This window comes from Diceros bicornis, chromosome 14 (genome assembly GCF_020826845.1).
Source record: "Diceros bicornis minor isolate mBicDic1 chromosome 14, mDicBic1.mat.cur, whole genome shotgun sequence".
In the NCBI taxonomy this organism is placed as follows: Eukaryota; Metazoa; Chordata; class Mammalia; order Perissodactyla; family Rhinocerotidae; genus Diceros; species Diceros bicornis.
Genome location: NC_080753.1, coordinates 41355808 through 41416755, shown reverse-complemented (window position 1 = coordinate 41416755; position 60948 = coordinate 41355808). Strand labels below are relative to the sequence as shown.

Sequence of the window (60948 nt, the reverse complement as noted above, 5' to 3'; positions counted from 1 at the left end):
GCTGTCCTCCTCCGTGTGCCCACCTACATTCACACGGATGTCAGAAAATGACCACAGAAACATTTTAATTACTGCACATCTTCCTCTCTTAACACATTAAAATCTAGTAATTTTTCTCCTTTGTTCGACTGATAAATCTATTATGACACAAAAGGCGTAAAACAGGTGTATCTAATGAAATACTGATGATACAGAAACATACACATGAATGATTCAAATAGGTAAACACAGAGAAACACAGTGTGGGAATTAGGGCTGAAATGTTTCCTCATTTTGTGCAATCCAATACAGTTTCAGTTTTCATTCTAAACTTCCCCACTTGTGTCTGACCAAAACTGATAAGAAACACTCCTTTGAGCCAATCAGAAAACTAATTCTTCCAAAGAGGGACTCTGTTACTGTTGCTCACAGTGAGCAGCCTTTCTTTCTTTTCCCTTTCTTCCAGAGCAGACTGTTAACTATAATGGAGAACCATTGATTACCTTCATTGTGTGGGCTGTGATTTTCAGATGGGAATGCCAAGGGGTAAGTGGGGGAAATTGTAAAAGTCAGGGCCACAGGTCCTGGACGGAAAGAGAGCCTAAAAGGCCTAGAGTGGGTACAGGGAAGTCCTCACCCAGAGAAAGGGGTTTGGTGCTTGTGTGTGGTGAGGAGATGGGGGTAGGGGTAGGAGGCAGTGCAAAAGGGAAGGACCTGCATTGGGAAATTTGGTGGGAGGGAGACAACCTGAATGAAAAAACTTGCCAACTGCATGTTCTTAGGAACTTACTGCGGTCAGAAAGGAGCAAAGGACTCTTATAATATCTTTGGTCATCTCTGGGAATGTATTCTAAGAGATTCTAAAAAGAGATGTGCTTTAAACATTTATAGGTGACTATGTTTGTTACAGAATTATTTGTAGTTTAGAAAAATCTGAACCAGACTCCATATGTAACATACACATACATGTGCAGCATTTGGAGGACTGATAAACAACACATTGTCCAGTCATAAAGAGATTTCCATACAGTCATTAGGAAGCATGTTTTTAATAAACAAAATTGGATTCACCTTGGATACCTAAATTATATCTGCATTTTACTATTGTGAATTTTACTATGATGAACAGCTTTAAGCAGAAATCTTTGTGTTAACGTTTGATTTTTTTTCTTTAAGAGTAATTCCTAAAACTGGATTTCTAGGTCAAAGGATGAAATATTTCTAAAGCATTTGGTGTATATATATACTGCCAAAGTACTTCCAGAAATATTTACATTTCCATGAAGCTAAGTATATGATTACCATTACAGATTTTTAATTTTATCTCTTTATATTTTTCTCTATATTAAAATTGTCTATAATCAGGAACAAATAATAATAAATATCCAAAAAAATGGATAAAAACATTCTCTACTATAAGGACAGCAGAGGAATTGTGCCTATAATAATAATAATAATACTGTCCTCTCTCTAGCAGCATAGAGAACAGTTTGAAGAGGAGAGGATGGACTGAAAGGCAGTATTCTGTCTGAGGGTGAGTCCAGGTTTCAGACAAAGGTCTGAAGGAGAGCCAGCTTCACAGACATCTGCTCCCTTGTCCCCTGGCAGTTCCCGGACTTCCAGGTCCTATGACTGGGGGCCTCATGCTGGTTTGTTTTGGAGTTGGTATTTTCTGAACAACTAATATGTTGCAGTCATGATAATTACTTGAAACAATTTTTAATTCTTAAATTTTAGATGAAGACTTCTAAAATTTAAAACATTCAAATAATTTTCAAGGAATAGGGGGCAAAGGACAAAAATATCTTTCATTCAATCCCCAGTTCTCAGTGTAGCATGTATACTTTTAGACCTGTTTTAAGGCAATGACATAAACATGTATCTACAAATTTATAGCTTTGCTTTTATTTTTTAGTAGAATCATTAGTATTGTTCTGCAACGTGCTTTTTGTTCACTTAATATACCTTGATTATCTGGATTAGTGATTGTAAACTAATCTTAACTCTGGCATTGAATTCCTTTATAGGGATGAGCCATTATTTAGCTAACCAGTCTCCTATGGGTGGCCGGTTAGGTTGTTGATCACTTTTTTACTTTTATAAATAATCTGCAGTGTCATCCTTACACATGTTTCTCTCTGGACCCATGCATGTGCTTTGCTGGACCAGATATCTGGAAGTGGAATTTCTGGGGTAATTCTGCACATTGTAAAGTTCATATTTCACATTGTTTCATGAGTGACTTGAGTTCAAGCAGGTTTTTTCACATGACTGAGATCACACACCTTGTCAATCATAGTGCCATCACCCAATTTCCACCTCCTCTTTGTTCCCACATTTAACACATAGTGGGCCTGGCACATAGTGTGTGCTCAGTAAATATTTGTTGAATGAATGAATGAAATGATGGGTGAGACCTGGTCTTATTCCCAGCTCTCCCATTCACTAGCTTTGTGATTTAGAAGTGGTGGGTTCAGCCTCTATCTAACTCTAGTCTCCACCAGGGAGTCTGCTGGGATCTTAACCAGAGTCTAATGGGGGCGTGATTTGAACTTGGTGATGGTCATGTGTTTTGTCTTAGAGGAGTCTGCTGTTGCTCCCATACGGGCACATGCTCAAGTCATTTGTTAGCACCCCATCCCACTTGACTTCTTCAGGATAGGAGAGGATACATGATGGGAGAGCCCAAGGAATAAGGGAGGGAGTTAGAGCCAGAATTCTTAGTCGTGTCTCTAAGTAATGCACCTAGGCCTGCTCTCAGGCTCCCCACTATGTATGGCTGCAGCCAACTCTGGGGTGGTTAGGATGGAAGCCAAACTAGTATGCCAGCTAGTATTAATCCTTTCTTTTGGCGAGGGCCCCACACTTCCATCATCACAAAGGTTCACAGTGATGCCACAAACCACCCCTAAAAGATGGTGGAGATGCTTTTCTGAGCCAAGACAATTGAGAGCTCTGGGCTGAGAGGATGGGGTTGCAGGGTCCCTGCCTCTGAGCTGGGAGAACCTCAGCACTTCACAGAGGCATGAGCTTTGATGGGCTGCTTTGTGCTCCTAGTTTGACATATTTGCCCCTTCTTTGCAAGTGCCAGCTCTTACATCTCTGCCTCGAAAAAGCACTTCCCTAGCAGTGGAAAGAATAAGACCAGGAACTTATCCATTGCTGGTGAGCCCAGAGCCCATCTGCCAAGGAGCACTGGTGAACACTCGGGGAAAGGGAAGACAAGAAATGAATAATTTACTTCCCAAATAAGTTTCTCCCCCAAAGAACAATTGTGAAAAGTGTTCACTGAGGCACACTGAGTTGAAACACTCTTACATGCATATCCAGGACATGCTTGCTCCTTGAAACCACTTCAATGAAAAATAGGAATACATACATTACATAGGCAAGTCCCAGTGGGAGCACAAGAGGATAGGCTCTGCTCCCTAAGCAAGACCAAAAGAGTATCTCATTAGGGAAGCATCTGCTTGTGTTCACAACACTTCACCTCCCCTCCGTGGAGGAACTGACTTTCCTCAAGTCTAGAGGAAAGACTTGAAGGAGATGAGGGAGTGGCCTTGTGGATATCTGGGGGAACGGGGTTCCAGATAGAAGAGCCAAGTCCTCTGTCCTAGTCTATCCAAGGACCAGCTAGAAGGGCAGTGTGCCTGGATCAGACAAGGAGAGTAGAGGAAATGAAGTGAGAGGTGTGGGTCCTGGAGGCAATGTTGGCCATTGTGAGGACTTTAGCATCTACTCTGAGTGAAATGGGAGCAATTGAAAGATGTTGAGCAGAGGAGTGACATGTTATGGTTCAAGGAAACCTTTGGCTTTTGTGGTGAGCATAGACAGTAGGAGACACAATCAGATTCAGGGGACTGAGAGAGGAGGGTCCTGAATTATTCAGAGTGTGATGGTGGAGGCTTGTACCTGGCTGTAGCAGGGGAAGTGTGGGAAAGTGGAAGGATTCTGAACATATTTAGACAGTAGAGCCAAGGATTTTCTGATAGGTTAGAGTTAATGTACGCACATTTAACACTACATACATAAGATTTATATGTTAAATGTATGTACATTTAACATAACATATTTTTATGGGTGATTTTCCATGTTGGAACTCAAAGTTAAGAGATTCAAGCAGACATTTTGGCAGAAGAAGATCCTGAGTCACCACACTAGTGACTGTGTGTTTCACCCTGAGTCGGCCCTGGGGAAGAGGAGGTTTGATATGGAATTTGCCATCTTCTTCCGGGACAAGGTCACAGTTTCTGCCTGACTCTTTCTTGCATCTCTCTGCAGCACAGATGAAAATGGCAAGTTCCCTAGACTTCCCTCTGCTCAACCTCCTTGTCTGCCTTGTCTTGGTCCAGCTGCTTACCCCTTGCTCAGATAGGAAACATTCTGCTTTTATGGATCTGAAGCAGACCATTACCTATTAGTGTCCGGTCAGAACCTCTAGTGACTACTCAGGCCTGGAAGTCCCATCCCAAGCTGAAGGTGCACATGACACTACGACAGATTGTACTTCTGTTAGGATCATGTTCTTATCTAGGTTTTTTGTACCTGACTCTCCCTGCCTGAGACTCTCCTCCCTTCTTACCCTCATGGCCCCAACTCTCTCTGATGGAGCTTCTTCTTTTACCTATAAGCTCAGTTTTCTGTGTTTGGACTCCCTGGGCCCATTCTGGCCAGGGTGGGTGAAGACGCTGATCTGCCCTGTCATCTATTCCTGAAGATGAGTGCGGAGACCGTGAAGCTGATGTGGGTGAGATCCAGACTTAGGGAGGTAGTATATATGTATGCAAATTGGAAGGAAGTAGAAAACCAACAGATGGCCGAGTATTGAGGGAGAACATCCAGTTTAAGAGATGGCATCACTGAAGGGAAGGCTATTCTCTGAATTTACAGCATCAGAGCCTCTGAGAGTGGAATCTACATGTGTTATTTCCAATATGGCAACTTCTCTGAAAAAGCCATGGTGGAGCTGAAGGTTGCAGGTGAGCCTCTGGGTTTGATTCTGAGCTCGTTCCTCCATGAGACCTGGGGAGACAGGCAGAGTTCATGCTCCAACTCCACCTCAGAGTACTCTGACTGGTCACTAGGAATAGCCTCCACTGCCTTCCCTCGTTGTTCTCTGAGGCCCTTGGGAAAGAGACTGATTTTCCTCCAGGAAGAATCCTTCCTGTACCCTATAATATCAAGTAAAGAACTCCCTCATGCTGGCAACCAGGGTCTAATCAGGGAAGCAGAATGTTGGGGATAGGAAGGATAAGAAAATATCTCCTCAGTGAAGGCACACAGATGTCTGGCTTCAGTTGTGTTCCAGATTGCTCTGTGGGCCCTCCGGGTACGCGCTGGTGTGGGTCCTGGGAGGCTGACCTGTAGGATAGCATCTGTGCTGCCAATGTTGTCCAGCCCAAAGCCTCCAGGAACACACTTGGAGTTGACCAAGTTGTGTGTATTACTTGTTGCAGAGAGGGAGAATGCACGCCATGTGGGAACTGTGTGGTGTCTCAGAAAGAGGATGTTAGAGAAGACTTGGTGTAGAATTTGGGCTTGTGTTTCGGGAGTTGAGAAGCGTTTATGGAAGTGAAGCTTTGCTCTGGATTGGATGCTGTCAGGAAGGTGGGGGGTGTGATTCTGTGAGTGTCTTAAGAAGTCTAATCTAGGAGGAATATTTGAGTGAGGCTAAAGTTGCAATTGGGAAAAGAGCAACAGTCACTCATAGCCAGGATAGGGAAATATTTGGTCATGACTGTGGTTTGGCAAGGGTTCATATTTTTCTGTATGTTCAAACATGATTGTTGAGTGGTCTTGTTTTTGCCTTGACCCATCATAGTGACAACATGCCCTTGTCTGATGTTGATGTTTCATGAAATTGCTTATGTTCAACAGGAGAACACTGAGACCAGGATGATGCCCAGATGTCAAGGGTTGCCTTTTTCTTTCTAGGGCACTTTCTTGCCCTATTGCTTCTGGCTTGGTTTGGACAATGGGGAACCATAGCAGAAGATGGAAGAAGGGAGAGAAGAGCGAAAGGTCTAAGTTCTTATCCCTCTGGCATTTTCCCTGTAGGACCACCTCCAGCTGGCTGCATTCCCTTCCCGAAGATTGCCGCTCCTCTTAAGAAAGCCCTCTCTACATGACTTTCTTCTTTTAGATCTTCAAAATGGCTTCTTTTCCCTTCCCTTTGAATTTAAGGGTGGGTGGTAACAGCTTGATTATTCCAGGCCCTGGTTATTGTTCTGTCCCATGTGGTTTTCCCCTCACCATGACCACATATTTGTAAACAGCTCCTTAATGAAACCATCTGGAATTATCTAGTGTGAGTGTAATATCCAATGCATGTTGAGACTCACATAGAGGCTCTAAAGAATTCAGGCTTATTTATCTTTCCACAGCCCTGGGTTCTGATCCTCACTTGGAAATGAAGGATTATGAGAGTGGAGGGATCCATCGGGAGTGCGTGTCGACTGGCTGGTATCCTCAGCCCCAAATACAGCGGAGAGAAGACAAGGGAGAGGACATGCCAGCTATGGCAGCACCTTTGGTTGCAGATGGAGATGGCCTGTATGCAGTCACATAATCTGTGATCGTGAAAGGCAGCTGTGGGGAAGGGGTAACCTGTATCATCAGAAATCCCCTCCTCAGGCAGGAAAAGACTGCCAGGATTTCCACTGCAGGTCAGTACCTGCTTAGCCTCAGGTGTACTGGGCTGAGCTGTGGCTGTTGAAAGAAGGAGGATGTGTGATTCTCTGTTGCTGACTCGGGTCTCTGTAGCGAATATAAGGCACAGAACAGGGATCCTGAACCGTCTTCTTACTCTAGGGATTTTTCTTTTCCCCATAACACTGTTTATCTCACAAATATTTACTGAGTATTTCCTGTGTGCCAGAAACTGTGACAGGAAATGGGAATTGGGGAAAATGGTAGAGATCAGACCCTTAAGCAAAGGCAAATGACAAAATGGGGAAAAAATATGTACAACTCGTATCTAAGAGAAAGAGCTAATCTCTCTAAAATATAAAACCGCCCAGTTGAAAAATGAGCAAAGAACATGAATTACTAGTTCACAGAAACACACATAAGATGACGTCCGGTCTCATTCAATAAAGGAAAGTCTATCAAAACATTTTCCACTTCTGAGATTGGCAACAAAACAAAACTGAGGTGGTAGACCACACATTTTGATGACAGGACTCTGGGGAGACAGTCGAACTTAGACATTTGTTGGTATAGTTTGGCATATTTTTGATATAAAGTTGAACAACTTATATTGGGGACAATATAGCAGTATTTCTCCAAAGTACTTATTTATTGATCTGAAATTCCACTTCTAAGAATTCATCTCACAGAAATAGCTGCATTTGTCAGAAATGAGCCAAGTAAAAGGTTACTTCTTTTTTTTTTTTTTTTTTTGTGAAGAGGACCAGCCCTGAGCTAACATCCAATGCCAATCCTCCTCTTTTTTGCTGAGGAAGACTGGCCCTGGGCTAACATCCGTGCCCATCTTCCTCTACTTTATATGGGACGCTGCCACAGCATGGCTTGACAAGCGATGCATTTGTGCGTGCCCGGGATCCGAACCGGCAAACCCCGGGCCGCCGCAGCGGAGCGCGTGCACTTAGCCACTTGCGCCATGGGGCCGGCCCCAAAAGGTTATTTCTTAAAGCATTAATTATAATAGCAAAAACTTAGAAACTATGCAAATGTCTATCAATGGGGAACTTTTATGCAACAGAATATTGGACAACTGGAAAACACAGACATTGTCTTTGCCCTACTATGGCATCTCCAAGATGAAGAGAAAAAGCCAGATGCAGAGCAGTTTATAGATTTTTAAAATTTAATACACACTTGCGTAGCACTCAGTGTGTGTCAGGCTCTTTATAAGCATCAATTAAATCGTTTAACCTTATGAGTGAGGTACTATTATTACCCCATGTTCCAGATTAGGACGCCAGGAAGAGAGTAGAGAAGTAGTTGGTTCAAGATCACACTGCCAGTCAAGTGGAAGAGCCTGAATTTGAACACAGGCCCTCCAGCTCCAAAGTCATATTCTTTTTTTTTTTTTCCTCTTGATGAGGAAGATTGGCCCTGAGCTAACATCTGTGTCCATCTTCCTCTATGTTTTGTATGCGAGATGCCTGCCAAAGCATGGCTTGATGAGCAGTGCGCCGGTCTGCACTCAGGACTTGAACCTACGAACCGCAGGCCGCCAACGTGGAGCGCACGAATTTAACCACTACGCCACCGGGCGACGCCTTAGGGTTCGTATTCTTAAACACCATATTAAGCTGGCTAATGAGAGGCTAAGAAATGGGGGGGAGGGAGGAGAGAGCGAATGGGAGACTTGGAGGACTTTTTCTATTTTTTTGATATTTGCACCGTGGAAATGTAACCTACTGAAAGATTAAATTAGAAAAACATATGATTCTGATGCTCAAGTCAGTCGTATTCAGATGTGAGAATCAGACTGTTCAAGACAAGTAATAGTGTTATGGTATAGCAAGAGTTTACCGAAGTCTTACCCAAAGTTTGTTGAGACTTTAGAAGGAAAAGGATCATTTAATATCATGAGATCAACTCTGTGATCCCCTTCCTGGGGGCTAAAGCTCCCTTCCATTGCAGACCCCTTCTTCTCCAGTGCCCAGCCCTGTGCGCCTTGCTGCCCCTTCTCTCTCTAGAATGCTACTGCTTCTGCAGGCCATGCTGGAAGGAGAAAGAGAGAAAGCAAAAAAAAAAAAAAGTATGAAGCACAAGAGGTATCTCATCAGGGAGGGAACCTAAGGTCCTGGCTTATGGGGGAGAGCCTGGTGACTTCACCCCCACCCCACCCCACGTGTCCACCCCTACACTGGGTCATTTGTAAGGTTTATTTTCTGGAGGTACTCCCTTCTCAATTCTAGTAACATTTTTTTTTTCCTTCTTATTTTCCAGGGGTCTGGCTTGAACTCAGTAAGTTCTGATTCCCCAGGGACCCATACACCTCTAGGTATTCCTGCTTTAAGCCTCTTAATGACTCTCCACATTTCTTCCACTGCAGTCAAGAAAGATCCAAGTACATGGCTCCTGAGTGACTCTGACACTTTCTCTCTATTCGCATCTGAGACTCTCTGCCGTGATATTCCCCAGGCCCTTTCCTCACCCCTAACTCTACTGATGGTGCTCAGGGCAAGCTGCCCCAGGAAGCACCACTCTGGTAGGCGGATTATTTTGAGCTGAAGACAATAAGGACTCAGAGAGCTCAGGAAAAATATTTGAGTTTCCCCTCCCAAACTGCCTAAAGAATTTAAAACCAAAAAAATCTGTTTTAGGAAGGGGTTATTATCATGACTGCTATAAAAGATAATTTAGGATAGAGGTTACAATAGAAAAGGCACCAACAAGCCCATCTTATCGGGAGTCCTGTCTCTCTGGCCACATTCTTTGGATGGCCCTGCGAGGAGTTGTCAGACAATCATTTACAAGGGAAGTCTCCATTTGTAAAGGTATCTCCCTCTCTGTATTGAGAAAAAGGGGGGGTGAGCTCATTTCTAGTAACTTATCAATGTGGAAGATGAGGCCTTGGGGCTGTATAATAAACCTTACTCTTGTTTACTGTGCTTTAGTGGTAATCTCCTGTAACTGACTCCCCCACCCCGAAAATCCTCCTTTGTCATTGGCTGAAAATGATATTTAAGACGAGAATTTCTGCTATTGTGTTGAGAAACGCAGTGTCCCTGCTTTCTCCCATGTATACATGTTATTAAACTTGGTATTATTTTCTCCTGCTAACCTGTCTTGTTGATTATTTGGCCAGCCAGAAGAACCTTAAGGGAAAGGGCAGAGGGAGATTCTCCCTCTTCCCCCGACACTACTTTATGAAATCTTATTGGCGGGGATGCAATGGAGATGTGTTAACTGTAAAGGAAGTTTCAACTTTGTTAAAAAATTGTCTTAATGTCAATTTGAACCTAAACAAACACAACCTAAGCAAACTCAGTACAACCAGGTTAACTTCCTTGTAATCAGTCATTGCTGAGTGTTTCCAGTTTACAAGCTAACTGCTGTGTTTATAATCCCTTCAGTGACAAATGAACTCCCTGCTGGCAGATTTTAACTTTTAATGCTGCATTTTCAAATTGGATCCCTCGGGAGTTTGAAGATATATTTTCAGATGTATTTTAGAAATTAGTTTTTATCTAAACAAGTTTTTACATAACTCAGTTGAAGAAATGCTACCATAAAGGATAAAGTCGAATCCCTGAAAGACTTATCCTTGCATTGCAGGCACTCAGCGGTCTAGTTCTCCTATTTCTGCACCATCTTCGGACACCGACTGCTGTATGCCACCCTGCACTGGCCTGATCGTACCACCTCCAGTGACCCAAATGCATCACTGGGTTTCATCTGTCTGTGCCCATTTTCTCTGCCTGTTCAACACACCTGGTTGGCCCCTGTTTATCCTACTTACCCGGACAAACAGGGTCAGTTTCCTTAACTTCTCTGAAACTCTTCTTAGACTATGAGGCTAAGAGGATGTCTCTTCTATAGTGTGTCTGATGGGTCCCACATCTACACTTTCCCCCACGCCTCCTTCTCTGAGGCCTTCTGCCCTTTCTTCTGCCTCTGGTTCTATCACCCAACTCCTCTGACTATCTGCCACTGAGGCCATCAATCCCCAGACTTTCTCTCAGTTGAACCTCCAGGGGAGAACTGGGCCCTGGAGTTTAGGAGTCACTTCTAGGGACAACTCCCCCAGAGGTTCGCCAGAGCCAGCAGTGGAGGTGGAGCCCCTCTGACTTTTGTTTTCAGAGTAGCAGCCATTTTTTTTCCCATTCCTGCACAGGACTGGACAAAGGCTGGGGCTAGTTTATATCCAGGGCTGAGTGGTGCTCAGCGCCAGAAAGGAATATGCAAACCTACAGAGTCTTGTAAAGAGAGTCTGTCTGGTGTTGCCACCCCAGCTGGAAACTGCAAAAGGAACTTCAAGAGTCAAGAAATACTGATGGAAAGACTAAAGACTAGTGTCATGAACAGTGACCTCTGACCTTGATCTCCTGGATCCACATAAAGAAAAGAAAGGCCATTGCCCACAAACAGTGGTTGTCTTGAATTCCTGCATAACAGAACAGCAGCAGGAAGCTGGATCTGGAAGGGGCTTTGCTGTTTCACAGTCTTTTCATTCAAGGACTTGATTTCATTTTGACCCACATGCAACCCTTGGAGACATTAAATAAAATACACAGAGAAAAGTCACTTGATGATACATTCAACATTCTTACATCTGATGTCATGTCATACTACCTCTGAGAGTCTAGTCATTCCTTATCAAGCAATTTCAGTGACCCTTTCAATGACACTGTTTTCCTCATATTTTTTAAGATTTCTTTTCTAGCTTGTGATTTTGTTTCCACAACTTGAATAACTTCCTACCTTTAAAATATTTTGCTTCATCAACAGTTAAATGCATATTCTTTAAGTTTTTTTCCTATGCTTACACAAATAACACACACAAAGTTTTTCTAATGAAAATTGGATCTTGCTGTATATATATATATTGTCTCATGACATGTCTTTGACTTAATACTAAATCTTAAACACTAACTTTATATAATTCCTAATCAAGAAGTTTTTCTTTGTTTCCTGTTAGAACTATGCCTACTGTAAAGTCTTTGTATATAGATCATTTTGCATAGCTCTCAGCACTTGCACAGAATAATTTCCAAATGGCATTTGTCATTAGGATAAATCCTTGAAAGTGCAATTGCTGTACAAAGGGACTGGAATTGTTATTAAGTATATGCACACACCTATCTATTTCCTACAGAAAAGAAGTCTCTGCATACATTTTGGTATCTATCAGGCTCATCTTCTAAAGTTAACAGTAGAAGCCCACTGTTCAGTGTTGTATTCCTCCTGCGTCAATCCCAGGGATCTGTCTCTCCTAGAGGGAAAACTCCAACCTATTGATCCTGAGAAGAGGGACTTCTACTTTTTACTTAACATACATTTTCATGGCTTATTCTGCATGAAGCACTGTTGTAAGAAAATTGCCTGAATTATCTTATTTCATCCTCTCAACAGCAACACAAAAAGGCAGATGTTATTATTATCCTTATTTTACAGATAGTAAAACTAAGGCACAGAGAGTTTAAGTAACTGGGCAAAGGGCACACAGCTAGTAAAGCTCACCAGGGCAACCTGGCTTCACAGTCTATGGTTTAACTCCTCCATTATGGAGCATCTCCTCACCAACTCTAAGTTCAGTGCCTGATACCGACTAGATGGTAGGTTCTCAATAAAAATTTGTTGAATTAATGATTTTTTTCCTTCCCCATTTCACATAAATTTGTCTCCCAGGACTTCATGTAAACGTCTGAGTGAGAAGTTGACCTGGGTCCCAAATTCCTTGGAAACTATGAAGTTAAAAGATAGCAAAATATTGTGCCCAGAGACCCCTTATCTGAAGAGCAGCATCTGGGTTGGAAATCAAGGCTGCTTTTCTGTGTCAAAGTAACTTGGCTCCTCCAGACGAGAAGGGAATGATTCGTTCTTATTGACGTCATTTCCAGCAACAAAGCTTTTGAGAGACTGTGAATTGTTCAAAGGAAGTTTCTCAGTGAGTAAACAAGAAGAAAGCTCAGAGAAGGTTTGTTTTGTCCCTTTGTAGCTGCAGCATGACCTGGGGAGAAATATTCCTGTTAACATGTAGTTGACTTCATCAAGTATGTCTCCTATCCCAGCTTGATGATCCTCAAGGCAGATTGTTAAATTCTGAGCTAATTATTACATTCTCACCCCTCTGTAATATAATGCCCACTCTCCTATTTTATTTTCTCTGTGAAATCAACCCCATGCCTCTCCTCAGCTTCTTTCACAAGAGATTTTATGCCTGCTCTTCTTCAAGTGATTTGTGGGCCCTACATCCTACAGGATCTCCAGAACATCGATTCCCTTCTCGTGGTATCAGTGGAGAACAGAGCACTTCTCTCAGCAGATGCCAGGGAATGGACAGAGGGGACCTGAGGCAGTGCTTGTCCCTGTCTCAAGCTGTTCCTGAGAGGCAGTCCTGGAGCCTCCTGCTTACACAGCCTCCTGGAGGTAGCCTCACTTTTACTAGGAGAGGCCAGTTACCTGGGGACAGATTGTCAATATCACTGACGATGGTGAGGCATTTAGGAGCTAGAGATCTCCAGATGAAAATACACCACTGATTATTTTAGAACATATAACAGAAAGAAACTCCTACATTTGTGTTTCCAAAGCAGCATTGGTGCCTCAAGCCTTTCAGAATTGTATTCTTCTACTTGATAGGTGTGCTGAAGTAACCAGGGGAAAGTGCATTGATGTTTGAAACTTAATTTAAAAGGCAGAAGATAAGCAAATAAATAAAGATTGAAATGAATAAATAAATATAGGTGGATAGGGAATGAACAAAAGGATTGATTATAATAAAACAAGTACAGTAAAATGTCTCTGCAGAATCTAGTTAGCAGGTAAATTTGGTATTCATCGAGAAAGTCTTACAACTTTGCTGTATGTTTGAAAAATGTCATGAAAACTATTGATAGTGGGGGGTGGTGAGGGAAGAACTGTATCTTGTTCCTGATGTCAGAAACCAGAAGTAACATTGGCTTAAACAAAAGAAGGGTTTGTTTTCCTTCCATGTAAAATGAATTCAGAGGGCAGCTGTCCAGAGCTGGTCTGGCTGCTCAGAGATGCTTCCATTCTGCAGCCTCCTTCTGTCTTTATTCTCTGCCATCTCAGCATGTGGCTGACATTCTCAAGGTTGCCTCATGGTCATGAGATGGTCACTGCACTCCAGCTCCAAGGACAATGTTCTAGACAAAAGGAAGGAAGAAGTAGGAAGAGTATGAACCTCTCTTGAGAAACACAACCCAACAACTTCCACCTACAAATCATTGGCTCAAACTTATTCATTTGGTCTATCCTATCTACAAGGGGCATGGGCATATTTCAAGAAACCCCCAAACTGGGTTTGATTACTAAGAAGAAGCAGGGAATAGATATTACACAAGCAACCAGGCATGTCCACCACAGAGTGTAAATTCAAACAGTTGGAATATAATCAAATTCTATCAGCCACGGTCACATCAAGGGGTTTTAATCACCCTAGGAGTTTTAATCACCTTCTGTAGAATCAAATAAAGTGTTTTGGCTGGCCCTAGGCCACAGGTAGCACAAGTTTGCCCCAAAGAAGTCTTATAGAAACAGCATTCAAATCCTATCCAGAGTCGAACCTCAGAGAATACAGAATCCTGTGGGCAGAGTGGAAACAAATACACATGAAGACACAAATGTAGCACAAATAAGGGGCTGAGGGCAAAGGAAGCTCCTCAGCAACACTCCAAATAAGAATGTTCTGAAAATGTAACACGTGCCCACCAGTCACTGGCAGCACGGCCTCTGGAAACCAGAAGATCATATGATGTGGTCGTGGATCTGAGACTTGAGTTTCAGAGGTGCTAGAAAGATGGAGTGGAGGGGCCGGGCTGGTGCCATGGTGGTTAAGTTCCTGCGCTCGGCTTAGGCTGCTCAGGGTTTGCAGTTTCAGATTCCAGATGCGAGGACACACACCCCTCATCAAGCTATAGTGTGGTGGCATCCCACGTACAAAATAGAGGAAGGTTGCACAGATGTTAGCTCCGCGACAGTCTTCCTCAAGCAAATGGATCTGGTTTTTCTTTCTGTTTTTACTTCCATTTGGCTCTGCTGTAAAAGATGTCCTCCTCCGTGTGTCCACCTACATGCACACAGATGTTAGCAAACGGCCACAGAAACATTTTAATTAGTGCACGTCTCCCTCTCTTCCAATACTAAAGTATTGTAATTTTTCTGCTTAGTTCTACTGATGTATCCGTCATGATATAAAAAGCATAAAATGAGTGTATATAATGAAATACTGATTATACACGAACATATGCATGAAAGATTCAAATAGGTAAACACAGAGAGACACAAACAATGTGGGAATTAGGGCTGTAATTTTTTCATTATTTTGGGCAATCCAACAAAGTTTCAGTTTTCATTCTAACCTTCCTCACTGTTTTCTGTCCAGCAACTGATAAGAAACACCCCTCTGAGCCAATCAAAAAACTAATTCTTCCAAAGAGGGTTTCTGTTCCTGTTTCTCATAGTGAGCAGCCTTTCTTTCTCTACCCTTTCTTCCAGGGCAAACTGTTAACTATAATGGAGAAATACCAATTACCTTCGTTTTGTGGGCTGTGATTTTCAGATGGGAGTACCAAGGGGTAAGTGGGGGAAATTGGTAAAAGTCAGGGCCACAGACCCTGCAAGGACGAGAGGCTAAAAAGCTGAGAGTGGGTACAGAGAAGTACTCACCCAGAGTAAGGGGTTTGGTTCTTGTGTGTGTGGTGAGGGGAGGAGGGAGGCAGTGCAAAAGGTAAGGACCTGCATTACAAAATTCTGTGGGAGGGAGACAACCTGAATGAAGAAACTTGCCAACTGCTAGTTCTTAGGAACTTACTGTGGTGCGAAAGGAGAAAGGACTCTTATAATCTCTCCTGGTCATCTCTGGGAAAGTATTCTAAGAGATTCTAAAAAGAGATGTGCCTTAAAGATTTATATTTAACGATGTTTAGTACAGAATTATTTGTAATACAGAAAAATCTGAACCAACCTACTTATACATATGCAATATTTGGAGGATGGATAAACAACACATTGTCCAATCATAAAGGGATATCCATACAGTCATTAGGAAGCATCTTTTTAATAGTTTTTATTTATAATTGTAACAAAATTGGATTCAATTTGGATATTTAAATTTTATCTGCATTTTGCCATTATAGATTTTACTATAATGAACAGACTTAAACATAAATCTTTGTGTTAACACGTGATGTCGTTTCAAGAGTAATTTCTATGAGTGGAATTTCTGGGTCAAAGGATGAAACATTTTAGAGGCATCTGGTATATGTATGTGGCCAAAATACTTCCAGAAATATTTATATTCCCATGAAGCGAAGTATATGTTTACCATTACAGATTATTTAAATTTTATTCTTTTGTATTTTTATCCAATTGAAAATCGTCCATAATCAGCAGCAAAAAACAAAAAATAGCCTAAATAATAAGTGAAAATATATACTCCCTACTCTAAGGATAGCAGAGAAGCTGTTACCTATTAAAACAAGAATAATACTGTCCTCTCTCTAGCAACAGAGAGAACAGTTTGAAGAGGAGAGGATGTACTGAAAGGCAATATTCTGTCTGAGGGCGTGTCCATGTTTCAGACAAGGGTCTGAAGGAGAGCCAGCTGCACAGACTCCTGCTCCCCTGTCCTCCGGCAGTTCCCGGACTTGTAGGTACTGTGACTGGGGCCTCACACTGGTTTGTCTTGGAGTCGCCGGTATTTTCTGAACAACTAATAAGTTGCAATTATTATAATTACTTGTAACAATTCTTTATTGTTGAGCTATACATCAAAACTTTTAAAATTTAAACCATTCAAATAATTTTCAAAGTATAGGGTGCAAAGGACAAAATTATTTTTCATTCAATCCGCAATTCTCAGCATAGAATGTTTCCTTGTGGACCTTTTTTAGAAAATTACATAGACATGAATGTACAAATTTATAGCTTTGCTTTTGTTTTTCAAGGAATCATTAATATTGTTCTGCAATGTATTTTTTGTTCACTTAATGTATCTTGATTATCTGGGTTAGTGACTATAAATTAATCTTAACTGCCACATTACGTTCCTTCATAGGGATGAGCCATTATTTAACTAACCAGTCTCCTGTGGGTGGCCGGTTAGCTTGTTGATTGCTTTTGTACTTTTAAAAACAAAGCTTCAGTGTCATCCCTACACATGCTTCTCTCTGGACTCATGCAAGTGCTTTGCTGGACCCGATATCTGGAAGTGGAATTGCTGGGCCAATTCTGCACATTCTAAAGTTCATATTTCACATTGTTTCATGAGTGACTAGAGTTCAAATAGGTTTTGTCACGTGACTGAGATCACATAGATTGTGAATCATAGGGCCTTTACCTAGTTTCCACACTCTTTTTGTTCCTACACCCAACACACATTGGGCCTGGCACATAGTGTGTGCTCAGTAAATATTTGTTGAGTGAATGAATGAAAAGATGGGTGAGACCTGGTCTTATTCCTGGCTCTCTCAGGATTAACAGTGGTGGCTTCAAGCTCTGACTGATTCCAGAGCCTCCACCAGGGAATCTGACTGGATCTCAAGCAGAGTATGATGGAGGTATGATTTGAACTTGGTGATGGCCATGGCTTGGAGCTTAGAGAAGTCTGCAGTATTGCTCCTGAGATAGGAACACCCTCAGATCATTTGTCAGCACCCCATTCCACCTGACATCGTCAGGGAAGTAGAAGATACATGATAGGAGAGGATAAGGCTACGGCTAGAGAGCTCGGTCCTGTCTCTGAGTAATCCACCTAGGCCTGCTCTCAGGCTCTCCACTATCTAGAGATGCAGCCAACTCTGGGGTGGTTAAGATGGAAGCCAAGCTAGAATCAAGCCTTGCCAGATGTTGAGAACTCCACACTTCCCTTATCACAAAGATTCACATTGATGCCACAGACCATGCCTAAAAGATGGTGGAGGTGCTTTTCTGAGCCAAATACAGTTGGGAGCATTTGGCAGGGAGTGGGGAGTAGCAAGGGCCCAACCTCTGAGCTGAGAGAACCTCAGCACTTCATAGAGGCATGAGCGTTGTTGGGCAGTTGTCTACTCCTAGCCTGAAATATTTGCCCCTACTATGCAAGTGTCAGCTCTTACACTTATTTAGCAGTGGAAAGACTAAGACCTGGGAACTTATCCATTGCTGATGAGCCCAGAGGCCATCTGCCAAGGAGCACTGGTGAATACCTGGAGAAGGGGAACAAAGGAAATGAGTCATTTTGTTCCCAGGGATGTTCTTCCCCCAAAGATAAATTGTGAAAAGAATGCACTGATGCTATCCGAGTTGTAACACCCTTACATGGGTATCCAGGACATGCTTTCTCCTTGATATCACCTTACTGAAAAATAAGAATAAATACATTGATATAGGCAAGTTCTAGTGAGATCACAGGAGGCCATACTCTGCTGTCTAAGCCACACCAAAAGAGCAGTGTCATTATGGAGGCAGAGGCTTGTCCTCACAACTCTCCACTTCCCTTCTTGTTGGATGAAAACCACTTAACCTGATCATCTAAATTGATTTAAAATGCTAGTGAGTATTGATGGGTTAATATGTTACCCCTCATCCATTCACTCATTCAACAAATATTTACTGAGGGTTCCATGTTGTGACATCTTGTTATACATCAGTAAATAATGTAGACAAATATCCTTGTTTGTAGAACTTCCAATGGAGCAGGTAGAAACAGAGTAAACACATGTTTTAGATGGTGAAAATTCAATGGGGAAAAGAGAGCAGGCTCAGGGGGATAGGAGCATTTTCCCATAATCCTGTGGTCAGAGAAGGTCTCATGGAGGAACTGACTTTACAGGAGAGAGTTGAAGGAAGTGAGGGAGTAAGCCTTGTGGATATCTGGGTGAAGAGCGTTCCAGGTACAGGGAATAGTCAGGTCCGAGGTCCTCTGTCCTCACCTGTTCAAGGACCAGCAAGAGGGGCAGTGTGGCTAGATTAGACAAGGAGAGTAAGGGAGACAAAGTGAGAGGTGCAGGTCCTGGAGGACCATGCTGGCCATTGTGAAGACTTCAGCATCTACTCTGAGTGAAATGGGAGCCACTGGAAGGTGCTGAGCAGAGAAGTGAAGTAGTATGACTCGAGGAACCTTCTAGCTTTTGTGGTGAGCGTAGACACAGGTGGACTATGCTCACCTGGGGAGCAGGTAGGGGACACCAGTGGAATCAGGAGACCCAGACAGGAGGTTCCTGCATTAATCAGAGTGTGACAGTAAAGTCTTGGACCTGGCTGTAGAGGGGGAATTGTGGGAAAGTGGAAGGATACTGAATATATTTGGACAATAAAACCAACGATTTCCTGATGGGTTTGGGTTAATGTTTGTACATTTAACACTATGCACAAAATATTTATATGTTAAAGTATTTACATTTAACATTTCATAGCTTTTTGAGTGATTTTCCATGTTGGAACTCAAGGGTTAAGAGACTTCCAAGCAGACATTTTGGCAGAGGAGGATCTTGAGTCACTACGCTAGTGATTGTGTGTTTCACCCTGAGATGGCCCTGGGGAGGTGGAATTTGATGTGGAATTCTCCATCTTCTTCCAGGTTATAATTTCTGCCCAACTCTTTCTTATGTCTCTCTGCAGTACAGATGAAAATGGCAAGTTCCCTACACTTCCCTCTGCTCGACCTCCTTGTCTGCCTCATCTTGGTCCAGCTGCTTAACACTTGCTCAGGTAGGGAACATTCTGCTTTTATGTTTCTGAAACAGACAATTACCTATTAGTGCCCAGTTAGAACCTCTGACAACTTCTCATTCCTGGAAGTCCCATCCCAAACTGAAGGTTCACATGCCATTGAAACAAATTGTACTTTTGTTAGGACCGTGTTCCTCTCTAGGTTTTTCGTACTTCATCCTCCCTGCCTTGACCATCCCGTTACCCTCATGGCATGAACTCCCTCTGATGGATCTTCTCCTTTTACTGACCAGCTCAGTTTTCTGTGATTGGACCCCCTGGTCCCATCCTTGCCCTCGTGGGTGAATATGCTGATCTGCCCTGTCATCTGTCCCCAAAGATGAGTGCTGAGACCATGGATCTGATGTGGGTAAGATCCAGCCTTACGCAGGTATTATACAAGTATGTAAATGGGCAGGAAGTAGAAGACCAACAGATGACAGAGTATCAAGGGAGAACTTCGATTTTAAGAGATGACATCACTGAAGGAAAGGCTACTCTCCGAATTTACGACATCAGAGCCTCTGACAGTGGAAACTACCTGTGGTATTTCCAATCTGGCAACTTCTATGAAGAAGCCCTGGTGGAGCTGAAGGTTGCAGGTGAGGTTTCAGGTTTTGTTCTGAGCTGCTTCCTTCCTGGGACCTATAAGCAGAGGCAGAGTTCATGCTCCAAAACCACCTCAAAGCACTACTGGCACATCGCTAGGAACTGCCTCCACTGCCCTTCCACTTTGTTTCTCTGAGGCTCTTGGGAAAGATACAGGTTTTCCTCCAGGAAGAATCCCTCCTGTACCCTGTAATATCAAGTAAAGAACTCCCTCATGCTGGCTACCAGGCTCTAAGCAGGGAAGTGGAAGGTCAGGGATAGGAAGGATAAGAAAATATCTTCTCAGTGATGGCACATGTTCTTTTTTGGTGTAATTGTGTTCCTGATAGCTACTGTGGCCCCTCTAGGTGCATGGTGCTGTGAGTCCTGGGAGGATGACCTGTAAAATGGCATCTGTGTTGCCAATGTTTTCCCACCAAAGACCCCCAGGAACACACCTGGAGTTGACCAAGTTGTTTTTATTACTTCTTGTAGGGAGGGAGAATACATGACACATCAGTGTTGTCTCGGTAAGAAGGTGTTAGAGAAGACTTGGTATAGAATTTGGGCTTGTGTTAGGAGAGTTGGCTTTATGGAAGTAGGGCTTTGCTCAGACTGTATGCTGTCAGGAACGTGGTGGTCTGATTCTATGGGTGGGTGTCTTAAGAAGTCTGATCTAGGAGGGAGACTAAAGTGAGGCTAAAGCTGTAATTGGTCAAGGAGAGCAGTCATTCATAGTGAGGGTAGGGAAATGTTTGGTCATGATTGTGGTTTGGATTGTATTCATGTTTTTCTCTGTGTTCTAACATGACTGTTAAGTGCTCTTGTTTTTGTATTACCCATCATAGTGACAAAGTGCCCTTGTCTGATGTTGATGTTACATGAAATTGCCTATGTTCCACAGGAGAATGTGAGACCAGGCTCATGTCCAGATGTCAAGGGTTGCATTGCCCTTTCTCAGGGAACTGTCTTGTCCTGTGGCTTCTGGCTGGGTTTAGTCAATGGAGAGCCAGAGCAGAGGATGGAAAGAGGGAGAGAGAAGAGAGAGTTCTAAGTACTTTGGGTCTAGTGATGGGTGGTAACTGCTCCACTGTTCCTGCCCATGGGATATTGCTCTATTCCATGTACTTTTCTCTTCACCATGACCACACTTTTATAAACACTCTTTCATAAAACCTCCCTTGAATTATCTAATGTGAGTGTACCAGCCATTCCTTTGAGACCCTCACTGATACAAGAGCCTCCAAAGAATTGTAGACTCATTTGTCCTTCCACAGCTCTTGTTTCTGATTTTACATTACATAAAGCCTGTGAGGATGGAGGGATCCATCTGGAGTGCATATCCACTGGCTGGTATCCCCAGCTCTAAATACAATGGAAAGATGTCAAGGGAGAGGACATGCTAGCTGTGGCAGCACGGTTGGATGCAGATAGAGGCAGTTTGTGTGCAGTCATGCTTCAGTGATCATGAAAGCCAGCTCTGCAGAAAGGGTATCCAGTATCATCAGAAATCCCCTCCTCGGCCAGGAAAAGGCAACCAGGATTTCCACTGCGTGTTAGTACCCTGCTTAGCCTCACTGTGCTGAACTGTGGCTATTGGAAAGAGGAGGATGTGTGATTCTCTACTGCTGACTTGGGTTTTTGCAGTGAGTATAAGGCACAGAGCAGGGATCTGGAGCCTTTTTCTTACTCCAGGGATGTTTCTTTTCCCCATTAAGCTGTTTATTTCACAGATAATTACTGAGTATTTCCTGTGTGCCAGAAACTGTGACAGGCAATGGGAATTGGGGGAAAATGGTAAAGATCAGATCCTTAAGCAAAGATAAATGACAAAATGGGGAAAAAAACGTACAACTCATATCTTAGAGAAAGGGCTAATCTCCTTAAAATGTAAAACAACCAAGCAGAGAAATGAGCAAAGTTCACAGAAAAGGAAATAACACATGAGACGATGTCTCACTCAATAGAGGAACATGTATTAAAACGTGTTTCACTTGTGACATTGGCAACAAAGCAAGACCAAGGTGGCAGATAACACATTCTAATGGCAGGATTGTAGGGAGACAGTCACTCTTAGACATTGGTTGGTATAATTTGGTATACTTTTGGTATAAACTGGCACAACTTCTTTGGGGTCCATATAGCAGTATTTATCCAAGCTGCTTATTTATTGATACAAATCTCACTTCTGGGAATTTCTATGACAAATATACTTGCATTTGTATGAAATGACCCATGTAAAATGTTATTCCTCATAGCATTAATCATAATAGCAAGAAATTAGAAATTATTCAAATGCCCATCAATGAGGAAATTTTATGCAATGGAACATTGCACAGCTGAGAAAGAAAACACAGACATTCTCTCTGTACTAATATGGCAGGAACTCCAAGACAAGGAGAAAAAACCAGTTGTAGACCACTTTGTATAGAAAGCTATCTTTGGTGTAAATAAGAAACAATAAGAATATCTTTATATTATTAAGATTTAATACACACTTGCATAGCATTCACTATGAGTCAGGCATTTTATAAGCATTATTTTAATCCTTTAACCTTATGCGTGAGGTACTATTATTACCCCCTGTTACAGATTAGGACACCAGGAACAGAGAGATTGAGTAATTAGTTCAAGGTCACATTGCCAGTTAAGTGGAGGAGCCAGAATTTGAACGCAGGCCCTCCAGCTCCTAAGTTCATATTCTTAACCACCCTATTAAGCTGAATCATTAATCATTAATTATTAAGGCTAAGAAATGGGAGGAGGGACTGGATAGGAGACTTGCGATGAATTTTTATATATTTTTTTTGATATATGAACAATGTAAATGTAACCAAACCAAATGTAACCAATTTTTATTGAAAAATTAAATAGGAAAAGTCATAGAATTCTGATGCTCAAGTAACTCATATTCAGACGTGAGAAGCAAACTGTTCAAAACAAGTAACAGTATTATCTTATAGTAAGAGTTTACTGAGACTTTAGGAGGGAAGGATCATTTAATGTCATGAGATTGACTCTGTGATCCCCACCCTGGTGGTGGAGGCTGAAGCTCCATTCCATTGCAGACCCCTTCCGGAGGGCCTGGCCCTGGATCGCAGCCTTCACGGGGACCCTGCTCATCTTCCTGCTGATTTATGCAGGGATAGGTTACTTCCTGTGGTGACAGCAGAAGGATAAAGAGAGAGAGCAAGCAAAAAAGGATCTGGAAGAAATGGCAAGAGGTATCAGACCAAGGAAGGAAACCAAGGCGCTGGGTTAGGGGAGGGTGCCCCTGAGAACTTCAACCCCTCCCCATCAGGTACACCTACCCCTGCACTGGGTTATTTGTAAGGTATATTTTCTAGATGTTCTCCCTGCTCCATCTCTGTATCGGTAATTTTTTTTTTCCTGCTTATTTTCCAGAGGAGCTGCAGCATGAACTCAGTAAGTTCTTATTTCCCCAGGAACCCATATATGTTTCCCTATTGTGGCTTTGAGCAACTTAATGACTCTTCACCTTTCTTTCATTGCAGAGTGGAGAAAGATCCAGCACATGGCTTGTGAGTGGCTCTGATATTTTCTCTGAATTCACATCTGAGACTCTCTGTTGTGAAATTTCCCAGCTCCCTTTCTCATCCATAACTCTGCCCAGGACTGAGAAATGCCTTGGATCCCATTCTGAAGGGAAAGAAATAAGGGTGGCTGACTGAGGGGAAGCTTGGGGAGTTGTGTTTTTTTAAAGGAGAAAAGGGCCTTAAATCTGTCTCTATGAGGGACCCACAGACTCTTCAGCCCAGCAAGGCACCAGGGAATATCCAGCGTGCACTTGACAGGAAAGGAGAAGGAGGGGGATGGAACTCTCTAGATGAAGTGCCTTGCCTATGCTGGGAAACCCAGTTGTTTATATGATCTGTATGCTGCTGACAAGAAAACAAAGAATGCAGGGTTTGAAAAAATGAGAGAGGCTGGCCTGGCGGCATAGTGGTTAAGTTCATGAGCTCTGATTTGGTGGCCCAGGGTTCGCTAGTTCGGATCCTGGGGGTGGACCTAGGCACCGCTTATCAAGCCATGCTATGGCAGGCATCTCGTATATGAAGTAGAGGAAGATGTGCATGGATGTCAGTGAAGGGCCAATCTTCCTCAGCAAAAAATAAATAAATATATAAAAGAAAAAAAAAGAATGAGAAAATCAGAGAAGGAGGGGATAGAAAACTGTCTCTTAAAGAGAGGAGTGGCCACAGTGGCTCAGTTGTCATAGATTTATTGGACTTGCTTTTAAAAAAATAGTGTTTGAGGGGCCGGCCCGGTGGCGCAAGCGGTTAAGTGCGCGCGCTCCGCTGCGGCGGCCCGGGGTTCGCTGGTTCGGATCCCGGGCGCGCACCGACGCACTGCTTGGTAAGCCATGCTGTGGCGGCGTCCCATATAAAGTGGAGGAAGATGGGCACTGATGTTAGCCCAGGGCCGTCTTCCTCAGCAAAAAAAAGAGGAGGATTGGCGGATGTTAGCTCAGGGCTGATCTCCTCACAAAAAAAAAAAAAAAAAAAAAAAAAAAAAATAGTGTTTGAAATTTCTTCATTAAGTTGTCCAATTCTTTTCAGAAGTAGGCAGGACATAATACAGCTTGAAACAAATGGATTCTAGTGCACATACACTGACATGTGTACACACAGTGACGCCTACGCCCAGGTATAGTAGTGTAGATACATACAGAATAGAGCTGTCATGTCTCAGCTGGAAAAGCACTTACATGGTGCCTGGGGTATCATCAGCATGCAACTGATGTTCTCAGACTTGATATTAAGGAGGAGAGGATTGAACAGGCAGAGGGAGTGGGTATGAAGGGTGGGGATGGGAGTCAAAAAGAAAGATTATATGGGTGCAGAAGAAGAGAAAAGAAATAACTCAAAAATGACATTTTTCAAGTGACATCCCTACCTTTCTTCCATTGTAGGTGGAGAAAAGTCTCAGGACTATGCTGGTGAGTTACCCTGATGTTATCTGATTTTCCTGGCACATGTATACTAAGCATTTAAGCCATTTCTCTGCATGTGAACCATTGGCATTCCTAGTAAGAATAATCAGATCTAGCCGAGAGGATCATTTTCTGTGGCGGACACCACCCCAGCTTTTCTAGAGCCTCAGAAGGAACCTCCAGATACAGCATCTTAGCATTTTGAGTCACCCCACATCCTGCATGGCACATATGTCCAACCCTAGCAAAGGCTGACTATGTGGCCTGCAGCCCCAGCATGATGGAAGGAAGGAAGTCCACCATTTTGGGGAGATTGTATGGCTGATCCAGCAGAGTTGTAGATGAAGGAACCTGGATATTGGAAGAGACTGAAGAAAGGGAGAGAGAAAAGGCTTAGTGAGGAGAATGGGTGGGGCAAGAACAGGAATAATGCCCTTTCCTTATCTGTGTCTCCTGCCTTTCAGAATGGAAGATGGTCCTCTTCCAAGCTGGTGAGTGAATCACTCTATGTTCCCTAAGAAACAACCTGAGGGACTATATTCCCTTTTTTGTCTACAACTCTAGAGATTCTGAGAAGAAAAGTCCCCATGACCGGGAGAGTTCTGGGTGGGCGACTTGAGGTCCTGGTCTCAAAGGTGTGCCCATCTCCAGGACCTTCCTGCTGAGAGCGAAGAGAAGCAGGGAGAACTGCCCTCCTGGGCTTTCACAAGAGGCATAAAGGGTAGAGTCGAGGGAAAGGAGAGGCAAAGTGAAATAATACTGCAGGGAGAGTGAAGATGTGGAATGACCAAGGAGAGAAGTCAATGAGCAAGGATCTTTGCTTTTCCTAAGATTCTTATGCCACCTCCTGCTCCTGTGTGTCCTCAAGTAACTCAACGTTTCCGAACTTCAGTTTCTTCATTTTTAAATGGTGATCATAATCCCTATTATATGAGGGTTGAGGTAAAGACTAAATGAGGTAATGAATGTATATAGGTCAAAAAACCAACAATAGTTGACATGTTCAAACTGGGTGGTTGAAGGAAGTTTAGAAAAGGAACTCCTTACAAAGGTGGGAGTGAGGTTAAGGGAAACAAAGAAGGGAATGTGAAGTGCCCCAGGGCTCACAATAGTGGGGAGCTGTCACCACCCCTAGGCTGGAAGGAATAGGGAGAGGGAGCGGTTCCTGGACCTCAGAGGGAGCTGTAGCTCAAGGACAGGGCTGCCTGAGAGGAATCATGCCTTTGTTAGAGCATCACCATTTGATGTTGGCAGGGAGGAAGTGGAGGGAAATAAATGCAGTGCCTCTCTTTCCTTTCTCCTTCCAATCTATAGCTAGTACTTCCCATTGGCCAAATCCAACAGGTAACAAGAGAAAAGGGAACGCAATGATGCTGTCCATAGAGGATAGATTCCTGGCGCCCAGAAGAGGGTAGAGAAAGGTAGAGAGTGAATCTGGGAGGACAGAAAGCCCCCAACATTGCCTGTAACACAGAAAAGGCCTGGCAGCTATTATAACATCAGGCACTTCCTCCATGCCTGGCCCTGGGCTACATATAAAATACATGATGTCTGTTTCTACCCTAGATGTTAGTACTTTTATCCCCATTTTTCAGATAAGGAAATTAAGGCTCAAAGATATTATATAGCCTCAGACTATGGAAAAAGAGACTAAAGAAAAAGAAAAGTCATTCAACTCAAGAGTGATGGAGCAAGGATTGAAATGTAAATCTATATGACTGTCAAGCACAGGTAGACTGAATCGTTTTGGGGCAGGAAGTAGGAAAAAGATGGAAGGAAGGATCCAGCTAGAGATGTCAGGTTAGACAGATCCTGATCCTCAGCACTCTACTCCACTGAACACAAGAACCCTGGGCCTTTCTTTTGGTTTTGCTGAGAGGGTCACTTTCAGGGCAGTCTGGGGACACCAGGTTCTGGACTCAGACCTCCTCACGCAGACCCAGGTCTTGAAGGCTGAGGCTGTAAGGTCTAAGAACAGTGGCTGACCCCATGGCCCATCCCCAAACTTTCTGCAGCGGATGTGATTCTGGATCTGAACACTGCACACCCCACACTCCGTGTTTCTGAGGACCAGAGGATCCTGCAGTTGGCAGACACACCACAGATTCTACCATACAACCCTAAGAGATTTGATTATTTTAACTTTGTTCTTGGCTGCAAGAGTTTCACGTCAGGGAGACATTTCTGGGAGGTGGAGGTGGGAGACAGGAAAGAATGGGATGTCGGTGTGTGTAGAGAGAATGTGGAGAGGAAAAATTACGTTTCTATAGAACCCCAGAATGGATTCTGGATTGTAAGTCTGTCTGATGGGACTGATTATTTTGCACTCAATTTTTATTGGACCGAGCTGACAATTGCTAACCGTCCTCAAAGAGTGGGAGTTTTCCTGGACTATGAGACTGGTGAGGTCTCATTCTACAATGCCGTGGATGGATCTCATATCTACACTTTCCCACGCACCACTTTCTCTGAGCCTCTGTACCCTGTTTTTGGAATTTCACAACTGGATAACACAGCCTTGACCATTTGTCCAGTGCCGACCTGAGTGCAGTGTTCCCTTGTTACTGACCTAGTGTATGACTTTTCCCTGGGGACCCCAGTGACCCAGAGCACTGCTCATGGGAATGGGGACCCTCAGACTGAAGTAACATCCTTGCTTGTCCCTGCCCACTATGGAGTTGAGGGCCTCCTCCTTCACAGCAACATATCACAACAATAAAGTACTCGCTAAATGCACACACTGTGTGACACACTTCCCTAATATTAATTCCATTATTCCATATGACAGTTGAGTTTGGTACCACTTTATTGTCTTCTTTCTATGGATAAGAAAACAGGGGTAAAGAAAAGTGAATTAACTTTCCAAAGGTGATTCAGTAAGTGAATGATAGCTAGGGTTTGAACAACAACTAACATTTATAGATAAAATATACTGCGTGCTGTTCTAAATGCTTAAGTGAGTTTCACTCATTTAATCCTCACAACAACCCTGGAAGTAGTCTCATTTCAAGAATCTGGAAACTGAGGCAGACCCAAGTTAAGTAACTTATATAATTCACACAGAAATTTGTGCTCCTGGGAGTGGTTAAGACCCTGTCCCACCCCCTTGCCTTAGCCTTTTCTTTTCCTGTCCCCTTGACCTCATGGGACCATATCCAGCTCTGAGTCTTGCTGCCCAGGTCACCTCACAATAAAGTCACTGTGAGTGACTATGGAGGCCACACCCCACTTGGTTCTTTCAAGGTCGATTGTCAGAGCCATAGGTCCAGCACTTCATTGGATTGAGTCTGAAGGGGGACGTGGTCCAGAGAATGAATTCACAGGGACTGCATCACACAGGATGTGAAGGGACTAGAAGCCAAACTCTTCACTAATAATGGGCACATGTGCCCCCACTCTGTCAATGTGATGCAAGATCATGGAGCCAGGACCAATCCTCCTACTTTGAAGGTCTCTAGGAAGCCTAACTTAACACCTGAAAATCATCTGTGGAAAAGAATTTGAAAGGGGGCCGGCCCCGTGGCTTAGCGGTTAAGTGCACGCCCTCTGCTGCTGGAGGCCCCGGTTCGGATCCCCGGCGTGCACCGACGCGCTGCTTCTCTGGCCATGCTGAGGCCGCGTCCCACATACAGCAACTAGAAGGATGTGCAGCTATGACATACAACTATCTACTGGGGCTCTGGGGGGAATAAATAAATAAATAAAAATCTTTAAAGAATTTGAGAGGAAGGAAACTACATGAATTTTAGTGGTATTTTTATCACACTGGAGAATCCATCTCCAAGAAAGGGATATTTCCATCCCTGATCATTCACTGATGTTAAAGGATGTTCGTTTCAACTAATGGATACTGGGGAAAGACTACTCTTTATTATCATCACTATTAGTGTTCACCATTGTATCCTCTCTGACCAGCATGTGGTTGTCAGCTTACGTTTCTTAAATAAACTTGTTAATAATCTTCAATCTTCCACTAACCTTTTCCAGATTTTAAGCCCCCACGGATTACTCACCAGTTTCACAGTTTACCTCATTGCAACATTTTACCAAAATCCTAGTTTTCTATTGCTGCCATAATAATTTATCACAAATTTCAGGACCTAAAACAACATAAATTTATTTTCTCACATTTCTGGAGGTCAGAAGTCCAGCATGGATCTCACCAGGACAAAATCAAGGTGTCCGCAGGCTGTGCTCCTTTCTAGGGGCCCTAGGGAAGAGTCTGTTTATTTGCTCCTTCAGATTGTTGGCAGAATTCGGTTTCTTGCAGTTGTAGGACTGAGGTTGCCATTCCTTGTTAGCTGTCAACTGAGGGCTATTCCCAGCTTCTAGAGGCCGCCACCTTCCTCGTCTTGAGGGCCTTTTCCTCCGTCTTCAAAGCAGCAATGATAGATTGAGTCTCTCTCAATCTTTGAATCTCTCCTTGTTCCTTTTCCACTGGATCTCTTTGACTCTTCTGCCTTCTTCCACTTTTAAGAAAGAGGATATCTTGGCCTCATCTGGAAGGAATCCACAGCTGGAGGTGACTGAAAGGAAGGAACACACTCTCTAGGTTTATTTCTCTCATGAGGGAGATAGATTATGTCAGGTTGTCATGATCCAAGTGACACACCCCAGTGGGACCTGGTTTCCTATTAAACTACCTAATGGACAATAGGTCTTCCTCATGCTCAGAACACATATGTTTCCCGCTGGCTCAGGTTAGCAACCACAGGGGTTGAGGCCTGGCTTTACTGGATACTTCTGGCGCACACTTCCCCAGAAGCCTGGGGTCTGATTTTCTTCAGGTAGAGGCTGTAGGCAACCAGGCTGTTAGACTCTCCTAGCCTCTTCTTCTGTCCCTTCACAAGAGCAACTCAGTCCTGCAAGGAAACTGTGGAACCATTGCTAGTTTGTTAATTGCACAGTTTTGTTTGAATCAGAAAGGAATTGGATGCCTTCAGTGGAAGTGTTTAGGCTCTGGAGAGAAATGTGTCTCAGAAAGATTATTCTCGAAGAAATCAATACAATGGCCTTATTCAGGTCTGTAGGGCATGGGAGAGGAGCATTGTGTGGGTGTTGGACTCAACCTGCCCATCTAGTGGCAGACGATAAAGCTCAACTAGAAAGACTTTGTTTCTTGCCATCTTTCTGCCCCACTAGAATGTCACCTTCCTGAGAGAAAGGGATTTTGTCTCTCAATACTCTCAGCATCTATCCCTCAATGGTTTTTGAATGAATGACAAGGTCTAGAATCTACTACTGCAGCTGTTGTCTTGCTTCATTCTCCACCCTCCAACCCTTCCCTGTGTTCCCCCTTATCTCTCCACTCCCCCCACAAGTGGAGCAACTTGAACAAGATTCCTCTGGCTTTGGAAAGAGGGCTGTTTATGTTTACCTCATCACCTCCCCACCTCCCAGCCCCATCCACTCTTACATACACACTTCTACATAGAGAGGCCTCTCCCCCTGGTTAGCAGCAATGCCACAATCCTCGGGGAATCTCAAGGTTTTACGGAAAAAAAAAAAAATGAAAAGTATCTTGCTCCTGAAAACAGCAAAAAGAAATTAAAAGGCCATTTCATCTCAAAAGGCTATTAGCAGCTGTTGGGTTTTAATTCTTAAACTGTTTCTGTGTATTCTACCTCATAACTGGGAGAAAGTAGGCTCTGGGATTCCATTGGCTAGTGTCCCACAGCCAGCCAATCCTGGGCTCTAAATCATTCACTGGAAATATTAGGACTTTGTGGTCACAGAGTGGACCTGGTCCCAGGTCCCACAGCCCTGCACACTGCAGCTAATGGGACACTACGAAAATTTTTTCCTCTGCTCCCCAGTTGTGACTGAGCCTGTGAGGGGGTTAGAGAGAAGAGGGATAAGGGGGAAAATCATTATTTGAGCAACAGTGGAGAAAAGAAACCCATAAATGAAATCTAGAAGGCAGGAAAGTTGAGGAAGAATGCCACAGCTCTGGGGTGTGGGTGGGACAATAAGCGTAGGGAGGAAACCTGACGGGGGGGGCAGGGAGAAGTGGGGTCCCTGGGAGAGGGGAAGGTTCCTGGTGGGAAGGCTTTCTAGGACTGGCTTTACCTGGGGTCCAATAGCCAGATTCCTGGGGAGGAGGAAGGGAAGGGTGGGAGGGTATGAAAGAATATGAAGTGACAACTCAGCTCTGGGCAGAAGAGTGAGCAGAGAAGGGCAGAAAACTGCCTCCCTCATCCTTGTATTGTTGTCTTATTCCATGGACTGTTTAATGAATCAATCTATCAGGAGACACCTGAACCGGGAGAGGAAGGGGGCTGCCCAAGCCCGAAATTGAGGCGCTGATGATACCAACACAGGTTACAGGAAAGTTTGACCTCGATCAGAACTGTGGTACCAAGTCTACTTGGCTGATTGTTCCATTCTGTGCCCCTAGGTCTCTGGTCCCTGCTCATCCTGAGTGACTCATCTCTGGTGCTTATGGAGCCAGCTGCTTCCCTGAATTTCTCCCTGCCAGGATCCCTTCTCATCTTCCACCTCCTCAACTTGTTTGCACTGGTCTCAGGTAGGGTCCATGCCACTAGCCACTGTCAGCTTCTCAGAAAGTATATCAACACGTCAGTCTGCGAAACACGGCAATCTGAAGAAGTACTGCAGTTGTGTACACTCATCCTTTCATTCTGATCATTTTCATTGAATTTATACCAGTGCATCCCATGGAAATATAATGGGAGCCCCAATGCCAGATGCATACACAGTTTTAAGTATTTTAGTAGCTACATTTAAAAAAGTAAAAAATAAACAGATGAAATAGCCTTTAATAATATGTTTTCTTGAAGCTCAAATGACCAAAATAGTATTATTTAAATGTTAATTCATGAAAAATATTAATACTGAGATACTTAATATTTTTAAATCTAAATTTTCAAAATTGTGTGTGTATATTTCACATTTCAGCACATTTCTGTTGGGACTAGCTAGTGGCTACCACACTGGACAGCTCAAGTTTATCCTCCACTCCAGGCACTGGACTGGATTGGGGAATGGAAGAAAACCTCTGTAAGCACAGGGTCAGTGGGGGGCACGCAGTGTATGCTTCTCAATGTTTTGCTCAGGAAGCATTAGCAGCCTCAGTAGATACTCCTACTAGGTGTCTATTGCTGCTGACCAGCCACAGCTACTGGCCCCCAGAATCCTTAGTCCAGGAAGCCCCTGTGGCCTTAGAAAGAATGTGTCTGAAAGAATATTTTAGAAATAGAGGAAGAATGTGTCTGTGCCCTGGAATATGCTCTTCCTTTCCTGCCTTAGTTATTTGATGTCTGATGCCCCTGTCTGATTCTCCCACTTAGTTGAACAGAAGAGTTTACTGTCATGGGGCCAGCTGATCCAATCCTCGCCATGATGGGAGGAAACACCATGTTTCACTGCCACCTGTCACCTGAGAAAAGTGCTGAGGACATGGAGGTGGGGTGGTTCAGGTCTCAGTTCTCCCCCGCGGTGCTTGTGTATAAGGGCGGGCGAGAGAGGACAGAGGAGCAGATGGAGGAGTACCGAGGAAGAACACCCTTTGTGAAGGGAGAGGTCAGCAAGGGGAGCATGGTGCTGATCATCCACAACATCACAGCCCATGAAAATGGCATCTACCATTGTTATTTCCGAGTAAATCCTACAATGAGGCCGCCATACCCCTGATGGTGGCAGGTGTGTCATTTCATTTTGTTCCCCTGCTTTTTCACAATGTGACTCTTAGGGAAAGTTTCTTTCCTAACCTCAGGCCCATAGCAGACGAGCAGATATTTGTTTAGAGTCCTCTTTACTCAGGGAGGGTGGCTTCCTCCTGCCCAAGGTTCAAATGACTAGGTTTGCCCTGCTAAGCTGTGGGCATCACCTCTTGAGAAGCGCACACAGAACACAGCTGTAGCCTTGAACAGGGGAGAATGTTGAATCCCTACAGATTATTCATTTTTTTTTGGGTGGGGGTGGGAGGAAGACTAGCTCTGAGCTAACATCGATGCCAATCCACCTCTTTTTGCTGAGGAAGACCGGCCCTGGGCTAACATCCGTGCCCATCTTCCTCTACTTTATATGGGACGCCGCCACAGAATGGCCTGACAAACGGTGCATCAGTGCACACCCGGGATCTGAACACGCGAATCCAGCCCGCCACAGCGGATCACGCGCATTAATCGCCATGCCGCAGGGCCGGGCCCCCAGATTATTCTTATGTTTACTCCTAGGAGATCTCTGAGGGTCTTCTTCAGTAACATGTTTAGAATTAGACATTTTTATTGTGAAATATAACACATACTGAAAAACTCATAAAATATTAATGTACAGATTACTGAATTATTATGATCTATAATCCGTATAACCACTGCTCATATCAACACATAGAACACTGCCTATTCCTGACTGGTGTTAGTTTGCTAGGGCTGCCATAACAAAACACCACACACTGAGTGACTTAAACAACAGAAATTTATTTTATTTTCTCACAGTTGTGGAGGCTGGAAGTCCCAAGATCAAGCTGTCAACAGGTTTGGTTTCTCCTGTGGCCTCTCTCCGCAGCTTGCAGGTGGCTACCTTCTCACTGTGTCCTCACATGGTCCTCCCTCCGTGTCTTCACATGGCCTTTCCGCCATGTGGACACATTCCTGGTGTCTCTTTGTGTGTCCTAGTCTCCTCTTCTTGTAAGGATACCAGTCAGATTGCATTAGGACGCACCCTAACAGCCTAATTTTAACTTTATTGCCTGCTTAAAGGCTCTATATCCAAATACAGTCACATTCTGAGGTACTGGAGGGTAGGGCTTCAACATACAAATTTCATGGTGACACAATTCAGTCCATAACATGCCCCTTCTCAAAATCCCCAACTGAAACATGTTCCTAGGAGTGGAAGTGTTGTACAATGAGAAATATGTATTTTCATCCTTAATAGACGCTACAAATTTATTTTCCAAAGAGTTTGTACCAATGTACACTCTCGCCAGTAGTATATCATGACCTATAAATTGTTCATTAAGTCCAAAGGCAAGTTTTTCTCATAAAATTTCAATCCATTTCTCCTTTCTAGTCAGTGGTTTTCCATGACCGTGAGGATCAAACACCATCCCTGACACTTTTCATCCCCTTCCCTTGCTTTTTTTTCAAAACATATAACCTACTTGCAGAGTATGTATTTTACTTATTAATCTTGATTATTATTTCTCTTCACCTACAATGTAACCTTCATAAAGGATTATTCTCTATTTTGCTTTGGCTGTTTCCACATCTTTAGAACAGAACCTGGAGCATAATAGTTGCTCCGCAGATGTTAATTGAATGGAAACATGAATCTGCTCCCTGAGCTGTAAGTGGTCATCATCATGCCTGAGCTATCTCTAGTCTACACCTGAGATCTGTTTTTTTAACTTTTCGCCGTGAGCCTCTGATCAGTCCATGTTCTTACTCATCTTTGAGATATGCATTAGTCAGGACAGGCTAGGTTATGCTGTGTAATAAGCAGCCTTCAGATCTCATTGGGTTATCATAACAAAGGTCTGTTTCTAACACATGAAATATGTCCTTCATGAGTCTGGTGGGATCTGCTTCACACAGAGTCCCCTCAGGGCCCTGGAGCTGTGCAGGTCACCTTCACAGAGGGGAAGAGCCTGCAAATCACTCACTGGCTCCTAAAGCTCTTCCTGTGAGGCCCTCACGTTATTTATACTCACATTTCATTGACCAAAGCCAGTCACTTGGTTGTGCCTCACCACATAGGAGAGGGACGTGCAGTCCTAACTGTGTGCCCAGGGGAACTGAGAATGTTTGATGGACAGCTCTAAAGAGCACCCTTTCAGGCTTTTGTTACTGGACATTCTTTTAAAGCTTCATAGTCTAAATCACCACCAGAACCAGTCAGGGTCTGACTCACACCAGCAGTTATTCACCACAATACCTCCAGCATCTAGCAAATTGCTTGGCCCCTGGTAGGTACTTAATAAATAGTTATGAAATGAATGAGTGAAAAAAACAAATTGCTGGAATCAAAATTTGAGAACAGGAAAACTTTATCCTTGGGCTCGCTGTCATCACAGGCATTCATAAATTCATTTAACAAATATTTAACAAACATTCCCTGTGTTCAATTCACTGTTCTAGAAACCAAGGATATAGCAGAGAACAAAATTTATGAAGATCCCTGCCCTCTTGGGACTCCCACTCTAGAGGGTGTGGAGAGCAAGAAATGAAGTAATTAATAAAATTGTATTTTATGTCATATGGTGATGAGTTCTGTAGACAAAAGAAAGCAGTGAGGGGTTGAGAGAGCTGGGGACACGGAGGTAATGTAATTATAAACAGAATGATCTGGGAAAGCCTTACTGCAAAGAAGCAATTGAGCAAAATCAGAATGAGTGGGGGAGTGAGCCTTGCACCTCTGGGGCTGACTGAGAGGATCCAATGTGAAATCCCATCCAACACAGCACCTGGCATGTGGCTTCTTGATGGGGAACCATGTACTTGATCCTTCAAACTGCACTCTTTGGAGAACGAGGGGAAGCGCTGTCAATAACTGCACCAGGACAACTGGAATAAAGGACTGCCCAGAAAATTACAATATACAGACATCTCATTTCCTGATAAATATTAATTTTGTCTTCTTTCCCTTTCCCCAAATACTAATTATATTGAGAATGATTCACATGTACACAGATGATTTCATGAAAGCATGAGAACATACTAATCCTGTCGGCCCCACAGAGAAAAAGAGTGAAAATTCAGCCAGGAGGAATTTGTCAGGGCTTCAAAATAGAAGTGGCATTTAACCTGAGATTTCTAGGAGTTTATTAATAATGGCTTTAAGGTATGAACTCTCTCCCGGAGTCAGTGTATTACACTTTAAAAGAATCATTTGAGGACTGGAAAAGCCTTGAAGACACATGGAAATCAATGGCATGTCAGTCCATCAGACCAGTGGAAGTGAGGTTTGGGGACAGTGTGACTTTCCCAGGGGCCTCCAATCATAGCTGGTGAGAGACTCCATCTTTGTTACTCAGAAGGGCAACCTTGTATCTGATTAATACAAAATATCCTCAAAGAGGTGTTTCTCAACCTGGTGTCTTGTGTCTGTTCACAGCAACACTGCACAGCTGACAGTGTTGGTGTGTATGTGGCAGGAACCCTCTACCCTTTCCCTATAAACATGACCCTGGCCTGGCCTGCCCCACGCTGAGTTGAGTTGTTGTAGAATTGTTTGTTTGTTTGTTCATTGCTTTTTGTTTGTTTAATTGGCTGGTTGATTTTGTCGTTAAGTCTATTGTCTCATGCTTGCCGTTACTGAACCTCACGGAATATTTTGTAAAATTTCTTTCCAACTTGCATCATCATTTTGAGTTTTATCTCACTTCCAAGTTTCTCTGTGAGCTTTTCAATATGCAAACAGTTTTTCGTTTAAGAATTAAGTGATTGCTTTAAATTTGTCTTTCCTATAATTTGTTGGATAGGATTAATGAAGGATTGCTCAAAGGCAGCTTGGATGATGGTCTGGACACATGGTTAAAGGGGCATAAGTCTCCCAGGACCATGCATGTGCACCTCTCTCTCACCCAGTATTCTCTTTTATTGAAGATTCTTTTAAAGACAGAATAAGTTAGGAAGAGTCTGGATTCTTAGGATTTTTGATGATGTTCTGCTGACACTGAGGAGGTGATACCATTTTCTTGAGGATCCCAAGAGGATCCAGATCTTTCTAATAGGTGGATATGTAGAGAGACTATAAGAAAATCGTTAAAATTGACTGAGCCCATGGGAGGTAAACACCTCTGAACTGGGGTAAGGGTTGACTTTCATGCTAGCCCTGTCTATTTTCCTTAAAACCAATAGCCTCTTATGATTATCAGATAGTTGTCATGATGTGAAGTCCTAAACCAGGATAGACGGGACAGTGTTTGAGATGAAAAAGTTTCTTCAGATTCTGCCAGCCTGGCAGGTTTCTGTCCTTATCATATTAACCTAGAAGTTCAGGGAGCCAAGGCTACTGAGAAGTCCTCCCAGGGCGGAAAGTGAAATCCTGAACCTGCTTCTTTCAGGTCACAGTGGACACACCCACGCAGAAGTGAGCACAGTAAAATCTCTAGCTGAATGAATCAATCAACAAACATTTATTAGGAGGCACTGTGATAGGGTCTGTAGGTGGAGCACAAAGAAAAGTGCAATGTAATCCTTTCTCCTTAGAGATCTCACAAGTTATTTGGCATATTGGTCTCCTGGTGTTCTCCAACATCAAGGTTTTCTTCCTTATCTTCTTCCTTATTTTCTTCCTTCCCATCTTCTTCCTTCCTTCTTTACTCTCTCCCTCCCTCCTTTTCTTCCTTCTTCTCTCCCTTCACAGAAGTGGTACTGCGGGAGTTCACGGAATATGCAGAATCAGGTTCTGTGGGCACTGGAGCCTTGCTCTCTCCCTCCTTCCCTTGGCTCTCACCATTTAGAGCTGATCTTCTAAGACACTTGGGTGAAGACACCATTGTATTTTTATCTGAACCCTGATCTCTCTCCTCAGGTCTGGGCTGTAAGCCCCTCACTGAAATGAAGGTCCATGGGGCTGGGGGAATCTGGATGGAGTGCACATCTATAGGGTGGTACCCAGAGTCCTGAGCCATTTGGAGGGACCCTTATGGTGATATCATGCCTGCCCTGGAGGAGGCTTACACTGTGGACACAGACAGCATATTCATGGTTACTGTGGCTGTGACCATCAGGGACCTCTCCGTGAGGAACGTGTCCTGCTCCATCAACAACACCCTGCTTGGCCAGGAGAAGGAAACTGTGATTTTCATTCCACATTAGTTCCCTGCCCTCTGGAGGCTCATTGGGTGGAGGCAGGATCCTCAGCAGACAGATAGGTACCTGGAGTAGGGATGAGGACGTAGGGGCATGAGGTGGAAGAGTCCTGGGCTCTGAAGGGCGGAAGGCTGCAACTGAGTTGAGGCCTCTCCCCTTGTCACAAGGGGAAAATCAAATAGTCACAAAGCACATGGGTATGAGTCTCTTCTCTGAGGGTAAATCTGATCATTTTTTCTTGTTATGGTTCCTATCCTACAGCCATTTTTAAACATTTAGAAGAATCATAAACCATGGAGAGTAGTCTGGGCGGGTGTCTGTCTACACTCAGAGGTGCTGCCTGCTGAAGCCCTCCCTTCCTGCCCATGGGATTTCCCAAGGGACAGAGCAGGGAAATTCTCTGTCTACAGACATTCATAAATTCATTCCATAAATACTTAACAAGCATCACATTTGTTCAAGACACTGTTCTAGAAACCGAAGATAAATCAGTGAACAAATTACACAAAGATCCCTGCCCTCATGGGGCTCACATTCTAGAGCAGCAGAGAGCAACAAATGAAGTAAATAAGACAAGAAGTGAAATAATTAATACAACTGAAGATTGTATCAGATGGTGATAAATACTGCAAAAAAAAAATAATCAAGGAGAGGATAGGGAGTGCTATGGGGGAGTTGAAATTATAAACAGGATGGTCAGGGAAGAGTCCACTGAAAAGATGGCAGTTGGCAAGTGAGGAATGAGCCAAGCAGATCTTGGAGGACCAAGCAAGCCAGGTAGCAGGAACAGCATATGCAAAGGGCCTGAGGCAGGAGCCTCTAGCAGTTTCAAGGAACCTCAAGAGTCAGGTGTGGCTGGAAGGAATTGAGTGCAGGGAGATTATGAGGAGATAAATTCAGAGAAACAATGGGTCCAGATCATATAGGGAAATCTAGGCCGCAAATGAGCCTCGGCTTTTAGTTTGAGTGAAATAGGAAAAATTGTAGGGTTTTGAGAAAGAGATAACATGATCTCACTTAGGCTGCTGTGCTGAGGACAGACTGCAGAGGGTGTGGGCAGAAGCAGGAGGAGGGCATTGCAACATTCCAGGCAAGAAGGGATGGTGGCTTGTCCCAGGGTGGCGGCTGTGGTGACCCAGCACGGCTGGTTAGCTTGTATTCACCCTGGTCCTTCTCATGGTGACTCCAGGTGTTTCTGTTTTTTTGTCTCCTGGGCCCCCAGCCCTGGAAATCACTGTGGGTGACTCTTTCTCTATCTGGGATTTGTGAGAGAAAAGCTAACAGAGCAGGGACCTGGGGGAGCTTTTTAGATATGTGTCCTGAGGGGCACTCTCATCCCAGGTCTCCTTTTTCTCACTAAATTGGACTTTCCTGGTTCCCTTTTCAAAATCCTTTATTCCCAGTACATCTCCCTGGATGGTGACCCTGGCTGTCATCGTGCCCATTCTGCTCCTCCACATCACTGGGACCATCTGTCTTATCAAGAAACTCCACAGGGGGCCGGCCCCCGTGGCTTAGCTGTTAAGTGCGCGTGCTCCGCTACTGGCGGCCAGGGTTCGGATCCCTGGCGCGCACCGACGCACCGCTTCTCCGGCCATGCTGAGGCCACATCCCACATACAGCAACTAGAAGGATGTGCAACTATGACCTACAACTATCTACTGGGCCTTTGGGGGAAAAAAATAAAAGGAGGAGGATTGGCAATAGATGTTAGCTCAGAGCTGGTCTTCCTCAGCAAAAAGAGGAGGATTAGCATGGATGTTAGCTCAGAGCTGATCTTCCTCACAAAAAAAAAAAAAAAAAAGAAACTCCACAGGGAAAAAGAGATTCTCTCAGGGGAAAAAGAGGTTGGAAAATGAAGAGAAAGAAATTGCATGTAAGGAACTTGGGAAAGAACATGTGAAAACGAGAAAGAACACCACATCGAAGGTAAAAGAGTAGGAGGATAGTTCACTGTCACACAAAGGACACAGCTCTGACAGCTAGAGGCCTGGGAAACAGAGAGAGGAAATGAATAGAGGCAGCAGCAAGGGCTTGGAATTCTCACCTCCTAGGAATTAATCCGTCAGAGCTTGCTTGCTTCCATTCTTCAAGTGTTGCATCCATTCACCTGGCTACATGTAGCACCGTATTGTTGAACTAAAGCAAACCTAAATCAGTATTGATAATCTCCAGCCACCTGATCGTATATCATCCCTGGTATCTTGACAATTCCCTGGGCAGGGGTGAGGAAGGATGGTTGTGTTCATAGAAAGGGCCAGTCTTTCATCGTTTAATACAACCACAAATTCTCTTAGTTCTTCTATTGCGGACGTTCATTTGTTTCTGTCTATTTTTTCAGAGCAACTTCAGGAGGAACTGCATAAGGTTAGCATTTTTCTGAACTACTCCTGGCACAATTTGTGCTGGATTTGTGCTGCTTTGTTAACCATTATCTCATGAATGTCCCATTGCAGGATGGAGAAGAACCCTCTTACATGCTGGTGAGCACCTCTGACATTTGCTCAGATCCTGAGCTTTCTCCCCACTTCAGCCAACAGGACACATTAGAGGAGAGGAATAAGGTGGCCGAAGGCTGGCTGGAGAGCCAGAGGGGGCTGGGGTGGGTTCACTGACAGTATCCAACCCTTACCTGGATATCAGCTCTTCTGTCAGGAAATCCTTACAGCACTCAGTCAACTCTACGACTTCGTTCCCACCAAACTTTATTTCTTAGAATAATTTAATTCATGAATACAGAGGTCTACCATATAAGTGGACCTCCCCAAAGATTATATTGTAGTAATTTTTGCCTGTGGAGCCTGGATTAATTTGAAAGAAGACAATATTGGCTTAGCTATTTATAACATGGGGGAGGGTATACACTGCATAGTCAAAGAGTCATGTTTGTGAAAGGCAATAAGCTTCCCCAAGCCTGTCTCGGGGGTGCACAGACAGGTGCCGTAAATGCCTTCCTACTCCAAGAGAACACCGATGCTCTGTGTGTAGTCTATGAGGGGAGGGGAGGTGGGCAAGTGGGAGAGCAGGGAATCCACTTGCCTAATCCTAATGAACACTTTGCAATTTACGGGTTGTCACTACCTGCTCAAAAGCACCAAAGAATCCAGGCTTTACTAGACCATAGCACTCTGAATTTTTCTCCTTCTTCTTTTGAATTTCAAAATTGTCACAGTCACACTTATCAACTTGAGGAAAGGGGAAAGTCATTTTTATACAATATCAGTGTAGATTGACTAAGTAATAATGACTGCAGGTGGAAGAATCTGCAGAATGTCAGAGTCTGAAGCATCTTCTGTATCCAGAGATGTCATAGCTGCAGACTTCAGACCCATGTTGTTAAAGCAAAATTGGATGGAAAGAGTTCCCCCTACCTTTTGCCAACATAACTCTCAGGTAGTAGGTGGCCTTTGGGGACATTATCCCCCTTTTTTGATCTTTGAAGGGTACCTTTGTTAGTCATTTAAATCAGTTGTCATCTGGTTAAACTGGTGGAACACAGAAGGCCAATGAAGGGACCCTTTACCCCCCAGGAACTTGTGCAGGGAGAAATGGGCCTTAATTGCTTCATTGGGAGAGAGAGAGGACCTCTTTGCTGGTTTAAGCCAAGTGGGAAAATTTCTAACTAAAGAGAGTCCCAAATATCATTTGTATTTTATAGAAAAGGGGCAGATGTGAGAATGTTGAGAGGAAGTGGGAGACATTAATTTTATCTCATTTGCTAAACTTTTACATTTCTTAGAGCCTCAATTATCCTCTACCTGAGACAACACTTCTGTCACTCAGGAGATAGAAGTGCAGCCTCAGTAATTCTCAGCCTGTGAGCTGCCTGGGACCTGGGATCGAGGAGCCTCATGGAAAAGGCTTCCACGTGGGAATCTCCCATTAGCTTTCTGGGACCTCTCTGGGGACCAGGAATCACACATCTTCTGAGACGCCAGGCCTAAACCTGAGACCTTCTCTGAGGCTGATGTACTCCTGGACCCAACACCGCTCATCCTGAGCTCTTCCTGTCAGAGGACCACAGAAGCATGAGACAGGACCCCTCCAGGCAGAGAGTGCCTGACACCCAGAGAGACTCTGCTGTCAGCCTTGTGTTCTGGGCCTAGAAAGCTTCTCCTCAGGGAGACATTACTGGGATGTGGAGGTCAAAAACATGTTGGTGTGGGCTGTGGGGGTTTGTAGAGACAGTGTTGAGAGCAAAGAGGAGGCCAACTGGTTCCCCAGAATGGCTTCTGTACCCTGGGGAATTTTGGAAACTAGTACCAGACTTTGTCCGCTTCTGTGAAGATTCTCCCCCTGACCAGGTGGGTGTCTTTCTGGACTATGAAGCTGCAGATGTCTCCTTTAGCAACATGAGGGACAGATTGCACAGCTACTCATGTCCGTGTTCACACTTCTCTGGGACCCTGAGACACTTCTACAGGCTGGGATCTGATTTCAGGCCCCTCTTCATCTGCCCAGCATTCACAGGGGCCCAGGAGATCACGGTGCCTGAGGGCAGCCTGATCCTTCATGGGTTCAGAACCCACTGCAGCTACCAGGACCAATTACCTGATCTCAGAGCCAAGTAGAGAAGCCCTGGCCATCTCTACTGCCACAGCACAGCATCCCATGGAGGGAAATGGGCCCTTCTTCCCCCTGGTCACGTAAGATAACCTCCTCCAGAGGCCCCCTTGACACCCTCTTCAGGCCACAACCCCATCTCTCCCTTACTAGGCTATTGCTTTATTAATTCGTTTACTCGTGACCATGGGTCAAGGCCTAATCTCCGTAAACTAGGCTTCCACTTGGCTCCCAACCAAGAAGAAAGTGTGAGAAAGTGACAGGCAGAAAACCTGCTACTTTAACATCAGGAGTGACACATTAAGCCTGATCTTTGAGGTGACATCAGACATTGTAAACTTTTGCCAAGGACAACAGGGCACACTATGATGTAAGAGGGGAGGAGGAAACCACAAATGGACATCAGAGTAGAGGAAGCAGGACCAGTGTGGTGGGAGAGGGCCAAAGCTGTTGGCGTGGTCAAGCCCCATCATTACAGCTAAGGGGTCCCAGGAGCTGAAGGTCCATTTCCAACTACCCTCAGGAATTCCAGACCACACATTAAAACTCCCCAGGCCTTGAACTGGGATGAAGAAGGTTGAAGGATGCGGACAAATCTGGATCTGGCCTGGGTCAGGTGTCCCTGCAATGAACAAGGAGTCAGGACTCAGTTATTAAGTGTGGACTAAGGTTTCAGGTCCCAGTTGTGGAGATGAATAGTGGACCAAATGGATCATAAGGTTCAGGTTCTGTGGGGAAGCAGCAGCATCCAGCTTTAGGTCTTTAGACAGTTAAAACTTATTGAGGACATCAAAGAGCATTTTCTTATTTGAGTTGTATCTGTCAATATTCATGGCATTAGAGATTGAAACTCAAACTGTGTTGCTGCTGTCTGCTGGCTACATGCTATATCTGCTGTGTGCTGGGTACACGATGTGTCTGTTGTGTGATGGATACATGCTGTGTCTGTTGTGTGGTGGGTACATACTGTCTCTGTTGTGTTTGTGGTATGTATTGTGTCTGTCATGTGGTGGGTACATGTTGTGTCTGTGGTGTGGTGGGTGCACACTGTGTCTGCTTTGCCGTGTTGTGGGTACATGTTGTGTCTATCCTGCAGTGGGTCCCTGGGGCAGGAGCAAGTGTGGAAGAGGGAGACCAATTAGGAAACAACTGCAGTTGTCTATGTAAGAGATTATGATGCTGGTTTGGACCATAGTGGTAACTACGGAGTTGCAGAATTTAATATATTCAGGATTTATTGGAAGATAGGACTTGCTAATGGAATAGATGCTGGGAGAGAGGAGGATAGAAGCAAGGAGGACTTTCAGGTTTTGCCTTAAATATCTGAGTGGATGATGGGAGAGTAGGAGAAAAGTACTTAAATTGTGTTTCCTTTGGCAGTGGGATTATGTATGCTCTGTGTGCCTGTGTGCTTGTGTGTGTATTTCTGGTTTTCTATGTTCAGCATATGTTACTTTTGTGGTCAGAGCTCTCTCCTGTGGTGGATAGACTCACTGTCCCCAGTTCTCCTGGTGTCATCCTTGAGACTTTGCAGCACCACTCCTCTTTGACTTTGGGCTTGGCCATGTGACTTTTTTGGCCAATGGAATGTCAGTGAAACAGAAGCTCTAAATATGCTTGCATGGTTTGGCTTGGCTCCTTTGTTTCTGCCATCTGCCAGGATGGGAGAAGCACATGTCTTGTAGCTCCTGGTCTCAGAATAAAGATATCTCTGGAATCGACAGGAACCCACCTCCAGCCTGGATTCCAGCAATCAGCCAAGCCCAGGTGAGCCACCCCAGACCAGCTGATCTCCAGTCACCCTGCAGACCCATGAAGGACAAAAGTAAATGTTGATATAATCTCCTAAGATGTTTGATGTTTGTTTTGAGGCATGATTGCAATAGAAACCTGTCTAATACACATACACCCAGTACAGAGTAAATATTATTACAATTATTATTTTTATTATAATGATGGTAACTCCTTGTCACTGATCAGTTAGGGAACTATTTTGGATAGATCTGAGGTTCCCCATTTTGTGCATTAGAGCAGCTTAATCATCTTGCTAAGAATGAAGGTGGGGAAGGAACACGAGGAGGAAAGGCTCTTGCTCTTCCTCCCCCAAAGGGAAAGCGTTGAAAACAGGATTAATTCCAGGCCGGATTTGAATAAAGGATAATCCTAGGGTGAGAAGACTCCCTTGCACCAGAAGACTCCCACCTGCTTCCTGTTGCATGAAGTCCGTTTAAGGAAAGACAAGGCCTTTTATTCTACAATGAGAAAGAAAAGTCTTCAAATGCAATGGAAAAGAAGTAGAGCAAATGGGTAAATAATGATGATAGTTTCTCTCTCTCTCTGTCTCTTTCTCTTTTTATTCAGCCAATGGTTTGGGCACCCACTCCTGTCTTTCAGGACTAACTTAATTCCTTCAAGTATGTAAATGCGAAATAGATGAGGGCATTGCCTTACAGAAGCTTGTCTGATAAGGGATAGGGTTAGAAAGTCAGCAGGCCCTGGGCATCTGAAACTGAGTACCAAGAGGAGACTGGATATCCTGAGGTCAAACTTTTCAAATTCCACAAATTGGCTTCGAGTACAGTCTATTTTTGAAACAAACAGAAATAGGGTTAAGGTATGAGCTTCCTTCAGAGCCTGGAGCAGCCATTTCAAGCGCTCTGACTGTCAGTTAGAAATTACCAACCCTGGACCTGAGAATAACATTTCTGGAGAGTACCTCTCTTTCGGCTAACAATAGCCCCACAGGAAAAAAAAAAAAAAAACCCGAAGCAGTAGCAATTGTCTACAGTATTTATTCACTCTTCCCCATGTAATCAGAAAGTGGGACTTGCTGTTAACATGTTTTCTGAATAACAGCTTTCCCCCCTGATGCTGAGAAACCTAACTGTCCATCAAAATTCATGCTTTTTCCTTCTGTAATGTAGAGTTATCTCTGGTAATTAGTTGTCCAGCCAAGGCATACATTTCCCAGTACCCCTTGCCTCTAGGTGGGTCCATGGACTATTTCTCACCAATGGAATATGGGTGGAAGTGAGGTGTGTCCCCTCTGAGTCAAAGTCTTTAGGAGGTGGCCACTTTCTCTTCCTTCTTTCTGGCTTCATGCAGAGGACTCTGTGCTCTGGGGACGGGGAGTCAGATGAAAGGAGTCACACCCATGAAACCTGCCTGCCAGCCAGGAGCACCTGCATTGATGATGATGTGAGCAAGAACTCAATTATTGTTGGGTTCAGCCCCTCACATTTGGATGATATTTGTTGCAGCAGCTGGCAATACTTTAAGCAACATATTCACCTTGCACTTTCTAGAATATATAGAAACAGCAATAGTTCTTCAGAGAGGTAGTATCTCAAAATATTTTCTCACTTTCCCCAGCTTGGCAGCCCGCTCTAAGTAGCTCTGCTGAAAATGGCATCAGAGCAATTTTGCAACTTTCACATTGCAATCAAGACTCCCAGGCCTAGAGCACATGACCTTATCCTTGTGTCTGGGGTTTTCACGTGTACATTTGCAGTATCTGGGAAAAAATAATGTGCCTTCAATGGCCCTGAAGTTTATATAATTTCAGATTCCACTTTAAGGAAAAGATAAAAAATTATGCATATAAATTAAGTAGAGGCCCTTGGAAGGGACTCTGAAACATAAGTTTTATTTGCATCACTCTAAATTTTTTTTTTTAATTTTATTTTTTTTATTTTTTCCCCCAAAGCCCCAGCAGATAGTTGTATGTCATAGCTGCACATCATTCTAGTTGCTGTATGTGGGACGCGGCCTCAGCATGGCCAGAGAAGTGGTGCGTCAGTGCACGCCCGGGATCTGGACCTGGGCCGCCAGCAGCGGAGCGCGCGCACTTAACCGCTAAGCCACGGGGCCGGCCCTATTAGCATCACTCTAAATCCACCTGTCATGCCTACAGAGGAAGATGGGTAGCACGGGAGGTGGACAGGCCAAAAAAACGAAGGCTCCCTACACATTTTTCCTTTCTCAGCTAAGGTGCTTGGTAATAAAATGTGAAATCAAAGGAGTTTGCAAAACTGTGTAAACCTCGAGAGTGCTGCTCCACCAGCAAAGGAACATGGAGCCATGCAAAGTGACAGGGTAGAGAGCTTCTTGCCAATCTTTCAAATGAGATCATAGGACAGAATTTAATTTGTTTTAAAAAATTAAGAAATATGATATTTCTTGCTCCAGGAGTGTTGTAGGCAAGTTTTGCCCTAACATCATGTTCTTCCTTCCACACTTCCTTTCCCATTTCATCTGAGGTCTCCTCCTCAGAGCTCCTCTCCCCCTCTCTGCTCCATGAATGATCTTGGCTGTTGGCATGAGGCCCCCCTTCTGTGGATAACTCATCTCTCTCAAACCCAGGCCTGGCTCTCCATCTGCCGGATGAGTCTGTCTAAACGGCCCACAGACACCTCAAACGCAACATTTACTGAGCTGCCATCATTATCTCCCCCTGCTCCTCCTTCTGGCTCCCCTGACCCAGCAGTGGCTCTGATGTCCTTAGTTACCAAGCAAGACCTTGGGATCATGCTAGAAAACACATTCTCTCTACCCCACCTCTAGCAGGTGCCATTTCTATCCATGGCTGGCTGCATAATTCACAGGGCTCAGTGCACAATGACAATGTGAGGCCCCTAGTTCAAAAAGCAGGAACAAGTGCTTTTAAAAGTACTGAAATATAAAGCTTTTCTCTTTCTTCTATAATCTCTCTGTCTCTTTCTCTGAACTTGTCATAGTGGCTTTTATTTGCTAGTTATTATTGTTCTAAGTAAGGGAACATTGGCATTTTTAATTATTACCATGAATTTTACCATTCATCTTTATAATGTGCAATGTTAGTTTTAAATGCTAATGTAAGCACATTTAACTCAGGTGTGGAATTGCTAAACCTGCATCATATATATTTTATAGCTTGTACATGTATTCTATTCTTACCAGAACAGTGGAAACCCTTCACAAAACTAACTCAACTGTTGCTGTTTCTCTCCTTGGCATGTGTACATTCTACTAACACTATCTTTAGCTTATTAATATGTAAGGAAGGACTGGAAGGAAAAGGAACTACACTTTTCCCATCTTTTCCTTCCCTTCTATGTCATCATTTTTAGCATAATGGTAGCAAATATAGGGAAGTAACACACAAAAGGACATGACAGCATTGTGTTTCTTAGAACTCCATTGACTTCTTTTTGCATTTGAAGCAAGGTTTGGTTCAAAGGGGAAGCATGACCTCTAAGGGCTGTCAGCATCCTCATTTACTCAATTATAGACAAAACTTGCTTACTCACTCTGAGTTTTGCTCAATTCCCATGCATATGAATGCACTGGAAATCTGTGCTCATGGAGCATCATAAATACTATATGTGAATGGAGAGGCAAGCATTAGTGGACATGCATATTGGGCATATATCCTTATGTACATGCTCTGTTGGTCCATTGGATTTCACTCAAAAAACACAAGTTCACTGGACAGCCTCATGCAAAAGAATGAAACTGGACCACTATCTTACACCATATACAAAGATTAACTCAAAATGGATTCAAGATTTGAATGTAAGACATAAAACCATAAAAATCCTAGAAGAAAACCTAGGCAATAAGTTCCTTTACATTGGTCTTGAATTTGACACCAAAACGAAAGGCAACAAAAGCAAAAATAATCAAGTGAGACTACATAAAACTAAAATGCTTCTGCACAGCAAAAAAAAAAATAATCAGCAAAATGATAGGCAACCTACTGAGTGGGAGAAAATATTTCTAAATCATATATCTGATAAGGGGTCACTAGCCAAAATTTACAAAGAACTCATACAACACAATAGCAAAAAACCCAAACAATCCAATTTAAAAATGGGCAAAGGAACTGAATAGACATTTTCCTAAAAAAGACCTACAGATGGCCAACAGGTACATGAAAAGGTGCTCTACATCATTAATCATCAGGGAAATGCAAATCAAACCACAATGAGATACCACCTCACACCTGCTAAGATGGCTATCGTCAGGAAGACAAGAAATAACAAGTGTTGGCGAGGATGTCGGAAAAGGGAACCCTTGTGCACTGTTGGTGGGAATGTAAATTGGTGTAACCACTATGGATAACAGTTTCAAGGTGCTTGAAAAAATTAAAAATAGAACTACCATATGATTCAGGAATTTCACTTCCAGGTATTTATCCAAAGAACACAATAACAATAACTTGAAAATATACATACACCCTCATGTTGATGGTAGCATTATTTACAGTAGACAAGATGTGGAAACAACCTAAGTATCCATCAGTGAATGAAGGGATAAAGAAGATGTAGTGTGTATATATATGTATATATATATACATATATATACACACAATGGAGTATTATTCAGCCATGATAAAGAAGAAATCTTGCCATTTGCAACAACGTGGATGTACCTCATTATGCTAAGTGAAAAAAGTAAGACAGAGAAAGACAAAATCATATGATATCACTTACATGATGTGGAATCTAAAACAAAAGAAAAAAAATCTGAACCCATAGACACAGAGAACAGATTTGTGGTTGGCAGAGGCAGGACTTAGGGGTTGCGTGAAATGGGTGAAAGGAGTCAAAAGATATAAACTTCCATTTATAAAATAAATAAGTCATGGGGATGTAATGTATAGCATGGTGACTATAGTTAATAACACTGTATTTTTATTGAAAGTTTGCTAAGAGAGGATATTAAAAGATCTCATCACAAAGAAAAGAAATTTGTAATTATGTGTGGTGATAGATGTTAACTAGACTTAGTGTGATGATCATTTTGTAATATATACAAATATTTAGATATTATGCCATATACTTGAAACTAATATAATCTTATATGTCAATTATATCTTACTCTTAAAAATGCAAGTTCAAAGACAAAATTATTAAGAATTTCAAATGGCAACAGCACTGAAGTGCTTCTGAGTGGAGGGTTCCATGCCATTGCACAAGTGACACCCATATGAAGCCAGCCCTATTTCTTTCTCTTTATCACCTCTTGGAATTGTCCCTCTTCTTCAGCCGCCTGGCCTATGTCCATGTCAGTGACATTTCTCCCCTGGACTGTTACAATAGTTTCCCTACTTCCTGTTTCCTTTACTATCCTTCCTCCACATTGTTCTAAGAGAGACCTTCATAAAGCACACATTTAATCGGGGCCTGTAATCCCCTCTCCTTTTAAATTCGTCCATGAAGATAATATAAAATGCTAACCATGGCTTCTAAGGCCCTCTACGACCTGCCCCCATCTGGCTTTACAGTCTCAATTTCTCCACATCCTCAACCCCTGACAAGCAGACTTATACAAGGAAACGCCTGACTGGTGGGTAGTGTTGCCGGATTTAGCAAATAAAAATACAGGATGCCCATTTAAATTTGTTCCATACAATATTTGGCAAACAATTATACAAAGAAATTGTTTGTTGTTTACCTGAAATTCAAATTTAAACTGGACGTTATCTGTAGTAGCCACTCTCTCTGTCCTTTCCTCCAAGTCACACCTTGGAGGCCGCTCCTCCTGGACGTCTCCGTGGCCTCTCCCATCACTCCTCTTATCACAGCACAAACACACGGATCCTTGTTAGTATAGTCAGTGTGGTTTGGCCCCCAGCACACTCTGAGTTCCAGTAGCCTGATTTCAAAGTCTAGAAAGAGTCCCTCTTCTCTAATTGTGACAAGTTACTTAATGTCTTTCTGCCTCACTTCCTGCATCTGTAAAATGAGCATGAGAAGGATGGTGGTGATGAGGGGAACAGTGCCTGCCTCCAAGGATTGTTGTAAGGACCCAGGAGTTCACACATGTATAAGCCACTTAGAATGACTTCTGGCACATAGTAAATGGTAATCGTTTGCTGTTTGAATGATTTAGCTGTGAATTCCTGTCCAGCAGGAACTGTGTTCTGTTTATTGCAGCCCTGGGTCCTCATATAATACCTGGTACACAAATGAGGCATGCTTATTGAATGAATGGTCTGCTTTAAACTCCAGCCTAGAACCTTGAGAAGGAAGATTATAAAACGTACCTGGCCAACAGCTTTATCCTGGGTTAAGAAGGCTCCTGTTGATGGGGTTCTATCTTTCCCAGACCCCCTGGGTGTCCTTCCTGGGGCAGCTCTCCACCCTGGCTTCTGCTATATCCACACACTTGCCTATTTCTAGGTCTCATCACTTCTCTGGCTTTGCCCTTCTCCCATCTCAGTGGCAGTGTTTCCTGGATCAGCAGCTGACCCATCTTCTCAGGCAGCGAGGGGGGGCTACTGTGCACCCTCCTGCCTGAGCTCTCCTGGTCCAGCCTCTGAGCCAGGATCTTCTGCTCCTGTGACCCAAATATGACAAACCGGAGAATGCATGTTTCATACACTCAACCTGAGGTGCTAGAAGACAGGGGAAGTAGAAGGACAAGGGGCAGATGTGCAAGGAACATCTCATGTGAGGTAAGTATGGCAAAAAGCCCAGAAGAGAACAAGAAAGCCATATTATCCCTTTTATGTTACTCTCTTTGGGCAAATAAGCTCAGGGGGAAGGACAAAGACCTCCTGTGCTTTGGCCAAGGACCTTTGCACTGTTGTGTGTTCTCAGCTGGCTGGCACTTTCTCTCCTATTCTCATTGGCTGACTGTGGCCATCAGGGGCTTGTGCCAGTCTGAGCTGAGGTCCTGTTCCCCAATAAGTGCTGGGGGCCACAATAGGCCAAAACAATGGGGGCAGGGCCTGCTGCAAAGCAGAAACAGTTCAGAGGTCAGGCTTCCCAGTCAGATAGAGCCATGTTCAACCCTGGCATTGTTGCTCACAACCAGGGTACTTTGATGCAGCCTCAGTTTCCTGCAAAAATTGGGATCATAATACCTCCCTGGCTAGTTTTGTGCAATGAAGGATAAACAAAAACTCACTTCCTGGGGCTTGCTTATGTCATGTGGATTCACATAGCCTCTAGAGCAGGGGGAGCACTGAATAACTACTGGGCATTAATATTGGGGTCTTAGAGAGAGGGCACAACAAGGATTCTGAACTTTGATCTTTTCCCAGGAAGGAGCAAAGTTTGGAGGAATGAAGGAGAGATTCTTCCTCTCCTCTTCTGTGACTGTCCTCACTTCAGTGAACTCTCCAGTTTTCGTGTGAGAAGACAATGGGAGGCTCAGAAATTCTCTTGAGAGGGGCAAGTGTATATGTGCATTTCTGGGGGCCCAGAGCTACATATACAAAGCAATTCTCATGCAGTTTAAGAAAATGTCAACAGGGTAAAGAATGGGAGATGATGAAGATTTGAGAGGCATTGTCCCCACCGATGTTAAATGTTTTCGTATTACAATGGTTGTAAAGGCAATGTTGGGTGTGAAGAACACTGGCAGTGAGTTAGAATAACAGTCACTAAGTTTAATCAGAGATGGCTGGAGCTGTCACTGTGTTAAGAGATGTTAAGGAAAAGAGTCGTTAAGCCACCCTTGATCTGGACATTTGCTTTGTTTCTGTAAGTTTTGGTAGCAGGGATGGGACTGAAAGTCCTACAGGGATCCTAGAGTCTTCGCCTTCACAGAACCATAGTAGCAGCCTGGCTGAATGAGAATATCTTAGAGACGTGCACTGTTCTAGAAATAACAGTTTGCAGCCAATTGTGGGAATGTTCATCCCATTGTTAGGGAGGCAGCTATTGTAGCTGCAGAGGAAATTTTGGGGAATGGTGGTTCTCACTTCAAAACTTTACTAGCAACCGAGAGATATGAAGAGAGGCTAGAGAAGAGCAAGAGTTGAGACTGGATGCAGTTTGGAAGGAGACTGATGATGGAGCTTAAGGAGTGCTGCCCACAGCAAGAAGTCGCACACAGAAGTGAGACTGCAACACTGCCTTCCACCTTCTCCTCCTCCTCCTTCACCTCCTGTTCAGACCCCACCTCTCCGGCACATTTTGATGCATTCCTTCCCTGTGCCAAGGAATCCCCGTCCTAGCATAGACCCCACCCTTGCACCATCCAGCAGATGCCTTCATCTTCTATCCATTGAATGGTCCTTTGTAGAGGAAGCCTCTCTGCCTGAATGCAAAGACAAAACCACCAGTTCAGGTGTCCACACACCTGGGACCAGGGACTCTTTCCCCCTAGGGAGCCTCCAGATCTGACTCTCAGAGTTAAGCAGGAGCATCTTGAGGCCAGGGAAAGATTACGAGGCTAGACATCAGAAAACCAACTAGCTCTGAGCTTGGACAAGTCCCTTAAAGCATCTTAGCCAAAGAAGTAAAAAGTGTTTGTGTGATTCAAGGTAATTCTCAGTGGTAGGCTCCTCTTCACTATTTTGAGGAAAAAGGAACAATTTCTACCCATTCCTCCAGAACTCAGTTTCAGTTCTATATTTCAGGGGTGATTTGTGCCTCCTTGATTTAAGTCCCAGGGGCTTTTTTTTTTTTTTCTTTTTTCATGATGACTCTCAAAGTTTCTGGTTTCCCAACCATCCAAGAGGAGAGAATGGGGCAAGGCTGGAGTCACTATCCCAGCCAGGCCCCTCCTTTCCATTGGGCTGGCCCTGGAATCTTGTAGAATCCTTGAGGCATCCTCTGTGCACCTGACACCCCTCTGTCTTTGGCCATCTCCTGCTTTTCTCTGCAGGAACAATGCTCAGCAATTCAGCTCAGGCACGCTCTTCCTGAAGATCTTTCCTTGGGCAGCAGCTCAGAATCACTCTTGCTTCTTCTGGGACTTCTCACGGGTGTGCTGGGCTTCACCTGGAAACTTTGCCTTGAGAAAGAGCAAGAATGCAGGACCAAAGGTAAAGCAATCAGAAGATGGAGGCAGTGAGGTCCAAAGAAGAGTCTGGAACAGGCAGTTGGACAGAGGGAAAGGGAGACGACAAAGATGAAGAGGATCAGGGGATGTTGTAATTAAGGTTTTTAATGCAATCATTCATCACTCACTAACACCAGCTCTGATCCATTTCCTTCCCATCCTGTGACCTTACTGTGCCCTAGTGTTCCTAGTTCTGGGACAGCTCCCAGGACTCACTGCACACAGCCCAGAAAGGGGTCTCCCAGAGGACCAATTGCCTGTTAGACCTCACTCCTCTGCTATGGATGGTACTGATTAGATTCTTGTCCATTTTCAGAGAAACTCCTAGGAGAGCTCAGTAATTTCTGTGCTTCCCTCTCCTCTGTGTACCATTTGAGACCCTCCCAGGTGCCAGTTATCTCATGTGGTTTCTTTGTTCTACTGCAGGCTGACGAAAAGACCAGAGGTGGATGGTGAGTAAAGTGGAATTTTTGTTTCTAATCTAGGATTATTGGCCTCATGTAATAGGTGCCTTTATCCTGATTTTTTTCCCCTGAGGCCTTGTTCACTCCTGCACAATCTGGACTTACCTGTGTAAGCCCAATATCTCTGGCTCACAGATCAAGGATGCCCCAAAGGGTTTTAAAACCTGTGTCCAGAACTGAACTCAATATCCTTTCCTATCACCTTGCTCTTCCTCCTGTGCCCCCTTGATTCCTCAAGGCTGCCACCACGCACCCAGGTGGGCTCCTTTCCCTCCTACCCCTCAGGGTGAGTCCTTTCTACTGCTTAGCCCAGGGCCCCTTCTCAGCAAGAACCACCTCCCCCAATTTTTCTTTTTGATTTTTTCTGCTCCTCTGATCCCTGGGACTCAGTTTACCACAGCTCTTCACTTCACAGCCTCACCAACAAACCACTCTACCTCTCTGGTTTCTGCTTCTCTTCCTCCAGGAGCCACTGCTGTCTTTTCCCTCTTAAGACTTTTAAGACTTAAGACAATAAATGTCAGGAAACAGAAAATAAATCTGGAAAACAACCAGCATAAACACATTGCTTTTTAGAAGTTATTACAGTATTGATCGTAGTCTAGATTTTCAGAGTAAACTTACTAAAACAGACATCTGATTATATTTCTCTCAGTTCCCAGACCTCCTGTGGCTTCCCACTGCCTTCTGCAGTATTTCTGGCTGAGGGATGCTGCAGAGATTTGTAAATTCTAAAAGAATTTTCACGATTTTTTAAAAAACCACCTTAATATCACTTTATTCTAAACAAACACAACGTAAGCACAGTCTAGATCATCTGGTTAATATCCTGTAATTAATTATCGCTGAGTGGTTCCAGTTTCCAAGCTAACTGCTATGTTTATAATCCCATCAGTGAGAAATGAGCTCCCTACTGACACATTTTAACTGTCATTTTTGTATTTTTTTACTTATTTTTTAGAGACTTAATATTCTTATTTATTTTTAACTTTTCATTGAAGTATAATACACTTAAAGAAAAATGTCTGTGTCATAAGATTGTAGGTCAATGATTTATTTTTATAGAATAAATTTTTTGTTATTAATAAATAATACTCTCCTTAATGTAGTTTCAAAATTGTAGCTACTGCTGCTAACAGCATCAGGCACACGCCCCTAGTTAATCTGAGAGATAGTGGCACTGCTGATTTTCACATCCAATAATTTACCCATGCTTCTCGCAAAAAAAAAAAGGGAAGAGACAGCTCAACCCTGGGGAGGAGTTTTGTCTGTTTTTTAATGCCCTCTCAGAGTTCTGTCTCCTCTGTCAGAGCAGAACCAGTTTACAGGTCAGCAGTGACTTAAGCTCTCCTTGGAAACCGTAACGACCTGGAAACTTATTTTTGATTCATTTCTATGGGGATTTATCACTTGATAGGTATTGAATTGTATCCCCTCAAAATTTATATATTGAAGTCCTAACCCCCAGTACCTCAGGGTATGACTTTATTTGGAAATATGATCATTTCAAATGTAATTTGTTAAGGTGAAGTCATTAAGGTGGGCCCTAATCCAGTACGACTGGTGTTCTTATAAAAAGGCAAATTTGCACACAGAGACATGCCCACAGGGAGAATGCTATGTGAAGACGAAGGTAGAGTATCAGGGTGATGCTTCTACAAGCCAAGGAATGTCAAAAATTGACCACAAACCACCAGAAGCTAGGAGAGAAACATGGAACAGAGCCTCCTCTCACATCTCTCAGAAGAAACCCACCCTGAAAACCCCTTATCTTAGACTTCTAGTCTCCAGAACTGTGAGACAATACATTTCTGTTGTTTAAGCCTCCACTGCAGTGTGTGGTACTTTGTTACAGCAAAGTAACACAAAATAAGTTACCACATCCCTTTATAACATGGTACCCTGGGTCATTGCCAATTTTCCTGATCCTTAATTTGGCTTTTATCTTAGGCTTTTACGAGTGGCTCTTACAACTGTGTAATCTTGGGTCATTTGTTCAACTCTTTAAACATCAGTGTCTTCAGCTGTATAATTAGGATAATATTCATACTTACATCAGAGGATTATTGTGAGTATTAAATAAAATATGCATATAAAGAACTTCTTAAAATATTTCTAAATAGTAAATGTTGTATAAATATTAGCTATCATTATTACACATTAAGTCACAACCTCAATAAACTCCTGAAACCAGAACTTGTATAAGCCACATTCTCTGGATCACAGAAACAGGTGCAAAATAAGTAAATAAAAATAAATTATCCTTAATAACAAATACAGAAAAGGGCATAAAAACTTTAGTTACAGACTATTAGAAGAGAAGGCAACCATGACATCAAAACTTATGGATATAGCCACAAAATAGTTCTTGGATAAAAGTGTAGTTATTAAGGGTTGCATCTTTTTTTTAAATACAATATTTTAATAGAAAATTTTTTGTTCTTTGTTGATTCCTGACAACATTTCACCTGTGACATTTCCAGGTGTTTCTTTGTACTTTTAAAAATTAATTAATCAATTATTTCAGCACCAATAGTCCAGTATTTATCCATCACCATACATATATGTCCCTTTACCTTTTGGTCCTCCCCCAAACCACTTTTCCACTACTAACCACTAATCTGTTCTCTTTCTCTATGTGCTGTTTATCTTCCACATATCAGTGAAATCATAGGGTACATGACTTTCTCTGACTTACTTCACTTAGCATAATACTCTCAGGGTTCATCTGTGTTGTCACAAATGGCACAATTCTCTCTTTTTTTCATGAGTGAGTAGTTTTCCATTGTATATATACACCATGTCTTCTTTATCCATTCATCCATTGATGGGCACTTGGGCTGCTTCCGCATATTGGCTCTTGTGAATAATGCTGCAATGAGCACAGGGGTGCATACAACTTTTTGAATTATCGATTTCATGTTCTTTGGATAATTACTCAGTAGTGGAATAGTTGGATCATATGATATTTCTACATTTAATTTTTTTAAAAAACATCCCTGCTGTTTTCCACAATGTTTGCACTGCCACCAACAGTGTCTGAGGGTTCCCTTTTCTCCACATCCTCTCCAGCACTTGTTATTTCTTGTCTCATTAATTACAGCCATTCTGATGGTGTGAGGTGATGTGTCACTGTAGTTCTGATTTGCATTTCCCTAATAATTAATGATGTTGAACATCTTTTCATGTGCCTTTTGGCCAACTGTGTATATCTTCTTTAGAAAAATGTCTGTTCATATTCTCTGCCCATTTTTTGATCACGTTGTTCATTTTTTGTTGTTGTTGAGTTGTATGAGTTCTGTATGTATTTTGGAAATTAACTCCTTGTCAGATATGTGATTTTAAAATATTTTCTATTAGTTGGTGGGTTTTCTTTTCATTTTTTGATGGTTTCCTATGCCCTGCAGAAGCTTTTTAGTCTGATATAGTCCCACTTGTTTATTTTTTCTTTTGTTTTCCTTGCCTGAGAAGACATGATATTTGAAAAGATACTGCTAAGACCAATGACAAAGAGCATACTGCCTATGTTTTCTTCTAGGAGTTTTATGGTTTCAGGTCTTACATTCAAGTCTTTAATCAATTTTGAGTTAATTTTTGAGTATGGTATATGATAATGGACAGCTAATCTTCAACAAAAGAGCCAAGAACGTACAGTGGAGAAAGGAAAGTCTCTTCAATAAACGGTGTTGGGAAAACTAGAGCATCACATGTAAAAGAATGAAAGAAGACTGAATTTTGGAAAGGAAGTTTCTCAGTGGTTAAGAAAGCAGGAAGCACTCAGGAAAGGGGGTTGTTTTGCCCCTTTGCAGCTGCAGCATGACCTGGTGAGAAATATTATTTCTGTCAACTGTATAGTTGGTCTTATCAAATATGCCTGTTTTCCCATCCTGGTGACTGGCAGGGAAGATTTTTACATTTTGAGCTAAATTTTACATTCTCACCCCTCTATAATGTAATGCCCACTCTCCTATTTTATTTTGTCTGTAAACAACCCCATGCCTTTCCTCAATTCTCTCTCTCTCTTTTTTTTTTTGTGGTGATGAAGACTGGCCCTGAGCTAGCATCTGTTCTCAATCTTCCTCTGTTTTTGCTTGAGGAAGATTGTCCCTGAGCTAACATCTATGACAATCTTCCTCTATTTTGTCTGTGGAATGCAGCCACCACATGGCTTGACAAGTGGTGTGTAAGTCCACACCTGGGATCCGAACTCACGAACCCTGGGCCACCAAAGTGGAGTGCTCAAACTTAAGCACTATGCCACTGGGCCGGCCCGTCAACTTTCTTCACAAATGATTGTAGGCCTGAAAAACCGTTCTGAAAAAAATTTTATGCTATTACATTTTTCTCCATTTTAAAATGTAAGATATGCCCATCAGTCACTGGCAGCACTGCCTCTGGAAACCTGAAAATTATATGATTTGGTCGTGGGTCTGAGACCTGAGTTTTCAGAGGTGTTAAAAAGGTGGAGTGTATCTGGTTTTCTTTCTGTCCGTACTTCCATTTGGCTCTGTTGTAAAAGATGTCCTCCTCCGTGTGTCTACCTACATGCACATGGATGTCAGCAAATAGCCACAGAAACATTGTAATTAATGCACATCTTCCTCTTGTCACACATTAAAATCTTGTGATTTTTTCTGCTTAGTTCTGCTGATAAATCTTTTATGATATAAAAGACACAGAACAGGTGTATATAAAGAAATACTGATTATACACAAACATACACATGATCGATTCAAATAGGTAAAAACAGAGAGAGATAAACAGTGAGGGAATGAAGGCCAGAAGTTTTCTTCATTGTGTACAATCCAATACAGTTTCAGTTTTCATTCTAACCTTCCCACTGGGTTCTGACCAGCAACTGCCCCCACTAAGCCAATCAAAAAACTAACACTTCCAAAGCAGGCTTTCTCTCTTTTCCCTTTCTTCCAGAGCAGACTGGTAACTATAATGGAGAACTATTGATTCCCTTCATTCTGTAGGCTATGATTTTCAGATGAGAATGCCAAGGGGTAGATGAGGGAAATTGGTAAAAGCCAGAGTCAAAGGCCCTGGAGGGAGAGAGGGTAAAATGCTGAGAGTGGGACAGGGAAAGTGGGTCGGGTCTCTACTCACCTAAAGAAAGGGGTTTGGTGCTTGTGTTTGTGGTGAAGGGATGAGAGGCGGGAGTTGGAGGCAGTGGGAAAGGTAAGGATCTGGATTAAAAATTTGGTGGGAGGGAGGCGACCTGAATGAAAAACTTGCTAATCGCATATTCTTAGGAACTTACTGTGGTGAGAAAGGAGCAAAGGACTCTTATAATCTCTCCTGGTCATCTCTGAGAATGTATTCTAAGAGATTCTAAAAAGTCATGTTCCTTAAAGATTTATGTGTAAAAATGTTCATTACAGAATTATTTGTAATATAGGAAAGATTTGAACCAGCCTCTAATATACAACATGCACATACATATACAACAGTTGGAGGATGGATAAACAACACATTGTCCAATCACAAAGGAATTTCCATACTCTCATTAGGAATCGTGTGTTTAACAAAGAGTTTTTACTATAACTGTAACAAAATTGGATCCACTTTGGGTATTTAAATTGTATCTACACTTTACTATTTAAGATTTTATGGTGATGAACAGCCTTAAACATAAATCTTTGCCTTACCACCTAATTTCTTTTCCTTAAGAGTAATTCCTACAAGTGGGCTTTTTAGGTCAAAGGATGAAACATTTCCAAGGCATTTGGTATATATATGTCCAAAATATTTCCAGAAATATTTACATTACCATGAAGCGAAATATATGATTACCATCATGGATTATTTAAATTTTATACTATTACATTTTTCTCCATTTTAAAATTGTCTATAATCAGGAGCAAAAAACAATAAATTTCCTAGAAAATAAGTTTAACCATATTCCCCTTCTGAGGACAGTGGAGAAATTGTTACCTATCATAATAATAATAATACTGTCCCCTTTCTAGTAGCATAGAGAACAGTTTGAAGAGGAGAGGATGGACTGAAAGGCAATATTTCATCTGAGGGTGTGTCCAGGTTTCAGACAAGGGTCTGAAGGAGAGCCAGCTGCACAGACTTCTGCTCCCTTGTCCCCCGGCAGTTCCCGGACTTGCAGGTACTGTGACTGGGGCCTCATGCTGGTTTGTGTTGGAGGAATTGATATTTTCTGAACAACTAATATGTTGCAATCACTATAATCACTTGTAAGAATTTTTAATTGATAAGTTAAACATGAAAACTTTTCAAATTTAAAGCATTCAAATAATTTTCAAAGTATAGGGAGCAAATGATAAAAGTATCTTTTACTTGATCCGCAACTCTCAGTGTAGCGTGTGTCCCTTTAGACCTTTTGTGAAGCAATAGCATAAACATTTATGTACAAATTTACAGCTTTCATTTTGTTTTTTAGTAGAATCATTGGTATTGTTCTCGATGTGCTTTTTGTTCACTTAATATATCTTGATTATCTGAGTTAGTGAGTAGAAATTAGTCTTAACTGCCACAACGAATTCCTTCATAGGGATGAGCCATTACTTAACTAAGCAGTCTCCTCTTGATGGCCAGTTAGGTTGTTTATCACTTTTTTAGTTTTAAAAATACTGCTGCAGTGTCATCCTCACACGTGCTTCTCTCTGCACCCACGCAAGTGCTTTGCTGGACCAGATATCTGGAGGTGGAATTGCTGGGCCCATTCTGCACATTCTAAATTTCATATTTCACATTGTTTCATGAGTGACTGAGTTCAAATAGCTTTTGGCACATGGCTAAGATCACACAGCTTGTGACTCATAGAGCCATTACCTGGTTCCCACATCCTTTTTGTTCCTACACCTAACACCTTGTGGGCCTGACACATAGTGTGTACTCCCTAAATATTTGTTGAATGAATGAACAAAAAATGAGTGAGGGGCCAGCCCGGTGACGTAGTGGTTGAGTTCATGTGTTCCACTTGGGCAGCTTAGTGTTTGCCTATTTGGATCCTGGGCATGGACCTACACACCACTCATCAAGCCTTGCTGAGGCGGCATCCCACATAGAAGTACTAGCAGGACCTACAACTAGGATATACAACTATGTATTAGGCTTTGGGGAGAAGAAAAAAAAAGAAAAAGAGGAAGATTGGCAATGGATGTTAGCTCAGGGCCAATCTTCCTCAAAAAAAAAAAAAAGAGTGAGAACTGGTCTTATTCCTAAGTCTCCCATTCACTAGCCTTGTGACGAAGAAGTGATGGATTCAGCCTCTGACTGACTCCAGAGCCTCTGCCAGGGAGTCTGCCTGGACATTAACTAGAGTCTGATTGGGCATGATTTTAACTTAGCGATGGCCATGGGTTGGGGCCTAGAGGAGTCTGCAGTGTTGCTACCCAGATGGGCACACCCTCAAGTCATTTGTCAGCACCCCATTCCACCTGACATTTTCAGGGAAGGAGAGGAGACATGATGGGAGAGGACCAAGGGAGATGGCAGGGGCTAGGTC

At 43.1% G+C, this 60948-nt stretch overlaps 4 pseudogenes; all 4 read left to right on the top strand.

Annotated features, from left to right (window-relative positions):
* Positions 1-397: 397 nt before the first annotated feature.
* Positions 398-8648, top strand: LOC131413363 (butyrophilin subfamily 3 member A2-like; annotated as a pseudogene).
* A 6490-nt stretch (positions 8649-15138) lies between these two features.
* On the top strand, positions 15139-27419 carry LOC131414030 (butyrophilin subfamily 3 member A3-like; annotated as a pseudogene).
* Positions 27420-30741: 3322 nt separating this feature from the next.
* LOC131414035 (butyrophilin subfamily 2 member A2-like) lies at positions 30742-42227 on the top strand (annotated as a pseudogene).
* Positions 42228-58455: 16228 nt separating this feature from the next.
* The window catches only part of LOC131413361 (butyrophilin subfamily 3 member A2-like), a 6769-nt pseudogene continuing 4276 nt past the window's right edge, over positions 58456-60948 (top strand).